The 72,089-nt window shown below is 37.1% G+C and overlaps 3 protein-coding genes across 5 annotated transcripts in view; 2 read left to right on the top strand and 1 right to left on the bottom strand.

The window, feature by feature from the left end:
* The window catches only part of Got2 (glutamate oxaloacetate transaminase 2), a 22,628-nt gene extending 11,228 nt beyond the window's left edge, over positions 1 to 11,400 (top strand). The window contains exons 5-9 of the mRNA XM_083139259.1: positions 4,248 to 4,404; positions 5,151 to 5,249; positions 6,566 to 6,731; positions 9,031 to 9,181; positions 10,653 to 11,400. Of these exons, the coding sequence (XP_082995385.1) occupies positions 4,248 to 4,404; positions 5,151 to 5,249; positions 6,566 to 6,731; positions 9,031 to 9,181; positions 10,653 to 10,775 (696 nt within the window). The 3' untranslated portion in view covers positions 10,776 to 11,400. The remainder of the gene's footprint in view (positions 1 to 4,247; positions 4,405 to 5,150; positions 5,250 to 6,565; positions 6,732 to 9,030; positions 9,182 to 10,652) is intronic.
* A 5,030-nt stretch (positions 11,401 to 16,430) lies between these two features.
* On the bottom strand, positions 16,431 to 25,909 carry LOC146001653 (small nuclear ribonucleoprotein-associated protein B-like). Of its 2 annotated transcripts, none has more exons than XM_083139257.1 (6): positions 25,766 to 25,909; positions 21,578 to 21,668; positions 20,314 to 20,586; positions 19,350 to 19,493; positions 17,586 to 17,648; positions 16,431 to 16,543 (listed from the first exon to the last, which is right to left on the bottom strand). In XM_083139257.1, exons 1-6 carry the CDS (start codon positions 25,766 to 25,768, stop codon positions 16,524 to 16,526), a joined length of 594 nt encoding a protein of 197 aa, XP_082995383.1. In that variant the 5' UTR covers positions 25,769 to 25,909; the 3' UTR covers positions 16,431 to 16,523. The 2 variants fall into 2 exon arrangements, with proteins under 2 accessions (XP_082995383.1, XP_082995384.1); XM_083139258.1 differs by lacking the exon at positions 25,766 to 25,909 and adding an exon at positions 21,877 to 21,994.
* Positions 25,910 to 25,978: 69 nt separating this feature from the next.
* On the top strand, positions 25,979 to 52,176 carry SmB (small ribonucleoprotein particle protein SmB). Of its 2 annotated transcripts, none has more exons than XM_083139254.1 (6): positions 25,979 to 26,094; positions 26,720 to 26,813; positions 39,368 to 39,640; positions 41,383 to 41,556; positions 45,619 to 45,708; positions 51,887 to 52,176. In XM_083139254.1, the coding sequence occupies exons 1-6, from the start codon at positions 26,092 to 26,094 to the stop codon at positions 51,904 to 51,906; spliced, it is 654 nt and encodes a 217-aa protein (XP_082995380.1). In that variant the 5' UTR covers positions 25,979 to 26,091; the 3' UTR covers positions 51,907 to 52,176. The 2 variants fall into 2 exon arrangements, with proteins under 2 accessions (XP_082995380.1, XP_082995382.1); XM_083139256.1 differs by lacking the exon at positions 25,979 to 26,094 and adding an exon at positions 26,177 to 26,250.
* Positions 52,177 to 72,089: the final 19,913 nt, after the last annotated feature.

Genomic DNA, 72,089 nt, shown 5'->3' with positions numbered 1-72,089 from the left:
CCAATTCACTCTATCAAAGGCTTTCTCCAGGTCTACAAATACTACAAACACCTCCTTTCCTTTCCCTAAATATCTTTCCCCAATGGTCCTCAGTAAACCAATTGCATCCCTTGTACCTCTTCCTTTCCTGAAACCAAACTGTTCTTCCTCTAACTCGCCACTGATCTTCGAGTATAGGCGTCTGTTCAGAATTCTTAGAAGAATTTTTGCCGAGTGAGATATCAAGCTGATTGTCCTGTACTCAGAACATTTTCTGGCATTGCTTTTCTTCTGCAGAGGAACCAAAACAGTCTCCGTGAAATCTTGTGGCCAATCCCCTTTCTCATAGATTTCATTGCATAAGTGCAGTATTTCTCTTTTTCCATCTCCCAGGCATTTGATAAGTTCAACAGGAATTTCATCAGTGCCCGTTGCTTTGCCATTCCTCATTTCTTTGAGTGCTTGCTCAAATTCTTCATTCAGGATATAGTATCCTTTCTCATCGTCAGGCACGTCGTCTTCATTTTCTACATTCAGACTGTCTGGGCGATTCTCTTTCTGGTAGAGCTCTTCAACGTACTTTCCCCACACATTCGATATTCCTTTTTTGTCTGTGATTTCACATCCTTCCTCGTCTTCTATCATCCACATTCTTTTCCATTTCTTCTTTTGGAAGCCCAAGCAGTTTACTTCACGATACATCAAGTCATACCTTCCTCTTTTTTCCAGTTCTTCAATTTCTTCACATTTTTGTTTCATCCATAGTTCAAATCCGGGAACTTTTCTAACGGTGGAAGCGGCCCCGGCGCCTACCCAGCGTCGAATAACATGGGTACCTGGGGGAAACCCTGGGGGGTAAAGGCAGTCAGGGGCGTGATGCTGATCACATCACCCCCACTCACGACCGGATCAAGAAAGTGTGGGGCGTTACCCCCACACCCCCTATACGCCTTCATGGCGTGGTGCTATGCACAGGGGAACACTTTACCTTTTTTTTTACCATAGTTCTTTTGCCCTGTCAGTTTCTCTTCTTAGCTGGTTATTCAGTATCTTGTAATTACGTCTTCCCTCTTCTGTATTTACATTCTTCCATTTTCTCCGTTCCTCCATTTTTTCCAGCATACTTTCAGTAATCCATGGTTTCTTTGCACTTTTCCTTTCCCTGTAGCCTATTGTTTCACCCACTGCCTTCTGTAAGCAGCTTTTTATTCCATCCCACATCTCATCCTTATTGTTACAACTAGCTTTAAACTTATTATAGTTTCCTTGGAAATGTTCTGCAAATTTTTGTCTTTCGTCTTCTTCCCTTAGCTTCTCTAAGTGGGGTTTCTTGCTCACCTGGTTTTGGGTTATCTTCTTCAATGTAAGATTGATTTCTCCTATCAGCAAGGTGTGGTCTGAATTAATGTCAGCTCCTGGCAATGTCTTTGCATTTTTCAAACAAATTCGAAATCTTTCTTGTACCAGTATGTAATCTATCTGGTATCTTTTACAATCTCTTGGACATATCCAGGTGTACCTCCTTCTCTTATGTTGCTGGAACAGTGTGTTTCCAACAATTAGGGAGTTTCTTTTACAGAAATTTACCAGGCTTTCCCCTCTCTCATTTCTCTCGCCTAATCCATATCTTCCTACTGTACTTCCATCCTGCCTTTCTCCTACTACAGCATTCCAATCACCCATTACGATAATGCACGAACCCTTTCTCTCTTTTTCCATCAATTCCTCTATCTTCTCATAGTTTTCCTCCACTACTTCTTCTGACAACCCACTATGTGGCATATACACTTGAATTAACACTAAGTCTTTCTTCTTTCCTTGAAGTTTCACCATTATAATCCTGTCATCCACATAACGCACTGCTATAACTTTATGTTTCACACGTGGTCCTAGCACTATTCCCACACCACGGTTTCCTTGTTGATCACCTCCAGAATAAAACATCTTGAACTCATCACTCACTATTTCACCATTTTGTTCCCACCTCACTTCTGATATTCCCATAACATCTACTTTGTTTCTTCTCATTTCTGCCTTTAAGTTTTCTAGCTTTCCCGACTGTAACAGGGTTCTGACATTCCACGTTCCAATCCTTAATCTTACCTTCTGTTTGCTTCTCTTTTCCCCATCAGTGTCCTTTGTCATAACGTGTCCTTCCCAGACATCCCCCTCCCGGACATCCGAATGGGGGGCTAGTTTACGTCCGGAATATTTTGCCTTGGAATGACTCATCATGATTGCAGTTTTTCTAGGGAAAAGATATATGCGGTAGCTTCCCGTTGCTTTCCGCACACCACTCTCTCTTTCGCATCTTGAAAGATCCCAGGGGGCCCCAACGAGGAGGTGAGGAGAGTGGATTTGACTAAATGAGCCCTCCGGACTTCACCGAAATTCACTGCACCAAACGTATGGTGTTTGGATATAGGTTGCATATCAGTTCCATCAGGGTTTTTGACTCAAGGTCGAGAAATCCCATTTAGCCTTTGCCCCCCCATAATGTTTTACGGATGTAATAATGTAGCATATACGTAGAAATATGCTGCCAGACATGCCATATTGTAACACTGAATGAAAATATTGGGGAGGACCCACTTACACTATCTTAAAAAGTAAGGTAAAGTTCCCTGTGTACATTACACAATGCCTTGAGGTCACATTTATGGGTGAGGAGGGTAGGGCCCCCCAGGTAAAGATGCTGGATGAACCCCAGAGCCACTTTATACAGGATTAAGAGCGGACAAGTTCCAACCTTAGACCACCTACCCCGGGAATGGAATCTGGATCTCCTGCATGGCAGTCAGGCACCCTATTGACTAGACCACTGTGGCTTCTTACCCTATCTTAACCCTACTAATACTTTTTGTTTGATAATGTAAAAAGCTGATAGGGAATTTGTTGTTTGTTCACATGAAAATGTAGGTTTTGATAAATTGATTTTTTTATGAATGCTTGTTACAATTTTTCCAACATCTTATTCTTCTATACATATATAAAAATGGATGTATGTGTGCATATATGTATGTTTGTTCCGGCATAACTCTCGAATGAGTGGAGCAATTTCAACCAAACTTTTTACACATATCACTTACAATGTGGAGAGAAATACTGTGGGGGTAAGACACCCCTGGCACCCCTAGGGGTGGGGATGGGAAGGGGTGACATGTAAAAATAATTTAAAATGACCGATATTAGTGTGGAATCCATAGCTTTCGGGGTCGCTAAAATGAATAGTGACACTTCCAATGCCATTCAATTTATTTATTCTTGCTCCTGGAGGTGAAATTAAAAATGTTCTTTATAATCAAGTTTTGAGTTAAATTAATACTACTGGGTGAGTCATAAGTCTCCATACAAATAGTGAAAATGGTGACTAATGTTTATTTTTCCTTTTCAGGCAGGTGAACCAATGAAAAAGTGATGCCACTAATGAAGGAAGAACGGATTGACATCATTCTGTTGGCTGGGAGTGGTACCACCCGTTATGTAGTACATACATTCAATGCAACCTACAGAATGCAGATAACCCATGACACCGTGGCTTAACTTATCAGAACTCTGCTCTACGGTCGGGATCGTCATCTGTAAGATGTTGCAAGAGCTTCAGCTTGTATGGGTGCCACTCGTTCACTTGCAAAATTCGCATGACACTGCTTTGGCTGATTCCAATTTCCGCAGAGAGGCGTTGGGTCCCCTTTGTCGGACTCCTGGTCATCGCTGTCAGCACCTGCGTTACCCTCCTTTCATCTGTTGCTGTCTTTGGTCTTCCAAGCCTGCTTTCGTCGGCGACGGAACCTGTCCTTCTGAATTTCTGATAAGTTTGGCCATGGTGTCATGGTTTTCTGCGTTCTGTGAGTTGCATTGAATGTACGTGCTACATGACGGGTGGTACCACTCCCAGCCAACAGAATGATGTCAATCCGTTCTTCCTTTGTTAGTGGCATTGGTGCACCTGCCTGAAAAGGAAAAATAAACATTACACACAGTTTTCACCATTTGTATGGAGACTCATGACTCACCCTGTATAGTGAATTTGTAAAAGATTTTACTTTATATGTAATTTGTATATTGTACTTATACTTTTAAATTAGTTACATTTTACACTATAGTTAGAATTCATTATTTTCCTGTCTAATAGAAGATTGGGATAAATAAATACCCGGGCAATGCCGGGTAATCAGCTAGTTTATAATAAATACTTAGTTTTTGCCATTATGTACATGTAGTTTGAAAAATGTGCACACTTCTAAATTGTAACATTCTCTTTACAGAAAATTCCTGAAAGGTCAATAATATTGTTGCATGCGTGTGCACACAATCCAACAGGTGTAGATCCAAAGCCAGAACAATGGGCAGAAATGTCCAAAGTGATAAAAGATAAGCAGCTCTTCCCTTACTTCGACATGGCATATCAGGGCTTTGCATCAGGTAAGTTCGTGGTGTTACTGCAGGGTTTCCGAAATGACGTTGAATGTATGTAACTTTTGTCTATAAAGCGATTAAGACATGAACCTTGCACTGGGTATTAACGTTGTCTATGTAGATATATTTTTTAACCATTTAGCAAGAAAATGATCCTTTACATGAACGTTCAATATGGGGTAAAAGTTACTAAGGTGTACAAAACTTTTTGCGTGAGGTAAAAATAATTCTAATAAAAGACAGCCATGGAGTAATGTAATATTTTTTGATGGTTGGTGTGGGTATTTATCAAAATGCAAAAAGAACGATAAATTTTCATGCATTTTAATGGATTCCCGACAATTTATGGGGTTAATTATGACATATTCACTAAAAAGTATATTTTTTGGTATTATGAGGTGTACTGACAACGTTGATCGTGTCATGGAGCAATATCAGGTGTACCTGACATCTGGCTATGGTATTCAGTCAATGCCAAGATGAAATAAAAGATTTGAAGTTTATTGTACAAAATCTAACTGTATTCTTGTACATTATCTATTATTCAGCAGTATTATGATGTTCAATGCCACATTTGTTAAATTTTAGTAAATACTCATTGTATTTTCTTACTTTGAACATGTAATTTTCATCCATTACCAAAATATAGCCATTCACTTAATTTTATTACATGCTCAAAGATCATGCAGTTGTGTTTAATATTATGTAATTCATTGTTTTAGAATATTTAATATTTTTTTCTGTATTAACAGGCGATGTAGACCGAGATGCAGCTGCTGTTAGACTTTTCCTAAAAGATGGCCACCAAATAGCCTTGGCCCAGTCTTTCGCAAAGAATATGGGATTATATGGTGAGTGTACATGTGATACATAACACAATGAAAACTTGTTTATTGAATAATCCTGTTTATCTTAAACTATTTTCAGTATTTTTTTTTAAATACACAAGAACATTTTTCCAGTCTCAACTAACTTACCGATCATAAAGTGAGCTTAATACAAATTAACTTTGACATGACATAACAATGTGCATTTAATGTATTATAGTTTATTGTTTGTTGTGATATTCACTATTTTTTTATGTACATGCGTTTAATGTAATACAGTCAACTCTCGATTCTACGACCCCGGATATAACGACCCTCTGAAAGTAAGGACCTTTTTCCCGAGAACTGTGAAAAATTTGGAAAAAAGTTGAAAAACTGAAGGAAATCGGCTGAAAAATATGTTTTTTGCACTAATTTTATTCGCACTCATTTCCTTCACAAGAGCTCTAACGCTCGCAAGTGGGTCTGATCTAAAAATAGACACCACCACACCAAGCTTGAGTGATATCCAATAGCACTTGACCTCAACCCTCCCCTCCCCCAAGCATGCCAATGTTACATTGCACCCAACAGCCACTACCCAACATGCTAGGCTTGTTTTGCCATTTTGAATTCGCTTGTTCTTGGATACGCGAGAAGAGAACATCGAATGTGCTTGGATGTTATTTTAAATCGACCTTGACTTATTTCCTTATCCTAAGAGCTGCTGACATCTGAATGGGGGAGGGGGAGCAGCCCAAAATGACTGTGCTGGACATGCAGTCTTTTATGTATATGGCAATTCAAGCTCTTTCATCGATAAATACATCACATTGAGAAATTAGATAAGATCGCAGGAATGTTCCAAAATACAGATCCGTGGTGCCTGGAAGTCTGGACCATCTGTTCAGTTCTGACCTAGATTTCAGCAGGTCCCCGTGAGTGAGCAACTCTTGACCTTGTAGCTGGCAACTTCCGGTAACCGCTTTAATTCAAAACGTGTTGTTTGTTCCCTGTAACACTTCATATAAAAACGAAACTGTTAGAGATAATCAAAGCCACATAGGCCAACTAAAGATCGTCAACCCGCTTAATGATTTGTCATCCAAGCGTCCGCAAAAGTTTACTTCGATCTTACGTGCATCATAACTTTAGTTTCCCACTTCATACGATCTTATCATAGCGCAATGTGCTAACCACTCCACCATGGGGGCTGGCAGCAACCAAGTGATAGACATTGACCAGTTCAGCTAATTACTAAACAAGTAAAATTATTGTACGTGGGATTTTATATTTCTCTTTGTATTGCAGCAAGTTTTAAATGGTTGCAATAAATGATGTGGATATTTATTTCTCTACAGGCGAGAGAGCAGGAGCATTTTCACTAATTACAAATGATAAGGATGAAGCTGCTAGAACCCTTTCTCAGTTGAAAATCCTCGTTCGACCAATGTATTCTAATCCTCCAATTCATGGAGCGCGCATTGTGTCAGAAATTTTGTCCGACAGCAGCCTAAGAAGTCAGTGGTAAGTGTTTACATTGTACTGAGTTTATAACATACATCACAGTGTATATTGTGGCATTCCGTCACACACAAAATGTAAGCTTCTAGAAATGCGATTGGATTAAAATATTCATATACAGTTGAACCTGAGTTATACGTATCTCAAGGTGAAGAGAAAATAATATGTATAACTGAGAATTACTTACAAATCAGATTTAGATACCATGTCATATCAGTATTGAAATACTGTACTTGTATTTTGAACAAGATATACGTAATACAGGTTATTTCTGTCATAAAGTGGCAAATTAACGAATCTAAAAGTTTGATTCTTAAATACATGACATTTACACTTTGATACTGAAATACTACAGTGGAAACTACAGTTTTATAGTTTTACCACCTAATTTTAAAACATCGTCTAAAATAGCATTTCTGTTGCTAATGACTGTGCAAAGGTATAAGAGATGCCTAAATTTGCAGCTATTTCAGTTTTAGTTTTATTATGTGGATTAGCTAGCGTCCACTTCCGGAAAAAATTTACTTTCTGATCAAGCGTGTAACTTTTCCTCTCTCTGTTCTCCATGTCCGGCCAGTAGAAACTCAAAACTATCACTTCTGTGACATTGTTGTAGCTTGGTTACGTACAAATCAACTGTATTTTATGAGAATAAGTACGTATAAAACGGACTTATGTATAAATGCATTACGTACAAATAGTTTTAATTAACACGTTTTTAAATTATATTTTGCCGGTACCTACAGTAAGTTACGTACAAAACAGAATTACGCAGAACTACGTTTAAAGCAGTCTCAACTGTATTTATGAAGTACTTTGTGTTGTTTGCAACTATTGAAAAAAAAAAGCTTGAGTATGGTGATATAGCATCAATACATAAAAACATTAATGAAAGTCTGTTACATGTTTGATGCTTTAAAGGTGTAGCAAAGTTTGACTTCATTAGTTTGGGTAGCTTATAGGATACACATGCTAATAATTGTATGCGTTCACAAACATTTAAACCTTAATGTAATTAAAAACACTAATAATTTCCAGATTGATTAATTTTATTTACATGGAGTAGTACCACTTTCTTGGAATGCCCCTATTGCAATTGTGGATAAGGACCACAGTGCTGTGTTTTAATACTTGTTCTAGTTTTTAAAGACAGAAGTAAAGTGGATTGATATTGTAAAATTTAATCTAAGCGTGCATTCAAAGTTTTAATACATTAAATGAGTTGGCTGTTCCTTAAATCCTCGCATGAAGATTGTGAAGTTTATTCCCTGAAAATAGTCTTGCTAATTGCAGACATTGCATGTGTATGATTGCTTACAACTGCATGAAGCAAGATGCACAATATCAGTGTGTCTGTAACCACCCACAATAGAAAAAGATGATGAGAATGTTTTCCACTGTGCAGACTCTCCATAAACAAAACACTGCAACTGACACTGTATGCCTTGTGCATTCCTAAAGTCATAAGATAATTGGTCTTATTTTTGTTAGAATTGAGTTTTCTTATGAATTACAAACACACGCTAAGTTCCACAGCTCATACTTAACTTGAAGTCTCGTAACACACTTCCACAATAATTCCAAATGGAGAAAATCTATTGAGCACGTTTGAGTAAAAGAATCAAAGAATTTTCCTTACTCTATTGTACATGAAGTTATAAAACAGCTCAAACATTTTTTAATTGTTGACACCCACATTACATGGATGAAGAATTTCATAGTCGCTGGATTGATTTTGGAGGACCAATTCCTTGTATGGGTTTATAAAACACCATTCTTATGCAACTAGAATGTGTGACATTGTTGAATTAACCCTTTCGAGGGGGATGACGAAATATTCGTCATGCATGGGAATTCCCCAAGGATGAGGCTCATTTTAAGCAAAATGTAACATGTTAGAAAATGTTTTTTTAAAAAAGTTTTTTCCTTAATTTGATGGTTTATGATCTTGTGAATTGTAATACCAAAAGCAATGTGTTAATATGTACAAATAAATTTGCAAAAATAAATAAATAAAAATGAAAAGTTGTGGTTAGGATGGAATTATATGTGGATTTGAATTACTTGAATTACCATCAGAGCCCACTAGCAAATAAATGTATATAATACACACAGTATGAAACGTAACACACCATATTTGTTCTTCCACTTGTTGCTTCCTTTGTCACATGTGGCACGTTTCGGTGGTTTTGAAATATTCATACACATAAATCTTTGGTTGCGTATAGCTCCTAGATTAAAGTGGAAATATGAGAAGAATATATGTACAGATGCTACATAATGTTTACCTTCTGTTGTTTAGGCTAAAGGATGTGAAAGGTATGGCAGATCGAATCATATCAATGCGAACCCAGCTCAGAGATAACCTGAAGAAAGAGGGCTCATCGAAAGACTGGTCTCACATCACTGATCAGATAGGAATGTTCTGCTTCACTGGAATGAATCCACAGCAGGTAAGCGCATGATAACAACTGTTTTTGAGTAAGTTGTGGTTGTTTCAAATTGATATAATTTCTTTGGCTTCAGCTCTCTGCAATGTCTGATACCGGTGGCATTAGAATCACTAAGTAATGTAATTATCCTGGAAGTTATGAAAAATTTGAAGTTTTGCACCAAGTCAGTGCGAAAAGCTGTATTTTGTGATAACACAAGTGTTTTAATATTCTGATGGAATCCTTTGAAGCAAAAATATGGTAAATTGATGCGTATGATTAAAGTGGACTAATCACCCACAACTTTTATTTGTTACAATTTTTCAAGCATCGGTATGTGTGGGAATCTGTACAAGTATCTATTCAAAGTGATATCGGCTCAACCCTAGGTATTACCGTGCAAAAATAGTGTAAAGTTGGAATTTGTGAAAATGTTACTTCAGACCTCCAGAACTAATATAATAAAATTCCCATTTCTGTGCCAACCTAAAATGGCAGATTCAAAATGACAGCTAGCAAACTGCATTATGTACACCTAGATACTTGGAACCAATGGCATTTTAAAGAGAAACCTTCATAGAATGTAACAATAATAAGGGAATTGATCTTTTCATTGCAATTTTTAATTATCTTTCATAGTATGGAGATAATGAAATAAAATATAAACACACAGTTCTGTTAATTGTACACCAGAATTATGATAATTGACTAAAGTGGTAGAGACAGTATGCGAGAAAATGCTCGAGATACTTTGTGAGCCTGCAGCTCAGTAAATTCAGTATGTCAATGTCAATCCTAACAATTGTACACTCATGTTTTCCACGAAGCTGTTTTACATTATTTTTTATTAAACTTTCTACGTTAATTAATATGTACCCTTGAAATTTAATATTAATAAATAAATTAGGGAATAATCATAAACTAGGCTTGTTGACAAATATAAAATTTGGTTAAAATTAGTTGACAGCAATTGCATCTAATGAAACCCAATTAATCAGAATATTTCCACTTCAATGTACGTATTTGTTGTATGTAAATTGCTGCATAAACTAAATTGACCGTGGTGCCCATCTGTCAACCTCCAAATTTGGAGTCAAGAAGCAGTGCACCCCCGATTAGATTGTTTGATCCATCACCACCACTGTCACGAAAACATTTCCCTGTTATCACAGTTGAACTTGAAACCTGAACGACAGACCATCTGTCCAGGTAGTTGCTACCTTGGGCTGCAATTCGCAAACTTCAGAACAACCTCTTCTGGCCCCACGGTTGAGAAACACTACTAGAGAGAACCAAGTGTGGACTGCACCCTGTCATCAAACCCTACAACCAAACAGATAAGAATAATCCATCCCTAATACACAATATGGATTTGAAAAATAATCTTCAATTATCGAACCAAGAGGATGGTGGCATTGGCCATCAATATTAATTAAAATCCAATTTTGTGGATAAGTGAATATTTCATTTCAGTATAATAATATCTTTTCAGGTTGAGAAGCTGACAAAAGAGTTCAGCATTTACCTAACAAAGGACGGAAGAATATCAGTTGCTGGGGTAACGTCTAAGAACGTGGAATACTTGGCCCATGCTATGCATCAGGTAACGAAGTAGGCTTTGCAAGGAGAACGAAAGAAATTTAATTATCCAAGTGATGTGAGGTGCTTTGAACAGTTAGATATTATGTTGTAGACAGGTGCTACAGATATTAATGTATTTTTGGATCAACATTGATGCAGCGATATTAGTGACGACGTAGCATGGAAGTAATGCCGAATAGTGGCAACTTTTGCCAGTTGAAGGAACCCAGTGTTATGTATTGATGCATTCAGGAAATGAAATTTGCTACTAATTTTTATGAGTGCCATATTGGCATGCAAGTTGTAAATTGAAGTGATCACTATTAAATAGTAGAACAAGTAGCTATGGAAAGTTACCGTCCACCTGCTTTAAATCCGTAAATATAAGGAAATATTATGTACTTCAAAAACTATTAGACCACAGAAAAGGATGAAAATTTTGTATAAAATGAAATTGGAATGTCCACTTAACATTCTAGTAAATGGGGAAAATGTCCAATTACTGTAATTTGATCTCTTCAATGTTATGGAATGATTATGAGGGCTTGATCTGGTTTCTTGCAAAAGCTTGTAATTGTTTAATTATTTGCTGATTACTTGATGTAAATAATATACCTCAAGAAGAGTGTTTTAGTAATTATACACTTTGAATTGTACAAGCACAATGTGTGTGTGTGTTATTTAATTATGAAATATCACCTTGACACCAGTGCAGTGTTTGTTAGCACATTTTCTGAAAGTTGTGTAAATAAAATTTATACCCAGAAGGGTCTCAGTGTGTGTGAGCTTTTGGAGTGCTTTGTGAAGGTCTTGTCTTTGCTAATTTAGAGTGAATAATTATGCATACCTGTTGCAGGGATACAGTATGCTACCTACAATAAATTATTGTGGTTTTACAGGATGTTATCGACACTGAAGACTATTCCCCCAAGATTTCCATGATCCTCAATTTTTTTCGAGAGTATCCAATAGACAACACATTACCATTTAAAATTTATTTTACAATGTCATACTGACATTTCTCTTCATAGCCATACAATCCTCACCTTCTTTATGAGTAATAGGGATGGGACAAATTTATTGGTACCGGCCAATATAGGCATATTAAGTGTATCGGTTTATTAGTAAAATTACCAGTAATTTTACTGATCAGATACATGTATAAATTTCGTGAAAATTCTTTATAAAAAGCTTGTAACTTATTGCAAAATTTTCACATCTTGTTAATTTTGAATATAAAGAATTCATGTGTCAGTACAGTACAGTAAATATCTAAACATGAATTTTCTTTTCAAAGGCAAAACCCATTGCCATCACTTAGTTGCATTCATTGAGAAGGTGAATTAGCCCATGTTTCATCAAGGAAGCAATGTTATATTAGGTCAGTAGCATATTGGTTACAGGTATCAGCGTATATATTAAACTAACTTTTGTAAAACAAATTTTTGCAGCTTATAATTATGAATACTTGTTGTAATTATTATTATAAGCTAGCAGGAGTATATATTAATATATATGTCTGATTAAAAATTATAGATACTAGAGTTTGGAATCCAATTAAAAATTAACCAGTAGACCTACAAAAATGAGTTACATCAAAATTTAGCGTATTCATTCTGCGTTAACCCTTTTGTGCCGGTAGATGAAATATTTGTCATGCACGGAAATACCCCATGGACAGGGCTCATTTGAAGCAAAATGTAACACGTTGGAAAATGTTTTGTTAAAAACGTTGTAATAGCACAAAACATGCAAATGACCTCATTTTATTCAGAATTTCCAAGCCTTTTGTTCTGTAAGGTAAACATGTCGATGTGTACTTATTTTCGGAAGCAACGTACAGAGGAATTTCCATTTTTTTAATTTTTTTTTCAAAATTTGGCTACCTCCCATCGATCTGGGCAAACCGCCACTAGTCACTGATTGCCCCAAGTTATATAAAAGTGAATACGTAGTATCAAAACGATAATACAAATAGTAATTTTTTGAAAAGAAAAAAACTGAAAATCAAGGAGAATTTTCATCACAACTGGCCGCAGACGTCATCAGAAATGTGCCCATCAATCAGGGCAAACCGGCACTAGTCGCAGATTGCCCCAAGTTATATAAAGGCACATACGATAGTACAAATAGTAAATTTTATAAAAAAAAGAAAAAAAAGATTAAAGAATTCAAAATCAAGCCATCCGCTAGCGCCCATCGATCTGGGCAAACTGGCACTAGTCGCGGATTGACCCAAGTTATATAAAGGTGAATAGGACAGCACAACAATTAGCCTGGTGACGCAAGAATGACGTCAGAGGATACTCTGCGATGACGGCAGATGTGAGGTGAAAGCTTGGGAGATTAAACCCAAAATGATTCCATGTGTTCCTTTAATTCTGTTTTATGTTTATTAAACTTTTATTACCAAAACATTTGACGAAATATTAGTCGTCTGACCTTGAGTTACTTCTTTCATCTATAGGCCCCGTCCCAAAAGGGTTAATCTATGCTAACCAATTTTTTTTTTCGAGTATGACTTCTTATTTTTTTTCGCTGCAATAATAAAAAAATGCTTTTTATAGTTTTGCAAACAATCACTCTTTGAAAGTTTAGAAATTAAAAATGGGTGGTCCAATTGTGATGAAATTGTAGTATGGTGTAGGTAGAAAGGTTTTAAACAATTGTTAATTTTCAGATTTTTTTAATTTGTCAATTTTGCTAAACAACTTTTTATTAGTACTGGGTAGTCCTACAAAGATGATATTGTTCTTGTTTTGAAGCTCTTTGCTTCATTTCCATTATCATTTTGTATTTAAAGAGATCTGTTTGGCAGTTACACGGGGATAGGTAATTCACTCTGATAAGCTTAGTTTATATTTTTCCACGCACATTTTCCTAGTGATTGATTTCACCACCCGTTTGGTGTCGTCAAGTGTGTACTGTCTTGGTTAATTTTTAATTGGAGTCCAAACTCAAGTATCTATAATTTTTAATCAGACAGTAGTCTCCGATGTGCTTCATTGGGATACATTGACGAATTAAGAGCTTTTTCCCCGAGATTTCCAGGTTCATGCCTCGATTAGGGTAACCAGATTACTATAAGGGAAAAGCTGTCCAAAAAATGTAGGATGCAAATCATTCACAGTAAATAATAATACACATTACTAGAACATGTTAGCAAATAATGTAAAATTAACACATTTTCAGTGTAAGAAATGTTTTAAAATACAGAATTCCCAAACTTGTAATCATTAGTTGTACTGCTCATGGCCGCATGCACCAACGCCAATTATTTCGAAGTTCAGATGAACGAGATCAATTTTAATCCACTCTAAATGAACTTTGTTTAAAGATTTTCATTGCACCAACGAAAAACTATGTTCATGAGATTCCGTTTAACTGATCCGAGATTAATTTGTAAGGCTATACCTGATTGGTTGGCTAACACAAATGACAATCAAGAACCCCACAGAGTAGTGTGATGTGTTAAAGTATCAACATGTAGGAGAAGAAAGTAATTCAGGCCTCAAACTTATCTGAATTTGAGAAATGTACTGATAAACCTTGTTGACGTAGTAGAGTGTAAATAAATAATAATATTAAAAAAGAACTGACGGCACAAGACAAAAGGATAAGAAAGCATGGAACCTCCTTCTACGGGACTTTAATGCCTTACGAAATGCATTCGATTTTGAGAGAACAGCGTACGCTGAACCTCGCCCGCTCAAATAGATATATTATTATTATTTCTATTATTACTGTACTGTGGTAAGTATTTGAATTTTTCATTTCTTAATTCTTATATATTTATATTATCGTGTCATGTAAATAGCCAGTAACATGTATTTTCGTAAATTTATACAATCATATTTCCATCACCATGTAGCAATACCGTAAACCTTGCACATAATATATGACATTTATATATGTTTTGTGTTCTGGGATAGAAAGTACACTATTTAGAAACATTACGACTTTGCACCACAGAACCACAAATTATTATTATTTTGGCAGTGTTTAGTTTACATAAGTAGTTCTCGAATTATCAGCATTGTACATCCAACATCTCTAGCGTTTGCATGCCCTCGCTCTTTTTATATTAAAAAACAACTGCCTGCAGTCGAAGTGTCAGTATCGTGAACCAGGATCAGACACCAAAATGGTCACGAATGGCCGATCAGAAGATAAACTTGTTTTGATGTTCCTAGATCGCGATCAAGTTTTGAACTCTTCGTGCAATGGAATTTTCCAGTGATCCTTTCCCAATCCGAGTTTAAAATTTGAGGATTTGTCAAAGTATGCTTATGAAACTTTGCACAAACTCTCTGAAATTATTACTCATGTGAAATTTTGAAATTGTACTGATGCAGTACCAAACCTTCTACAGACAGAAATTTCTCTCATCAGTCCATTTTGCAGACATTAATGAAAATACTCGCAACGTTTATAACCTGGAATGGTAAACAATTATTCTTAATTTGTGGTTGTTTTTAGTTAATTATATTCTGCTTTACAAACAAAATATTGAATAAGAATGGGAAAAACATACGATCTACCATCGGTATAAACCCCAAAGCAAGAAATTCCACTTGGGCATTGTACAGTGATGTCAACAGAATGTGATCCTAAAACTTTTGTTTATTAATAGCTTCAGTCTTTGTTCTAGCACAACACACTTCTTGAATCAAAATAAATTCCACTGTTGAATTTGGGAGTAGTCCATGGACTTGTAACTTGCATGATGTTTTCTTATGATTTCTTTTTGACTGAAACGTGTACAGTGGAACCCCGATTTTATGCTCCGGGATTTTACATTTTCAATTTTTTCATCTTGTTTCCAGATAGTCATGCTGGTTAAATTGCCAATAATATTTACTGATTTGATATTTCTATAAATAGCCTGTGATTCATTGAGGCCTAGGATATGCTTTTGTGTATATCTTAAGCTCAAAGTTTGATAACATCTATTGGGGGGTGGGGTGCATCTGGACAACAGTGCACCTAGTGACATGCTGAAGGAAAAAAAAAGCCAAAGATTGGAGTGTGATTGCACTCATGGCTGATATGCAGGCCCCCTCCCACCTTTTACACAGGAAGCAGCTATTGAAGGGGATCTTGTGGTGGTATCCATGGCAACAATTTTAATGTTTAATAACTACACTAAATTTCTAAGTATGAAGTGTACTTTCATGTCACAAAAACACTGAGAAGTATATAGATATGCAACTTTATTTCACAAGTTGATACATACACATATTTAAAACTGACTTGTGTAAAATACAAAATAAAATTTAATTTGTAGATAGGCATTTTCCTCCTTTACACGACTGTATTTGCCTTTATAAACATGCTTTTTCTGTTCTCTATGGATGCCAACATTAGACATTATCTTGCGATACTAAAGTAACAAAATTGTCCGTAAGCATAATTTATTTATGCTGAAGCAGAGACATCACTCGAGACCATACAATGAGGTGACAAGATAAAAGGACATCTTTGTTCAAGAATAATTATAATCATACATTTATACATCTGTAATATTTCAATCATATTTGCTGAAAAATTCAAACTATGGTATTTAAAGTAAAAAAAAAAAAAATAGCATATCTCTGTCTGATACATACAATTATAAGATATGATATAAAACAAAAAATAGGTACAAAAATGAAGGACTGTAAAATATAAAACCTGAATATGACGACTCTTCTATGTACATTTATCACATGTACATCAGTCTAACTTCTTGTTCAGCACAGGCACACTCACTTTTCACAACATAAATCAGTCCAGCACACTTTTAGTAAGGCCTTGGAGGTCCTGCAATGGAAAAAAAAAAAGTCTTACAAATTCAACTCAAAGACAGCTGAGTTGGTGTTTTAAGTCTATTTTATGCACAGTAAGGCTAATTAGGATTGGACCTACAGTTTGAAGTGGGATCCGAATTACTATGTGCCTCCACAGAGTATCGAACCCGGGACCTCTTGATTACAAGGCAATGACGCTACCACTGTGCCATCGGGGAGACTTCGTAAAGAGAATGGAGGGATAGGAAATTTAGGTATGAAGTGTACTACAAACATAAAAATAAGATATTTATGTATGCTTTTATAGCTGGGGGCTATGTTTACGGCATTGCAACGTTTTTGAGTTAGCAAATAATTAGTAATATCCAACTCCCCTGAGTTTTTTTGTTTACATAGCTGGAATTGGTGATTTTTTAAAAAAAATTGATTACAACATTACGACTTCCCAGCACAATTACTTTCTTTTTTCAGTTCAACTAAGATGAGACATATTTTTTCCTACCAGGGAGGAAAGAATTTCTTGAATATTGGCTATCAACAATTGATGAAAAGTTCTAATTTTACTGCCCAAGGAATTTCATTGGGAGTCAATGTGATTGTTACAACCCAGATGTGTCACTGTACATCAGTATTGGTTTGGACCCTTAATTTAGGCAGGTGACTAGGTTTGAATTCCAAGGTGGGTGATCCGATGGAATTTTTCCGGCCTTGTCCCCTCCATCAAGCAGCTTTTGTTCTCACCCAGCCTCAACCTTGGGGAAACACTAAAGTGGGGGAGCATGGTGCTGATCACATCACATTCCCCTTATATGCCTCCTGGCATGGGGAACTTTACCTTACCTTTATTTAGGCAAAGAACATACGCATGGAAATACACAATTCACAATTTGTACATAACAATGTCAAGCTGTAAGCCTAATTTTTTCTGAGTGCAAGATTGGAAAAACATTGTATTGTATGTTGGTTCATGCAATTGTGGGTTTTACAACATTTGCAAACACATCCTGGAATTATCCTATTAAATAAATAAACTAAGGGACATGGAGTAATCTTACCTCCCCTCATATACCCTGATGGTGGTGGGCCTCTCATGGCAGATTGTCCCATTGGAGGATAACCTGTTGGGATAGAGAAATAGAACAAATCAGGGATATTAAATTATGTGACAATCTTGGTCATTTTGCCACAACAAAAATGTATAACATCTGTTCAAAAGGTAACTGAACTTTTCAAAACTACTTTATTTACCTGTTATGCAGCTTAATCCGATATGTCGCTTTCAAAGTACAGTGGGATCCATGAGTATTACCTTGCAAATTGCCCATCACCATGTTCGTGCACTTCATTTGACCCAATAAGAGCTTCCAAGAATGTAAAGAAAACTCAAAACAAGCTGTTGACAAGTTCTGCACCAGGACACAAAAATCCATCGCTTAAAAACACACAGGATGCAAGTTAAAAAATTAATGAAATTGGTCATGGACAATTTGCATGGTAATACTCATGGATCCCATTGTACAAGTTCCCTCCTCTGTTAACCTTTAGCGAACAGAACCTCATGCGAGGGTATTTCTGTTGAAGTCAGCACCTTTTTAAGTGCATGTTTTTCAAACTTAACGCAACACAAAAATCGTAATTCAAGAACTGTCGTATAGAGATGAAATCTGTTTTCTTACCTCTCAGCGGAGGTAAATTTTATATATTTTGCCTCCCAATAATTAGTGTAAAATGAAGAAAATTGAATTTAAAAAAATACAGAATGCTCCTGTGCCCCCTAATACGCTGAAGTGAATGAAAAAATGTACTGTGCAGTGGTGATACATTCCTACAACCATGCAAAGTTTAATTGAAATCAGACAGATACTTCTTGGCAAAAAAACAAGAAAATTGTTCAAAGTCCCAAAAGCCGAGACAATCACGATGTATTAATTAGAAACCTGATGGCAAGTAGCAATGTTATAAAAACCAATTTTGCATGGAAGCAATCATGATGTACACATCATAACTTGTTGGTTATATGTAGGAAAAGTAGTGACAAAAACATTTTGCAGAAAAGGTTTTTTGGAGGCCAGTCGGGTAGGTGATAGTGTTTTGGTAAGTCGGTCGATGCATTTCATACACCTTTCCATTCATGAGGTATTTAAGACGTTTTCCATATTCTTCAACTAATAAAAGCTTGAACAATACTAACTGACTGTTTTTCAATGTTTTAGCGAAATTGCACAATGTACTAAAACATGGGAGACCCAGGTTCGATTCCAAAGATGGCGATCTAAGGTCGGAATTATTACAGCCTTGTCCCCACATAAAGTGGCTCTGGGGCTCACCCAGCCTCAAATCAATGGGTCCCTGGGGGGGTTTAAAGGCAGCCAAAGCATGGTGCTGATCACATCACCTCCAAAATTGCAGAGATCGAGAATGTGGGGGGTTCTACCTCCACACAATGTGCCTTCATGGCACGGGCCGTTACTAAAAGACTGAAATGTAAAAATCCATGTAAGGAAACCAACCTCCACCCTTCTTGATCTACAAATGGATTAACAAGAAAAGAAGGTGGTTGGTTCATTTGCAAAATTTATTTTCATAGAGGTACAATTGAACAGGTTCCTAAGACTATGATGTCAGTGACTACCGAAATTAATAGAATTAATAATAATTTTCACAGATAAAGTAAGTACTTGTTTTGAATATAATGGTCTCTTCTTTTGTTCTTGGAAAAGACCACAACACTGGGCTATTCAGACACCATACAAATAGGACTGGCAGTCATCATTTTCTCATTTTGGATCTACTCTAATGGTAATTAGCAGTTTACTTACCAATCATTCCCGGTGGAGGTCCCATCATGCCAGGTGGCGGGGCCCCTGCAGGTGGCATTCTTTGAGGAGGTGGAGCACTTCGACCGGCTGGGCTCATCATCTGCTGAGAAGGTCCACCAACACCCCGTGTTGGTCCTTGGAGTCCTGGAATTGGAATGAAAAACAAGCAATTAATCAATGTTTTTTTTTTCTTCTATAAATTGATCAATCTATATTCTTCAAATCAATAATTTTGAATTGTAAAGGTTGTTAGCTTCTAGTACGGTCTTCCACCTTTCCGACAGGGACAAAGTTTTTCTCTTCTTTTTTTCGTCAAACAACAGATTTTTATCACCAGCAGTCATTGGCAATACCATTAACACAGTAATAATTGGTCAACATGTAATACAAATATAATTGCATTACACTATTATCAATCCTATCTATATCAATGATATTTTTCAGTGCTCTATGAGGTAAGAAAACTGTTTAAAAGGTGTGCATGGACTAACAGAAACTGGAACTGGACCTAAAGTTTTAAATGGGTGCCCCTAGAAATCCTAAAGTGAGAGAATTAATGCAAAATTGGAACTCTATAAGGCTGTGTCGAAAGGTTCAAAAAGCAGGTTTGAAGTACAGTGCAAAGCCAGCCAACACTGTGATTTCTATGGTGAAAAACAAGTGTTTATAAGGTTGGGAAAACAATGTATTCGTCGTTTTATCTACTGATTGGATTAAGCACTGCAGTCAAAGTACAATATGAAAGATTTCACTTCTAGTCCAAGGTTTCGACTGAACTGTGAGACCATTCTTTAGTCTTGCACAGTTTGTAATGGTTGAAGTATAGCATTAAAAAAAATGTCATTAAATGTATTAATAAATCTCCAAAATATTGCTGAACAAAATTTGGCTATACTGACAATGCAAGAAACTATAAATCCTGGTACCTTACTTCCAACACATCTTTATTAAACTTAAGTAATACCTGGTGGTGGTGCAGATGAACTTGCTGGCACGCCTCGTCCGGCTGCACGCCCTGCACCTGGTCCAGGTGCAGCTCCGGGAATGGGAACGCGGGGAAGTCCTTCTTCTGGGGGAGGAGGTCCTTCAACCGTCAAGGACACAATGTTCTCACCTCGCAGGAGAACGAACCCCAAGGGTCTCTTTTCTTCTCCCTTGTCCCCCTCTTTCGATGTTTTCTTGGTCTTTCGGAACTCTTCGCAGTCGCCAAGGATCAGGTTCATGTGCTTATCAAATGCTGCAAAAGCAATTTACAGAATGTGGAATAACTAACTTTACACTGTGCATGCTTGTTTATTTTTGGCATTACTTTGGCCTCAGTGATTGAGTGTATTTCTTGAACAAGGAATGAGAATAATATCAGAAGAGATGCCCAGTGGACAATGAGTTACAAGTAAAATGAATATCTGATATAATATCCTTGTATCACATTTCATTCAGGTGGTTTTGATTGACTGATATTTATGCTATGAACATATCAGCACATATGCTATTTTTGCCTGTTGCACAATATGGGGATAAGCCCCTTAACTGAAACAAAATTGAGGACAGGCCCCTAACACGAAGGTAGAAGATGTACATTATAATTTGCTAACTCAATTTTCAAACCTCATTCATTCATTACTTAAGAAGAATTAAAACCAACTGTACAACGTGGAAATGTTAAACTTCACATAGGTAATACTTAAACTGCGTTTACCACATCCATCATGAATAAAACTATACTGTTTCCGAGGATAAAATGTCCTAACCTATTGAAAGCCGAGGGTGTGAAGGGACACTCATCACACACAGAACAAAAACAGGAGAAAGCAACTATGTAGAGGATTATCCTAGCCATGGATCCAGGTGCCAGACCATCGTTGGCCTTCTAGAAGCACATATCAGAAGTCACCCTTCACACTTCCATTCAGGTTTCTTATGCACAATCGGGATTGGATTACACTATTAACCACAATCTGTGAAGAATAAGTGCAACTGGAACATGTAAGCCATCCTGTATCTACATTAAAGAACTGAATGAACGAAGGATAAAACCAATGGAAAAGAATAAGCTTATGTAAATTTTACATAAAAATACTTCCATCATATTGCTAACAGTAGGTGAATTCAGTATGCTATTTTCAACAAAACAAGTTCAGTTGACACGCAATATCATCATTTACTTCACCTGAACAAAATAAGCAACTATATACAACAGCTACTTATTACAATATTTAAGAACTCACCCTTAAACGTTCCAACAAAGGTTCTAGAGTCCTGCAGAATGACACGGACTCTATAATTCACATGTTGCAGCATCTTATTGCTTTTCCCCAACTACAGATGGAAGAAAATAAAAGACAATTAACTATATATTTTATAATACACATTGATGTTAAATTTTTGTAGCAAAATAGTTCATGCCAACTTGAAATCACAATGGAAAGCACACATTTACAAGGAAACTGTATGAATTAGACCACAAACTTTATTTTTAACACACGCTTACATAAACTATAGCCACATATATCTAATTAAATATTACCTTCAGTTGTACGGTAGTTTTGTTAGATGGATCCCAAGTGGTAGCACTTATCTCCTAGTGTACCAGCCCCGGACATCTTTTAATATATGCTCCTTGCAGACTACAGATCTACGTCTCACGATCTATAGGGCGACAGGAGCAACAAACCTTAATCATAGCAGATAGGTATTACACTTTTAACAACACTTGTAAGAAACAACTTAAAAAAACAGAACTAGAACATGATGTTTTCTTTATATGGGCAGGACATGTAGTAATGGATTCTAAAGACTGGGACAGAGTGTAAAAAATCATAAGAGACGAACAACAATGAAATTATGTAATACACACATTTTGTCATCAAGTGTAATTTAATTCACAGTTGGTAATGGCAATGAGTTACTTCCTATTGGTAACGAATTTGCATGGTTTATGAAGATTGTGTTTCAAATGAACATCTTGTTACCTTCTGAAGTTTCACTTATCGTACAGGTGAAACTCGGAAGTCTGCTTTCAAAGCTGAAAGTGTAAGATTGTTCCACAATTATTCAAATCTATAAATTTAATTGTTATGTTTCATGCTCATAGTAATTTTTATGTTTTCTTCCTTCAATTTTTGTATGTGTCTTGTGCATTTTGTGCCCTGCGTTATGCTTTGGGCTCTGGCTACGCGATGCATGCAGGTTTGAGTCTTCTGGATGAAGCATAACTTTTCTCCTGATATTTTGGTCTGTCTATGAGACCACTGGCCATCCACCACCAAGAGGAAATTCGGGAGCTATGAATGAGTAGTGTAACCCTGTCATGGAAACCTACAACAACTGGGGGTTCATCATGCTGACCACATGTCAGCCCGCGACTTGTTGGACGATTGCCCACCTTGGTAGGTGGGAGTGAGGCTGGCAGTCAGTAGGTAGGCCCTGGCCCTCACAGGCTGTTGTTCCATGGGTTATTTGTGGTTTCTAATATCAAGGTATGTATGTAAATTCATGACAATGATTTTCTTGCATATGCAATTGATTTATTTGGGATGAAATATGATTTTAAGCAGTGGCAAAGCATGACATTTTTACGTAGTAATCCCAAGACTTGCCAAACGTCAGAGGGGGGGGGGGGGGCAATTACTACATTGATAATGATGATAACAGTGTTCGTACATGACATGTGAAGTAGAGATGGCTAAATCTATTTTTTTTTCTATGGAGTATATGATCGTAAAATAAGAAAGACAAAACTTTCTTAATAAATTCTACCCGAAAATTGGAAAAAGTGTTAAACCACTCTCCGAAATTCGGATTGACTCCAAAATTTGGGTAGTAAAATTTCCGAATCGAGATTTTAAATTTTCCGCAATCCTGATATTTTTGGCCATCCCTGGTGTGGAAGTAAGATATATGCTAGGAAAAAGGTTCTGTTTGAGTAAGTATGTCTGTCATCTCGAGAACAAAAATCTTGATCAGTCTTGTCATTTGTAAGCATAATAAACACAAAACAACAGGAAGTACTTTGTGTTTTGTAAAGCAAAACATTTATTTCCAAAATCGATATTTGAACCATAGGATCAAAATAAATAAATAAATAAATAAAAGGAGAAATACTATGAAGGAAATACAATGGAGCCAGAACTGCTCTTTCAATTTAAGTTCTTTCTAGCAGTAATCAAGCTTTTGCTTGCTTACATTTTTTTAAGCACCATTACTTTCATGTATTCTATGTAAGTTGTGTTGCGATGCCCTTTAGTATGTTTTTTTTTTTTAGCGTTACATGCTTTATAGTGCTGGGCTTTCCGAGAAGTTTAATCTTGATGACGTCACAGAAACCCTGCAGTGTTTGTAAAGAAGAGTGCTGAAAAAAAAGTCTCTATGGCCAGACCTTCAAGAGTGGGGGAAAAACAGTCGAAGGACCTTGGATTCGCAGACCTGCTGCGATGACTTGGCCCGCCTGACACAATTGCACTCAACAGGAAACGTAGCAGGCCAGTTGGGCACAGGGTGTAGAACTGGGCTCTCCTTTCGATGAGCTAAACTTAGTGAATCTCTGGGGTATTTCTAGCTGTTTCGTGATGTCGCTTTACCAATTTCGCTCAAATATGTGAATATTCTGACTTATTTTTTACTTCTTCTCTAAAATATTTAAAAAGCAATATTTTTATTATTTTGCTTTGTCATCGCTGCATCTCCCGATTACCGGATGCCTCGCCTCTGATTTTTAAGGTATTGGTAATTTTACATTGCTAGACTAGGAGTTGATGTTGACAATAATTCCTCAATATTCTTAGAATTTGCACATGTTTTTGTGCTGGTAGAAGAAAATCTGGTAACAGTTCGATATATCGGAGACACATTAAAATCGGATATTTTGTGTTTCCCATGGTTCGTACTTACGAATGTGTATTGGGGAACATAATTCAAGGTGCCATTATGCTTTTTACATGAAAACGAACACAATTTTTCACACATAGAGTAGTTTTTGTTATTCCTTTTTTCGCTTCCCCAACACACAATATGGCGGGCACACGTCGACTACAATTGTCAGTATGCAGTGTTTCCAAACTTATTCCCGAAAAATACCTACAATTGCGTTCGCCATGTATTCAAATTGCACATTATGCACGGGTAGCTGACGGATAGCCCCACGAACCATTTCTGATAAGGTTAGGTTAGGCAAGCATAGTTAAAAAAAAAATGGGTTGGAAACACTGACAGGGGGTTACTTCATCAAACGTATGGAGCATACGGTTCACGTAGAAAAGCAATGGCAATTGTGCGTAGGTGAGATATCTCTCTTGCAAAATACATTATTTCCGGTCAAACAGATACCACGATGAAAGAAAATACCTCGACGAACGTTAGAAACCTTAGAGAAACTCATTTCCGTAAGTAGTTTCTTGTGTAAAAATGAAATGTGTCTCCAATGTAACAAATTGTTACCGATTTTTTTTTTTAAAAAGTGGTGAAAGTGATTTTGGACATGAGGAATTGGAAATATGCTAATCACAATTTGAGGCTAAATAGCTCACTCATTTGTAGATTCCTCATCTTGAATTTCAGGCTTTCAGAACACCGAAATCTGTATAGGGTATTAATAGAAAAACGTCAAAATTTTGGAGGGTGTACTGTTTCTCAATGGTCCCGTTTGTGCATATTCAGAAATAAAACAGTTCGGAAAAACTAGGTATGAATTTGTATAACAAACAGTAGGGAGAGATTATTGATTGTTAGTTGTGAGTAGAATACTCCCATCATCATGGAGTAGAATACAGAGAAATGACTACATCATATCACTGCATAAAAAAAGTGGATGATGGGCCATTCATTTGCAGTGATACATAACAGTGCAAGGATCTTCCATCCATTTACAAAATCTTTTATCTTTTGTTCATATTATGGACTTTCGATACTGGTTGCCTTCGGACTATTTATAATCACTTCCTTGTAAAAAATGTTTCACCGTCAGACGAATTAATAGATTTTGTAACCAGATCACGTGATTCGTTATTGAAAATTCGCTTTTTGTTGCTTTACGGGTGAAATCACTCTTAGTTAATTTTCGAACCCAATCCCAGGTTATGCACTTAAGCCACGTGAAATTAGAGCAAAAGACCAAAGGGGACAAAACAATTTACCAGGGATTTCAATCATACCATGCACTCATAATAAAAAAAATACAAATGCTACAATCCTACACTCGTATCAATTATTCTCAATTTGACCCTTTCTTGTTCAAACGGATACTAATGCTTGTATAAAATTAGCACCTTCCCGCTTTAAACGACAAATACGAATTGTCCTTTCATCTGCATTTTTACTGATTAATGAACATATCATGTTTTTCCGTTCCTCCATTACTCCATTATCCAAGTATTTTTTTTTCAACGTGTTGGTACATTTTCGGGATGTTCATTACTTACCATTCTGATACTTCACTTTACAAACCACGAAAACGATTACGACTAAATTCTATAACTTTTTCACTAATATCTTCCGAGTAACATTTACAAACAACAACCACGCCGGTAACTTCACAGTTGCCAGGTTGCCAGTGCATAGATATCACTGTCATATTATATCAGTAAATGGTGATTTTTTGGTCTTAAAGGTTTGACTTGGTAACATTGGTCGTGTTTGTTTGGTTTCTAGATTTTACGTGAATCTTGTATCTGAAGAAGAAAATCAGCACAGAAAATCAGTATTCATCTGCATCGTGTCGTAAAAAGTTTACACAGAATTCTTCAAAATGGTACGTAAAATGTATTTGTTGTTATGCAATGACTGTTATCAGTTGTAATGTACAACACGATCATATTTTTTGTCCTTTTTTGGGTCTTGCATGACACTACCGGGTTAAGGGACCGGCATAATCTCTCTAATGTTGCTTTAGGAATATTTGTAAATGGTAATAATATGGGAAGAGAAACCAGCTCTTTTTAAATGCTTGACAATGTTCATATTTTCTCTTGTCAAAGGAATGAATTTCTAATGCAAACTGTCTATTTAATTTTAAACGTTGCATGTACGTCGAATGCTTTGGTAGTAGAAAGTGCAAGGGAAAGTACATTACATAGATAAGCTTCAATATTGAAGGCCAAAAGAAGGAACAGTGGAGTAGGGTAGCGATCATGTCACTGTTACTCATCTTGTATGATCGTGTTTATTCTAAACCACCTCAAGATTTATTGTTTTTTCGTGTATTTGTACACTGCAAAGTTACATCGTAAGTGTGTAGTTTCTAAGTACAGACAAACTATATTCTTTTAATGTCTTCGCTTTCCTGCATGTCTTGATCATGTGGTAGAGATAACTTTTTTTGTCCTCTTTAGAACTGTACACTTTTTTTCTTTTTAAAGCAATTTTATTTCTTACAGACCATAGGCAAGAATAATAAAATGCTACAGCATGTGAATTATCGTGTGCGTGTAGTCCTGCAGGATTCGAGAACATTCATCGGAACTTTCAAAGGTAAGTGGAAAGTTTCATATTATTAAATCTGAACTCCATTAGTCAAAATCTCCTTTAATTCAGTTGATGCAAGCAGGAGTTTCGGTACTAATCTGATAGTCCCCGGACAGATTTCTTAATTTTTACAGAAGAAACTACTTACAGTAATAAGTTCGTGTAGCATTGTCAGTAACATTATCGTATGAGGGAAACGGATTCCTTCAAATTTACAGGAGAAAGTACTTACGGAAATCATTTTCTTTAGCGTTTTGGAAGTTCCTGAATGTAGATTTGATCCATTTTAATGTGAATGCGTGTTGTTTTCTGCGAAAATCTCTGTCAGACATGCTGTTTCTGCTCCTGCCATTTGCTTTCTGCATGATGATGCAACCCCGTAGCCAGTGTTTCAGCCTCGCCTTGTTTTCACTATTCACTAGAACATGACGTGTCGAGTATTTTTAATTATTTTTTTTTAACTACTTGCTTAACCTAACCTAACCTTACGGAAAATGGTTTTTGGGACTAACATGAATGGTTATTGGGGCTAACGTCAATGGTTTTTGGGGCTAACGTCAATGGTTTGTGAGGCTAACGTCAATGGTTTGCGACGTATTAGCATAATTTCAAATCCGGGCACAAAAGTAGATATTTTCCGGTGAACGAGGTTGCAACACTGCATAAATCGACAAAACACTCTCAGAATGTATGTATTTTGTTAATAGAATCTAATAACATATACCTGCCGCAAAATTAGTTTGGTATTGAGAGCTGAAGGAACACGTGTCACGGTGTTGCCATATCATGCGGTACGGTACGCAGTGCTGCCTTCTGACGCTGTGTCGAGGAAAACGTGTTATGAAAAAGAACAACAATGATGAAATGTGTTATTGTTTTTCGAGGAAAACTGAATAACAATGATGACAACAATGATGAATGTGTTATTGTTTTCTCTTCATTTCCATCTCCCTTACAACATGAACGAATTAACGAAACGAGCGTTGTTTACAGGTTACCTTTTCAATCCATTCTGAAAATACTGAATATATACACTTGCAATAACCATTTCTTTCCGAAGTCACCGTTAAAGTCTGACTATCTTTCAATTATACCGCAACTGAATTACACAAAGTCCAGTTGGTGAGGCATCCGACTTTTACGCGGGAGACCCGTGGTGGTTTGGGGAACTCTTTCAAATATCCTTAGCAGGCCTCCCGAATGGGGTAGTGGTAACGTCGTCGCCTTGTAATCAAGGGGTTCGATACCCGGTGGAGGCACATGGCATAGTGGTTCGGATCCCACTTTAAACTGTTTTACCAGTCCCGATTAGCCTTCCCGTGCATAAAGTGGACTTAAAACAACAAATCAATCAATCAATCAAATATCCCTAGCGGCTCCGGAGTCGACTCAGCCCAAATGAGTACCTGGGGCAAACCTGGGGTAAAGGCGGTTGGTGAACCACATCACCGCATCACCTCCATAATATGGTCGAGGTCGAGAATGTGTGGAGCCCTACCTCCACATCCCCATATGCCTCCATACTTTACTTTATTTTGCGTCCATTATTTGTTTTTGTATGAGAATCCCAGAGATTTTATGATGTTTTCCCACCTTGAAAAAGTCCCGAATCTTTCAACGAAACGCGCAGTTTCCCAACAGTGGGATGAACTTTCCTCCTATAATAAGAGTAAATATGGCGACGAATAGTCTTTTGCTGAAAGGTATCTAAATTTGTTACGCGTTTACTGATATTCCTCTACTTTCCTGGGGTTTCCAGTTTTGAAGCCTCGCATTGATTTATTTCTACCATATTATATTTTTCTTTCCCTATGGTTGTTGTTAGACATGCCGACAGCAGCAGCAGTCCAGAACTTTATTTACAGAAATGACTGAACCCCCATTGTTTCTCTCTTGCTCAAAATATTTGTGCACAGAACAAACGTTTTCCCGCGTTTGGCCTTTGAGAGGAATTCCTCGAGTATTGTCTCCTGTGCTTGACATTCTTCACACAAGCACAAGACACATTCAAGCAGAACTCAGAAAATTATGTACAAGAAAGTAACACACTAAAACAACACGCTATATACAACAAAGAATACTCTAAATTCAGTAAACACTAAACAAACGGACCGGTTAAAATATCACAGCAACGCAACGCAACAAAGAAACAACATGTCCTCTCCCAACAACATGAAAACTGATCGCAAGAACAATCGCCCGATAAGTGGCAACACCGTAATAAACGTTTCTGTTGCTAGGTAACCAGAGCTTGGGTGAAGCACTGGGACGATTTTGATTGGCTCGCATGCCAGCAACCCACCCTGCGCAGTAAAGTAGACCCGCTTTCTCCACGTGCTTCTCAAGCGTCAATACCAAACTAATTTTGCAGCAGGTATAATTTTAATTTTCAACGTTTGAATTTGGCATAGGAACGTGCATATAAAGTAAAAAGAAAGGAAGAAAATATTGCTACATCTTTTCACACACTTATCAAATGTACCCTCAGTGATAAAGTCTTTTCTTGAACTTTATATAAAATCAAAATTCTAGTATCTAGCATTAAATATTTATATTCTCTCAAGTGTATTATATATTGATGCAATAGTTGCTAAACCTGCCAACAGAGCAAGCCTTGTGTAGTGGTTATCAACTGTTGTAAGACCAAAGCATGGTAAATTCATTTTTTAAATTGATGCCATGCTAAAAAAATTTACCCCTTTCTGATTTTTTTTAACTTTATACATTAATATGCACACTTGAAATTAAATGTTAATAAATAAATTATGCCATATGTTATACGTCTAGGCATGTTGACAAATATAAAGGGTCGGGTACCCTATTCTACACCCTCGAATTTTGAATTTTTTTTATTTTCATTATGAACATTATTTGATCCTATTTGTGAATAAAAAAAAATTGGAGCGTGGAAAGAAGTATTTACGACTGTACAGCCGTTTAAAGTTGAAATTTTGTCGTTTGAAATGGTTCGCAATTATTTCCAATTTCTAGATCGTGATACTAACACGACACCAAATTTTAACTATCGATCTCAACCTAACTGAACTAACCTATCCACGTGCCAATGGTTCGTGGGGCTAGCGTCAATGGTTCGTGGGGCTAGCGTCAATGGTTCATGGGGCTAGCGTCAATGGTTCGTGGGGCTAGCGCCAATGGTTCGTGGGGCTAGCGCCAATGGTTGGTGGGGCTAGCGCCAATGGTTCGTGGGGCTAGCGCCAATGGTTTGTGGGGCTAGCGCCAATGGTTTGTGGGGCTAGCGTCAATGGTTCGTGGGGCTAGCGCCAATGGTTCGTGGGGCTAGCGCCAATGGTTCGTGGGGCTAGCGCCAATGGTTCGTGGGGCTAGCCCCAATGGTTCGTGGGGCTAGCGCCAATGGTTCGTGGGGCTAGCGCCAATGGTTCGTGGGGCTAGCGCCAATGGTTCGTGGGGCTAGCGCCAATGGTTCGTGGGGCTAGCGTCAATGGTTCGTGGGGCTAGCGTCAATGGTTCGTGGGGCTAGCGTCAATGGTTCGTGGGGCTAGCGCCAATGGTTCGTGGGGCTAGCGTCAATGGTTCGTGGGGCTAGCGTCAATGGTTCGTGGGGTTAGCGCCAATGGTTCGTGGGGTTAGCGCCAATGGTTCGTGGGGCTAGCGCCAATGGTTCGTGGGGCTAGCGCCAATGGTTCGTGGGGCAGCAGACCATCTCCCTGTAATGAAGGCTAAAATTAAACCAAAGAAGGTAACTTACCTCTTTTTACCAAGGCCAGGTATTGAATTGTGGGTCGAATTTCAATTTGTAAGTCCAAAAATGAAGTAACACCTACGTTGAAAGTCCTTGTTGCCCTTTTTCACAGAATACCAACCTCCACTCCCTGCCCATCATAAAAACTAGAAGTCGCAAATTATCCCATCCCACAAGTCATTTAGAAAAAACAACCCTCCCCTTTACGGCATGCAGTTGAGAAAAAAATATTATTTCCAATTTCTGAAGTCGCATAAATGAAATCGAATGTCTGAAATGTCCAATCTACCAATATATCGCACAGAGAACATATCGCAATCGCAAATGTTCCTATTGCACAAGTCAATCACAAGAAGAAAAAGAAAAAAATCAGACGTGCGCCTGTGACATAAATCGATCATCCGAAATCTTCAGACTTGCGCCTGTGACATGAATGCATCATTCGCCATCATAAAGTTGTGAAAAACCTTTTTGACGTTACGCAAGGAATTTTAATTTCATAAAAAACGTAAGTTTCGTAGCACGTAGATCAAAAAAATTACTTTCCGCGCTATTTAGAAACATAGTTTATTATGAAGAACTAATTTTTGTAACGAGAATATTTGAAATGTGCGAAAAATTGAGGGTGTAGAAAAGGGTACCCGAGCCAATATAAAATTGAGTTTCAAATACTTGGCAATCACTGGATCTAATAAAGTCTTGCAGCCAGCCCAAAGTCCACTTTATGCTCATTGTGAATTGAACCTGGAACCCCTTGATTACAGAGAGAAACATTACTTTATGCCATCAAGGACGTAATTCATTTTGTACATGGCCTGTAACATTCAATCAAAAATCCTGCCATTTTCAAACAGTATTTGCAATATTAAGTAACCATTGACTCTAATCTCCCTTGTTGTAGCATACTGATCTTAATTATTTAATGGAATACAGTCCGGCCAGGGAAGCTGGGAAGGTCTATTACAAATGTGAGGCGGGCAGCAGGTACAAGCGCCAGCCAAATTACACTGTGATATTTCGTTCATATAGATTTACTTGCTTTAATTTTCATTTCGAACCCTTCCATAATTTGAAACATCTCTACTTACTTCATCGATGTTGCCACAGCAAACTATTTTCACGGTACCCTTACCTTCCCAAATTGTTATTGCTGCCACAGACCTCCAGGTACGTTCAACTTTAAGCCAAAAATTTTGTACAGAGGGAGATACTGTCATGGTGGCGATCATACTTTTGTAGTTCTACTTGTAACAACTATTTTGAAGATTGTGAGTCATTGCACCGCACAAGATTGTAATTTTGAAGTTTACTAAGAAGTATATAACTCTACATATTAGACTTTACAAGTGAGTAAAAATAATTTCTTCGCAAAAATTAAAACTTAACAAGCTCTTATGTGCATCTCCGCCATTTGTCTAGCCCCAGGACTATCTTTATCTTTATTGTGTCTTGTTTATCATGGCGAAGTTAAGGCTTTGTAGCCTTTTCTACCACTTAACCATGTTTACAACAACATTTAAACCATTACATAGAAAGGTAAATTTTAAAATATAAAAAGAGAAATATAAAATTACAAAGAAAAAATTACAGAAAAAAATGATAAGAAAAAAAATACATACGGGAATAAAATCCTAACCTATACACACTAACATACAACAAAACACACACATACACACCACACACAATCAGATATTCATGACAGTAGTCAGGGATTTGAAATATTAAGGTGAATAAGGATTTTCAGTGTTGTTCAACGCTTAACTGTATGCAATTTATCACTAAATTATAATGTGCTAACTATTTGTGCCCAATAAAAAATGTTTTAATTGCGTCTTAAAGACATATACTGAAGATGAGTTTCGGATTTCGAGGGGCAGTGAGTTCCAAAGACGAGAAGTAGAAACGGTGAAAGATTTTGAATAAAAATTTGAGTTCTCCCTCGCGATCTGGTGTCAAGGCTGTGTGATTCGGAAAGCATTGAGAATCTCCTCGAGAGATAAGCCGGTTCCTTTGAACTGATTGCCCTATAGAGAAGGGTGAGATTGTGTACCTTTCGCCGATCAATTAATTTGAGCCAATTTAGCTTTGTAAAGAAAACGGATAAATGGTCCCTATATTTCAGATTGAAAATAAAGCGGACGCAGGTGTTTTGTACTCGTTGAAGACGTTGAGCGAGATCATCTGGTAATTCGGAATAGACAGAATCGCAGTAATCGAAGTGTGGAAAAACAAGTGCTTGCACCAGTTTGATTTTAATGCTAACGGGTAGAAAATGTTTAAGCCGAACAAGAGCGTGTAATGCAGCGAAGGCTCTTTTACTAGTTAAATTTACGTGATCTCACCATGAGAGATGCTGATTAACTCTTTGCGGCGCAGTGGTTACCAATGGTAACCACCTCAAGATTGTCCTTTTCGGCTCGGTGGTTAGTGTCACTGACCACCACTTGAAATGCAAATTTTCGTTTTGTGTGGTATTTTAACTCGAATGTTTCGCTTTGAGGTGTATCGCCTTTTGTCTGAAATGAGATTTTGGGGATTGTTTTTTCTTATGTTTACTCCAGTCTCCTTTATGGTGCCGCTTTTGTTGAATGTTGTTGTAAACAGTGATTGTTAATGACTAATTGTTGTAATGGTAGTTCTTTTTCGTTTTCTGCCGAATCCACTGTGCTTTTATTTTTCCCCATTACCGTGGCTACGTCTGTGCCAAGAAGTGGAGGTGTTTGTGCGGTCGTTCACAAAGGAACTCTTCATATGTAGGTGGTTAGTGTTGCTGACCACCGCGCAAATTTGGTTGCTTTCGGAACTCTGTGTAAAGTTTACATATTTCCTAGAATCATGGAGAGGCTGACTGATCAGGATATTCGAGACTTTTTTAATGCTGAGGACATACCCTCAGGCTCCGATTTGGACTTCAGTAGTGATGATTCAGATGCAGATCCCACTTTTCACCCAGAAATAAGTGCAGAAGGAATGTGCATTGCAGAAACGTCCTCTGAAGATGAATTTCTTGGGTGCAATATTCCTACTAACGAAGGACCTTCGACATCAACACAAAGTGCCACAGGTTGTGTTAGTGCATCAATGAGCGTCAGACAACAGGATGGTTCCAATGAGGTCACAGTGAGTACTCCAATTGTGCCATTGGTTCATGTAACAAGGTCACCAATCTGGGATCAGACATCTCATCAAACAACTCCAGTGCCACATTTCTCAAGTAGGGTGGGACCGACTGATGCTGTGAAGGAACTGCAAGATAAGAGCCCTCTTGCAATTTTTTCACTCTTTTTCAATGATGAGCTGCTCAATCATATTGTGTTTCACACGAACTTATATGCTACACAACAAGGTAAGCCCTTCCAACCGACAGACATGGATGAAATTCGAGTATTTATAGGAATGAACATTTTTATGGGTCTCAAACGAATGTCAAGTTACAGAGATTATTGGTCATCAAAACCAGACTGGCATGACTATTATATTTCAAAACTAATGAGTGTAAAAAGGTTTGGTTGGCTGTTGGGTCACATACATTTCAACAACAATGCTGTTCAACCAGAGCGTCGTGATCCACAATTTGATAGATTATATAAACTCCGACCATTTCTGAACAATCTGGCACACTCTTTCGCGCAAAACTACAAAGCTTATCAGAAACTTGTCGTCGATGAATCGATGGTAAAATTCAAAGGAAGATCTAGTATGAAACAATTCATGAGGGATAAGCCAATCAAAAGAGGTTTCAAGATATGGATGCTCTGTGACTCGTCTGGATATAACCACAGGTTCGAAATGTATACTGGGAAAACAAGCGATCAAGGTGAGAAAGGGTTGGCTTCCCGAGTTGTTCTCAGTCTCTGTCATGATTTTATTGATAAAAACCATGTTCTATTTGTAGACAACTACTTCAATAGCTATGAGCTGCTGCTAACTCTAAAAGCCAAAATTATTTTTGCATGTGGGACAGTGAATCCTGCACGGAAGTTCCTACCTAGTCTCAAAGCGGAGAAGGAACTAAAGAGAGGAGAATATGATTGGCAACAGTCCGATGATGACATAACAATGATAAGATGGAAGGATAAACGAGCAGTGAACTTTTTGTCTAATTTCCACAATCCCAATGATACAATAACCATCAGTAGGAAGGCAAAAGATGGTACTATTTCAGATGTGCCCTGCCCAAAGATTGTGAAGGAGTACAATGAAAATATGAATTTTGTCGATAATTTTGATCGACTGAAGAATGATTACCAGATTGACCGCAAAAGTAAGAAATGGTACTTGAGATTATTTTTCACTTTCTTGATGCAGCTCTAACAAATGCTTTTATTATTCACAATCAAATTGAAGGTGAGAAGTTCACTAACAAGGAATTTAGGAGGGATGTATATATAGGTTTGCTCTCCAAAAGAATAACAACTCCACACACTCCCCCAAACAGAAGTGTAGAAATAAAGCGCCACAAACCTAGTGTCATGCCGAGTATTAGGAACCAGAGTGCAAGCCATCAACCTAAGAGGTCCACATCAAGAAGATGTGCTAAGTGTAGCACGAAGAGCAATCCAGTCCGCACAATATGGATGTGCAGTGTTTGTAATGTGCCCCTTTGTTTGCGGAAGGATAAAGACTGTTTCCAAACCTTTCATCGAAATTGAAGTTGAATTTAGGTAAAGAAAACCTTTGTATTTCACAATTTTCATTCACATATGTTGCATAAAAAAACATGTTACATTTGCGTGGTGGTTAGTGCTGATAACCACCAGTTTTTTTCAAATTAAAATTACAATTACAATAGAATTTAAGAAATATTATGAAAATATGTATTCTTATGTCAAAATAAAAGATATTAAAAGTGTTAATGTAAAAAAAAAAAATTCGAACCTTCTCCGCGCCGGAAGGGTCGGGAAATTTATCCAACTCCTGAGCCGCAAAGAGTTAAACATTACGCCCAGATTTTTGGCTGTTTTACTTAATTTAATAGCTTTCCCTAAGACCATTATGGGCAGGAGGGAAGAAATTTCAAATGCTGAAAGCATTTTTTGTGAACCTATAATAATAGTTTGGGTTTTCGAAGGATTAATTAGTAGCCCATGATTAGCTGACCAAGTACTGATACTGATTTTGTTCAGATCATAATTTATATCGCGAATTGAATTTTCAATATTCTTTGGAGGAAATGACAAATACAGCTGAACATCATCTGCATAGATGTGATATTTACAGTGTTCGAGTGCGTCAGGAATATGGTTAATGTACAGAGAGAAGAGGAGTGGACCAAGGACGGTTCCCTGGGGGACACCGGCGCTGATTGATCGCCACAACGATTTCTCACCAGAGTTGAAGACACATTGTTGGCGTTCATTAATATACGAACGGAACCAAGCTACGGTTGGGTCAGAGAAGTTGTACAGGAAGGATAGCTTGGATAGCAGGATGTCGTGGTCAATAGTCTGAAAAGCTTTACTAAAGTCCAGAAGTACAAGAATAGTTACTTCTTTAATGTCCATGGCGTGTATTATGTCGTCCGTCACGTTGATGAGCGCTGTGCAGGTGCTATGGTTGCACCGGAATCCCGATTGGAGGGGATTCATTAGATTGTTTCGTGATAAGAAATTACGCGTTTGGTTACTGACAACGTGTTCCCGAAAGCTTTGGACAGAGCCGGAAGAATACTTATCGGCCGGTGGTCGCCGAGGCTGAGAACTTTGTTTGTTTTCGGCAGAGGGCGAACCTTAGCCAGTTTCCAAATCGACGGGCACGGCTTCAAACAAAAGCTCATCGTTTTCAATCTGTAATTTCTGCAGTCACCCCCTATTTTGACACTGAACAAGTCTAATTGGCATGCACAGTTCTGTCCATGGTTTTGGCTAAGGCAGCCGGACTGTATATGCACATTTAGTTTTGCATACATATTATGAATAGTAAAGTTTTTAATCGTCCTGAAACATCTAATAGTTTAATATTAATGTTTGCCTAATTTTTATGACATCAGCTCACAAACATGTGAAAGTTTGTTTTAAGCTCATTTTATAATAGGATGGGTTAATCAGGACTGGTCCTACAGTTTTAAAATGGAATCCAAATATTTACGCCACATTTCTCCACTGAGGATCAAACTTGTTACTGTTTGATTACAAGTCTTACCACTATGCCACTGTACGTACACAAACTCACGCAACCGAGACATTGACTGAACATAACGTTTGTACAAAAAGCGACGATAGACATGAACCTTGCATTGAGTGTTGACTTTGTCAGTATGGATATTTTTAAAACATCAAAGAAGAAAATGATTCTCTGCAAGAACATTCAGTATGGAGAAAAAGTTTCTAAGGTTTAAAAAAGTTTTGTACAAAGTAAGAAAAAATGAGACAGGGAGTTGCTTGCAAAAATTTTTGACGTTTGTCGATGTTCTCTGTGGGTATTTATGGAATTGGCAAAAGAACGATAAATTTTTATCCATTCTATGCATTACAGACGATTTATGCAGTTAATTATGACATATTCATAAAAGGTATTTTTTTTCAAAATTATGAAGTGTACTGGCAACATTGGTCGTGTCAGAGTGCAGTTCCAGTTGTGCCAGACATCTGGCTTTGTTATGCAATGTCCAGATGAAAGAAAAGATTTGAAATTTATCATACAAAAAAATAACCTGCCTACAAACTGACATGACCAATGTTGCCAGTACACTTCATAATTTTGAAAAAAAAACAAACTTTATGAATATGCCATAAATTGCCTGTAATGCATAGAATGCACAAAAATTGATCCGTCTTTTGCCAATTCCATAAATACCTACAGAGAACAGACAAAAATAAAAAAATTGCAAGCAATTGCATATCTGTTTTTCAACTTAACAGCTTTACAAATGAAGAACTGTCAGAAGTACTGAATCAATAATATCTGATAATTTATCATAATAATAATTTTTGCCATAGTAGTACTTGCTATAAATCAACAGACATCTGTTTTACATTTTTCGTAATCTCATTTAGAGGAGTTAATCAATGATAAAAAAAAATGTCACACATGTAACAATTACAGTATGTGTTTGTAAATGTTTGTGTTTTCTCTAAAATGTATTCATTAAAACAAAATAATAAACATGCTTTATAAAATTTTTCACTGTTGCTAGCTGAATTTTAAAATCTCCGATATAGCATAGTTATTCATGCTGTTAATGGTAAAGCTGCCTTTGGGAAGGCCAATATGGCACAATTTTATATTAATGAATTAAATGTTTGAAGGTCACTTTACAAAATATATAGCTTTATTTATAAAAAAATGCCTGCAGGGTGTCTACCAAAATAACAAATCCAACATTCTTGACCTTTTTCTTCGCCTCCCCCCTTTTACCATCGTTTATTTAAGTGCCCCCTACTTAGGTAATTGGAAATTAAGATAACAGATATTTTTATTCAATGAAAAATCTATACCACAAGGCAGGTTAAGATAAATCTGAACCTGCACAAGATTTGGACGTGCTTTCGTTATTGATGCATAGAAAAATTAATGCTTCAGACTCCATCCTGGATGTGGAATGGTCACATTATTTAATATTTTTACAAAACTTCATGCACACAAGAATGTATTTCTTAAGAAACAAAATGAACAAATCGTAACCACAACTCAGTACAGTTTTAGATTTCCAAATATTCAATTTTATTAAATCTCAGTACAGGTATACAGGGTCTCTACTAAATGTCTGTTTTTAAATTCCAGGTTTTTTTCAGTTTTGTCCGGGTCTATTTATATTATTTTCCAGGTCTATATTTTTTAAACAAAGAAAAGTTGTTTTTGTTAATTACCCCTACCAGAAGCCCAGTTGAGAAAATTTGCAGTAACTAAAAAGCAAGCTGAGTTCTCACCTTTAACTGCCCTGTAATTCATATCCCATGTTACTGCATATTCTTCTTGGATGGGGCATGGCCAGTCACTTTATTTTTACAAAATTTACTCATACTCATACAAATTTATTCATAAAATATACTCATAGAAAATGTACTTGCGCTTGTACAATAATTCTGTAAGTAACAAAAACAATGTGTTCAGATTGGAGTTCTTTGAGTACAACATTTTTTAGTATAACTTTCTTCCTTTTCTTGACATTTAAAAATATTACCAGCAGCTATAAATGAAAACATATGTTCTCATACATGTTCACACATTGTGTAAGGCAAATAACAAATTGCAGAACAAAACCTAATTCTTTGAGATGAAAACAAGAGAGAGAAAAGAGAAGTCAGTATGTGAAAATTAAATAATATGGATTTCAGAGAAAAGACACTACAGCAAGAAAGAGGCGAAGGGCCAGGACCAAGCTTTCACTGACTTTCTCAAAATTAACGAAGAAATCCCTTGAATCGCATCATTCCCCCCAAAATTCAAGTGGAGGCAGTGACAGACTTTTCTCAGGTATCCCGGTGGTCACCATCCATGTACTCACAAAACATAAGCCTCTAAGTGAAATGGACATATGTAGTGAAACTGGTAACTTTGAGGAAAATCCAGGTTTCTGGTTAAATTCTAGGCTTTTTCCAGGTTATCGAGGTACAAAAGTAGATTCCAGACTAATTCCAGGTTTTCTAGGTCAGTAGACATCCTGGTATACAACAATGTAAATTCACCATACTGTAAAAAATATCAAAATTCTTGAGCACAAGCATAATTTCTTGACTTTTCTTGACCTACCTGTTGATTTCTTGATTGGTAGACACCCTGAGAAAAAATGAATGGTGCCAGATTATTTCTAGTTACGTATGTCTACCCCTGCTGCAATAGATTCTGCCGCCTTTTTTCTACAATATTTGTCCCAACTGTAAATATCTTGTTATTGCAGCATTCGACAAGCACATGAATTTAATCCTGGGTGATTGTGAAGAGTTCCGGAAAATAAAACCAAAAAATACAAAGCAACCTGAGAGGGAAGAGAAGAGAGTGCTAGGGTTCGTTCTCCTGCGAGGTGAGAACATAGTGTCACTGACAGTTGAAGGACCTCCACCCCCAGAAGAAGGTCTTCCACGCGTTCCCATTCCTGGAGCCGCACCTGGGCCTGGCGTGGGTCGTGCAGCTGGACGAGGGGTCCCTGCAGGTTCTACAGGAGCTCCTGCAGGTAATGTTCTTTTTTTCATTATGTGGTAAATATAGAATTATTAGTTTGCATGTTAGTACCAGAGTAAATATTAATTTGTAGAATGTAACGGTATTTAATATTTTTGCATTTGTGATTGGCCACCTATGGTTCAATTTTTGCTAATGTTAGTGGGTTTTTCCCAGGTATTGATTGTTTTATGGTTAGTCTTCATTATGTATTGTTGCAGTAATGTTAAAATTTATAAAAATTAGGAATGAAGAGAACCTGCCATATTTGAACAATTGGTTAATACAAACTCCTTTCTTTTTCTTTTTTTAAATTAATTTTTGACAATGTGTGAATCTTAACTGAATAGGGATGTTTCATAACCTGGTACTCTATTGGCATCCATCATTGTAGGCATAATTTTACCTATTAAATGTTCTTGTTGCAAATTTTTGCCATTTAATAATTATTTTTATGAATTTGTTATTTTAAAAATGTAAAGTTGACAAGATAAAACTAACACTAACACTAAAACTATGTTTAGCATGACATTCGTGTGTCATCAATAGGATGCAGATTTATAGGCACTTAAGAATGCACCCTGAAATAAAATACACAAATTAATATTTCTTTACCACGTGGGAAATATATGTACATATAGTTTTATATAAGGCCTTGTTTAAAACTATCAACTGCTTAGTTATTTCTGGTTACTCTGAAAAACAGTGTTCAAAGTGAGGGAGAAGATATCCCCCAAACTGTCTCATTGTCTTCCAACCACCACCCCCACCCCCTTTTACCTTCAATGAACTTAAAAGATCAGATCTGGGAAGAGGTGGCTTATATTCCTGTTGCCTTAGTGTGCAATGTGATATGTAACCTACTCAAAAGACAGTGTGTGGAACAAAATGGAGGTCATCATAGTAATGTTATTTTCAAATAAATCAAAATGTAAGGATTGTATTTCCTTTTGGTACTTCTTCAATGAAAATATATATTTAATTTTGTCTTAATTATGTAGGTGTTCCCATGTATTATGTATTATTTTGTCTTAAGTGGGGAGTATTTAAAATCTCTCAAATCATTGCCACACCCTATATATTTTTAATGTTAAACAGGTTTACTATAAAAGAAATATACACTTTCATGCTCTTTTAGTGTGTCATTAAGTTTGTATGATGAGCCCTTTGTCACACTGTAGATATCGATGTGATAACCCCATTCATTTGAAACAAACTGGAGCATATCCATATCAAAACTCGCAACAGCTGTTGTGAGGCATTGTCGAGGAACAAAAACTGTTGAATGTAACCCCACAAGAAGCAAGAGCTTGTTTTCACTAATTCCAGCATGCAAAAAGTCTTCTCTTGGAGACCAGCAGCCATAAGCTTAGCTGTCACAACGCTCACTCACATGATGTCACGAACAACTGCATTCGTAACAGGCATCCCACTTCTCTATTGCTAGGTATAATTCCATGTGTATTTTTTAGGTTCTAAATAATGTTGAAAGTGTATTTCTTTATGCTGACCGTATTTGATTACTGCAGCGGACTTTTTTTTAAAAAAATCAAATTCCATGTGACATGAAAAAGTTTGAATTAGCAAAAGTATCATCACATCGTTATAGAGATTTAAAGGGAATGAACTTCTGTTTGAATTACAGAATTATCCAAATTCGAACTAGAGTCAGTCCACTGTATTAATTTTCTAGTTTTTGCATCTGTTCAGCATTTTTTCAGATGTTAACTAAAGATTTATTGAATTTGATTTCAGGTCTCCAGGGCCCTGTACGAGGAGTGGGAGGTCCTTCTCAACAAGTGATGACACCAGCTGGAAGAGCGGGATCAGTTTCTGCCCCTCCACAGATGAGGCCGCAGCAGCCACAGAGGATGCCACCAGTAGGGGGTCCTCCTCCAGGCATGATGGGTCCACCACCGGGAATGATGGGTAGGTCTAATTGCTAACATCTAACTTTATTACAGTTTTGCAGCCCACACCAGTTACTACTAATTACTATATCCTGCTCTTTTAAAGATGAGGAGAGTGTAACAGAACTAATCTCCACCGAAAGTACTTATTTTTTGTGTTTAATCAAGACCAAGCCTTTGATGGCAGCATGTTTCAGCATCTTTGATGCCCTGCCTTTTATCTAAGGCTGAGCCGATGCAGATACCGTGGCATTGGTGGGTATCGGTTTATTTTCTTTTATCAATACAAAGATTTTTAGAGGCTAGAAAAGCAGGCAAAGGCCCAAAGATTTTCTTAGAAAAACTGGATATAAACCCCCACCCTCCTGGGAAGCAGATGGCAAGATCAAAGGCATAGGTAAGTGAAAGTTGAACCCAAACGTGACCATGAATTAATGGCTGTATCTACTCGGCACAACAGTTCCGCAACTGTTGGGACTCTACAACAGTGGATGCACTTGCAGCTCAACTTTTGCCTTTCCCTACGCTACTTTTCTTCAACTCTGTTCTTTCAAAATGGCAGGGTGGAGCAGTGAATGAGAACAGCTGTATACTTTACTTGCCATTCATAAAACTCCCCGAAAAATCTGACACAAAACAAGATATGTCTGGAGTTTGTTTCAAGATGCATTAATTTACATTATTGTTGCAAATTCATATTGAAACTGCATGTTCGTTTCTTGGCCATGCTTATGCACTGCTCTACGAATAATGGAACATCCACACGAAATGTAACAGTACAGGAAATGTTTCAAATTTATACTTGGTTTTCAAGCTAACTCCTAGACTTTTAAAAAATGGGACAAATAGTGCTTTTAAATAATATTGAAGGGACGACTGGGACACGACTCTAAAACTAGGACTGTCCCGGTCAAAACGTTAACGTATGGTAACCTTAACTCTTGTCAGGAAAGAGCCTCTCCGATGGCGCAGTGGTATCGTCGCCTTCTAATCAAGGGGTCCCGGGTTTGATACCCACTTTAAACTGTAGGTCCAGTCCCTATTAGCCTATCTGTGCATAAAGTGGACTTACAACAGCATTTTAATTTCAATAATAATCAATCTTGTCAAGAACGAGGCATTGCCTGGACTTCCAAAACATTCAAAGGCCTTGCAGCACAGAGTGTAAACATGAACGTCAAGAATCCAATCAACATAGAACAAAGGACTTCCCCCTTCTCTCCCCAAAGAAACTTTTTTTTTCCGCTCAACTGTACGAGCCGAAAAGATTGTGTTTCGGGCATTCTGTAACATTTGTTCCTCATAAAGAGAAGACTGTTATTGTGTCCTGTCCTGAGAATCTTGCTTTCTCGTGTGTATTTTGTGCTATTACAAATGGGTTCAGATTCAGAAGACAGTGATTCTCGCCCATCATCTTCCAGAAAGGTAAGAACAAATAATGCAGGGACGCAGCAGAAATATGGGAAATCCTGGGAAGATATTCCAGAATTGTTGTGTTCAGATGCTAGCAATTTGGCAAGCGTAAAATGTAGAATTTGTAAAGTGACATTTGTTTTGGAGCTTCTTACTTCGATATTTAAAAAAAACAAAAACAATAAAAGCAACCATCGTGGCAAAAATATGAAACTGTAAGTTGTAGATGCAGTTTGTAAACTTTTTTGACTATATGACATGTTTCATTCGCGATTAAGCCATTAATTTAATGCTATTTATCATGTACAACAAACCTCGAAAACGGATCCGTGCGTGCATATGTGTAATGTGTATGTAAGGGGGGGGGGGGAGATATTTTCCTAAGAAATTCCTAAACTTAGCGTACGAACCTGGAGACAATAATATGCCATGTAATGTACGAACGGTCTTATCGTGTACAAAGGTTGGCAATGCTGGGAAGTTACTTGTTTGAGCCCAGTGCAGCAAACAAATATGCTACTTCTCAACTCATCATCCACCGCGACTCTTGTGAAGTTACGCTACGTAGCACTCAACTCAGTTGGGAGAGTTGAGTCGGAGTAGATACGGCCAATGTAACTACTTAGTTAACGTTGTGGGAAATGTCATTCATTGCCAATTCTTGCTTGAAGCTAGTGGTGGTAAGATAGGTGGATGTTTTTCAACCACCGCCATGCTAATGCCGGGTCAGGCAGTTGCGGAGTTCTTGGAAAAGAGGGATGAAGTTCACTGTGAAATTATCTTTGTTTTATCTATGTTCAAGTGAGAAGTGGATTCAGTAATTTCTTCTTGTCCTCTTCCCTTCTGTGTCAGTCTTTTGTGTGACTGCCGGTATCGGCCAATGAGAGATATTTATTTCCATCTAGATTAGATTGGGAACATACGGTTTTGAATGACAGTACTAAGGAAGATTGAGTTTTTGTTTCAAGTCCACTTTATGCACAGATAGGCTAATCGGGACTGGGCTTACATTTTAAAGTGGGACCCGAACCACCATGTGCTGTCCTTGAGTATTGAACCTGGGATCTATTGATTACAAGGTGACGGCATTACCACTACACCATTGGGGAATCCCCTCTAAAGATTTATATACACCACTACTTACAATATCATATTTGCTGTTTTATCTCTGATTTTATAGCATATTTTTACAATTTTTGTAATAACAATATATTTTAGTCAAGAAACAGAACAAAATAGGTATTAACGTTGTCTTTCCTCAGTTTCTTAGTCTGTGGTTACATACAAGAATACTCCATATGCATCGGAGAACTTAAGTACTAATTAATTATTTTACGTATCATTATGAATAGACCTATAATTATATTAACATATTAAATAGAAACACTTTTATTAAATTTCTGAGGCACTTGACTGACTGGCTCCTCAAATTATATTTCTAGATACATACTTAGTGATGTGACGAGTTAGTATGACTCGTAAACCAGCCTTTGTTATTTTATACTGGAATTATACAAGTATCGGTATCTATAGGAATCGGTCATGGTATCGGTATCAGCAAATGGTGATATCAGCCCAGCTCTACTTTTATCTTTATGCTTTCTCTAGAAATTCTTGGGTCCTTCCTTTCACAAAACTAGGAAATTTTACCCTATGATACATGACCAGGTTATTAAGCAACACATACGTATATGAGGATATCTCTAATATATGCATTGCATGACAGTCAGATATCCACAGGTCTACTTATGTTACATTTAGATGGAGATAATTAATGAATAGTATATATAGGGTGATCCAAAATTCCTGTAACAGTCCCTAAAAAAATGTAAGGGAGTTAGGCTGGGTTATGTCTTCAAAGTCATTCTATTCTTGAACTTTGTTTTGATAGTTTTTTTGTTTTTTTTAAAGTTAGAGAATGATTAAATGTTTGTGGAAAAAATGAACAATATACGTATAAGATTAAATTTCTGATTGTATTTCCCATATTTTGGAACAGTTTCCACTTCCTTCTTGAAGGATGGCCTAGAATTAAAAAAGAAATTACGAGAGATAAACAAGGGTGTGCCTGATTATTATTATTTATTTATTATCTTAATAGGGTTACAATTAAGCCATACAATATTTCATTTAATTCATTATTAATACAAGTATTGGCTAGATGCCATGATGCTTAGAACTGGCAGAGTGATCCAGCTTTCTCTTTTTTAAGTGTTTAAACTTTTGCAATGTTTGAGGTCCTTGTCATCCCTGAAAAAGTGGTGACAACTCCTGAAAAAATGGTGGCAGGTGGTTCTGAAATTGAAAGTAGATCTGAAATGTATTCAAATATGCTTTAGCATTTCTGTATGTTTTTATTTTTCTTTCTTCGTGTAGAACTTAGTTTTTGTGGGGAAACCTGTTAACTCAGGTTAAATTGAATATCAATCTATCAAAGGTTGTAGTGATATATGGCACAAATTTTATCTTTATAATTTGTAATAGCACTCTGAAAATAACGGTTAAATTTGACTTGAATTCTGGGAAATTGATCCTTCAATACAATAGTTACTGTAATCTTCAGTTTTTGAATGTTGTTATAAAAGCCTCCATGCTTACATATTATGAAAATATTTATTCCTTGCAATAATTTGCCACTTATACATTTCTCATTTCCATTTTCACCCAGGTATGCCAGGAATGGGAATGGGTCGAGCAGCACCTATGGCACCTCCTGCAGGTATGAGAGGCCCCCCGCCACCAGGAATGATGAGAGGAGGTAAGCTTTGGGTGTGACTTTAATGCAATTGAAAAGAGGAAACCGATCTGGAAACAGAGACAAAATTTGTAACAAGCAGTCCTGGGTTCTATCCCCAGTGGATACCCCAAAATTTCAGACCAAACATCGTGGGAACTGCTTGCAAGTAATAGTAGTGGACTCTAGTCTGTATGAATTTATACAGGCATGGATATTTTGTTTTTGATGGAAACACAAAATTTGATATAGCATGCTGTAATGTTTATTTTTCATGTTTCTAAAATGTGAGAAGTGCATTTGCTGCCATTTTGTCACTACAGGATGTGAGATGAACTGCAAAATGCAATGTAAACTTTTAAACACTAAAGTTAGATTATTTACCGACAAGACACTTTCTAAAGTCAGAATTATTGTAAGAGTTATGCAAATTATAGAAAATTGATTAATTCTGCTGTAGATATTTGGAAAGCAAATACACAGGAATAAACTTAATACACTGATAACTACATAAATGTTCTATTAGAAGGGAAGTATTTTATTTTGTGTAATAAGTGTAGTTTTTAAATCAAATTTAGTGTTACATTTACCATATACCATTTTCAATCCCAAAATTTGCCCAGTTCTATACATTATATTTAACAAATAGTGTAGATGATATCTGAATTTACCTTCAAATCAGTGGCTGAGTTGTACGCTTCCCCAAATGTTATCTGACCACCCTGAAATTTTTCCAAGTCCAGAAATCTTAAATTTGGCAACATAGCTCTTGAGCACCAGCAGAGAGTAGCCAACTGTACTACAGGCCCCTTTACTATGCGACAAACGCTGTGGTGAAAGATTTACATTCTTGTTAATAACATGGTCAGAAACTATATTCACCTTAAGTGTGCCGAAAAATTTTCAGAGAATACTTTAGATTCGGCATGTTAAAATTGGAATCAGAGAAACTGTTGTGAGGTTGGAAACACTGCACTCGCTAGTTGTTCACCTGGAGGAAATCACTGTCACGTTTGAACACAAAGGGACTAAACATAACAACAACAAATTTGCAAAGTACTCTGCAATGAGCTAAAATTAAAAATTCTCACAATATGCAGGGAAATTGTGTTTTGTCGCATAGAAAAGTGGTTGCTTGCACACTCACCAATGAGTTTAAAGAAGTTTGCTTCAAGTAATATTGTAGAGCATTTGGTAAAGTGTTGGTGTCAGAGCTCTCTTGTTTCCTAGGAATGAAGGGTCGCAGGTTGGTCTGAAGATCTACAATCTTTTTCAGTTTATTTTTTTTTTTTTTTGTTAGTATTCCATTGAGATACATTGAGTATGGAGTTTAGGAATTAGTTTGAATAATTTTGTTTCAGAATGTTTACAATAATTAATGCAGCATAGAATTCCAGGAATGTTTCCACGTGCTCATTGTATTTGTGTTTTACACTTATTTTTTACATTAAGGCAATTTAAGGCATTTTTCGCAATTCAGAGATGAGATTTATTTGAAAGCACTAACTTTCCACTATATTGGCATGCTAGATGTGAAAATTCTGCAATTATTTTGAAATTAATTTGCGTAACATATTTTTCATTATTATCAGCATTCACTTTAAGCAATTCTTTTTATTATTTTCTTTAGAAAATTAATTGGAACTTTCATCAAGTTTAATTGAAAAATACCCAAATTGTTGTGTTGTCGTAATCCAACAAAAGGTATTTGATCAAACGAGGAATCTGATGACTAGGGCTTGGAAGTTGATGAGAAATCATCTTTTCTGAGCCTACAAAACAATGCTAAACCTGATATCAGCAGTCTGTGATGCCTAAACTCGTATGTTTCTTCGTGTCTGGTTTCTGCACCTGTCGTGTGGTATCTGGTTGTCTGCTGCAAACAAGATAGCTGTCTGGAATTTAAGGTTTTCACAACTTTGGGAAGGAATCAACGTTGTTCTTCCAATGAATCTGAACAAATATTTTATCAAACACCTTTTGCCTTCTGAAAAAAAAAGTTTCTGCTGTTGTTTGGAATCGATCTTATGACCCCTGTGGCACAAGTCTTTAACAATATCTCGTATCTGAATTTCTAAAATGGCGCAAAATACAATTGTAAATACCCAGTTGGGATATTAAGGTGTCTTTCTCCTCCCACTCAATTAAAATATGTATAATTTCACTTTTCCCACTTATGCGATTGGTAGCGCTAGTGATTGACCTTTTTCTTTCTCCAACATTTCTCGGTACTTCAAACTTCTGAATCAATGAAAGCACTACTTGCACATACATGAGTAATTCCCCCTCACGTTTCGCATAACAGTGAATACAAATATGAAATTTTGTTAATACTAGAAGACCTAAGCAGTGACTGTAATTCTTCAAACTGTATGTTGAGTTACAGTGGCATCTGTGGTGTAGTGATAATGTGTTGGACCTGTATTACTGTAAAAGGGCCGTAAGATCGATTCTTTGAAACTTTTTACAGAAGGCTAAAGGCATTGGATGAAATATTTTCACTCATAGAAAGAACGTTGATTTCTTCCCAGAGTTGAAAACCTTAAATCTCAACCAGCTATCTAAATTGCAGCAGACAATCGGGTACCACGTGACAGGTGCAGAGACCAGATAGAAAGCATAGCTCGCCAGCATCTAAAAATACAGCTGTGCTTCTCGTACATAAGATTGTATGTTTTTATATTGTTACTAATTTTACTTTAAAATCAGGATAATGGATGCCATCAAGGGAACCTCATGAAAGTAGACTTCACACAAAGTATTTTAAGTTTGCTCTAGGAAAAATAAATTCACCACAATTAATTATGTAATACATTGTCAAACATTTCACTTAAGAATAATACATGTGCTTTTCCATTGAACTTGCTAAAAAGACCACGTCAGGAAATTTAGATAGGTAAGTTGTGCTAGCAAATGCATTTAAAATTCATGAAACAAAAAGGGAGGAGGAAAAATAAGCCTCAGCAATTAAAAGAATGGATAAAAATGTTAAGAAATACTGATAATTAGGGACATGCATATTTCGTTTTTGATGAAAAAACTAAATTTGAAAAAACACATTGTAGTGTTAATTTTTCATGTTTTTGAAAGGTGTGTGGTGCATTTTGTGACCATATTTTGTCGCGAAATAATGCGAAACGAACTGCAAAAAGCGAAATTAACTCTTAAACACGAAATTCAGGGTTTATTCACCGACGCGACACCTTCCGAGGTCTGAATTATCCTGAGAGTTATGCAATTCCCGGAAAATTGATTAATTCTGCTGTTAACTTAGGAGAAGCAAAACTGGACTCCTTTACACAGAAATAAACTTAATACTCAGGTAACTACATAAATGTGCTATTAGAAGTGAAATGTTAATTCTGTGGAATAAGTGTAGTAAATCAAATTTAGGATTATTTTCACAATTTTAAAACGAATATGTCTTTTTATATACCACTTTTCATCCATTTTTTCACCGCTATAACACCGATATTTTATTTTATTTTCCGCTTTTGAACCCGAAATTGACCCAGTTTTTGTACCGAAATTTTGCCTTTTTATTTGCCAAAAATATGTGCCTCTATTGATAATTGACCTCAAAGCCAAAAGAGACTGAAAAATATAAAGTAAAAGTAATGTTTTCTGGTTCTAGCTGAAGGGAAACTGACTGATATCAGGTTTAGCATTGTTTTGAAGGCTCAGAAGATGTGATGATTTTTCATTAACTTCCGACCCCTAGTCATCACATTCCTTGCTTGAACAAATACTTTGTTGAATTATGACAACACAACAATTTAGGTATTTTTCGATCCAAATTGATGAAAGTTCCTATTGCTTTATGAAGAACACAATAAATAGAATTGCTTTGGTGGCTCAGTCGGTAACGCGTCTGACTACTATGCTAAAGGTCCCGGGTTCAATCCCTGGCAGGTTCAAATCCGGGAACTTTTCTAATGTTGGAAGTGGCCCCGGCACCCATCCAGCGTCAAATAACATGGGTACCGGGGGGGAAACCATGGGGGGTTAAAGGCGGTCAGGGGCGTGATGCTGATCACATCACCCCCACTCACGACCGGATCAAGAAAGTATGGGGCGTTACCCCCACACCCCCTATATGCCTTCATGGCATGGTGCAAGCACAGGGGAGCACTTTACCTTTTACATTTTGCTTAGAGTGAATGCTAATAATAATGAAGATACGCTATGCAAATTAGTTTCAAAATAATTGCAGAATTTTCACATGTAGCATGATTAAATTGAGTGAAAAGTTAGTTGTTTGAAATAAATATACTCTCTGAATTGCATGCCTTAATGCCAGAAAAAAAGCAAATACGTTGAGCAAATGGAAACATTCTTGGAATTTAATTCTAAACCGAATTAATTATTGTGAACATTCTAAAACAAAACTATTCAACTTAATTCCTAAACTTCGTACTCAATGTATCTCAATGCCATACTTACGAAAAGAAAAGATTGGTGAGCATTGGATTTGAACCAGTGACCCTTCATTCCATGTACCATGCAAGAGACCTGGGTTCAACCCCCGGTGGGGGAGAACCGGAACTTTTTCAACCTGTTGAAGAGGCTCCAGCGCCCATTCAGCATCGTATAAATTGGGTACCTGGAGGAAACTCTGGGGGTAAAGGCAGCCAGGAGCCACATCATCCCCAGCTCGGCCGAGATGAAGGAAGTGTGGGGCCCTAACCCCACACCCCATATACGCCTTCATGGTCTGGTGCAAAGCACAAGGGAGCACTTTACTTTTTACTTCACTCCTCGGAAAAATGATAGCTCCGACGCAAATACTTTACCAAATGCTCTACAATATTACTTGAAGCAAACATCTTGAAACGCATTGATGAGTGTGCAAGCAACCACTTTCTTATGTGACAAACACATTTTCATTGGATATTGTGAGAATTTTTACTTTTCGCTCATTGCAGAGTACTTTGCAAGGTGGTGTTATATTTATTTTGCATAAACTATTTGTAATTATGTTCCTTGTGTTGAAATGCGACAGCGATTTCCTCCAGGTGAACAACTAGCGAGTGCAGTGTTTCCAACCTCACAACAGTTTCTCGGATTCCAATTTTAACATGCCGAATCTCAAGTATTCTCTGAACTTGTTCGTCACTCTTACGTTTTCAGTTTTGTTCTTTATTGATATGTTAGTGAATATAGTTTCTGACCATGTTATAAACAAGAATATAAATCATTCACCACAGTGTTTGTCGCTTAGTAGAGGGGCCTGTAGTACAGTTGGCTACTCTCTGCTGGTGCTCAAGAGCTATGTTGCCAAATTAGAAATGTTTCAGGGCGGTCAGATAACTTTTAGAGAAGTGTACATTGGTTATGAGATCATCAAAAACTAACTACGCTGGTGTTTCATAATAAAATTTCACTGGAAATATTGGAACCCTGTGAATAATGGGTATAAGCTCTGTAGGCTTGTGGGAAATAATATGTTTGACTAAAATAATGTTGAGATTGGGACAGTAGAAGGGAACTTGATAATTATTCTGGATTTGTTGAGAAAGACCAGACATCTTCTGCCAGAAAATAGTGGTGATGGGACTCAATGTGCTGACCATGTGTCATACCTATTTGAGAACCATTTGGCAGACCATGCCCCCTCAAAGGGTTGTTGCATCATGAAATTTAGTTTAAATGTATTTTTCTAATTCAAAATTCATTAATCATACATATAGTGGGTAGGGCATCTGACTGCCATACAGTAGACCCGGTTCGATTCCTGGGGTGGGTGATCTAAGTTCGGAATTTTTCCAGCCTTGCCCCACCTAAAGTGGCTCTGGGGCTCACCAAGCCTCAAATCAATGGGTACCTGGGGGCAATCCTGGGGAGTAAATGTGGCTGGAGCATGGTGCTGATCACATCTCAAAAATGGTAGAGATCGAGAATGTAGGAGGCCCTAACTTTACATGCCCTAAATGTGCCTTCATGGCACGGTGCTATATGCATGTGGAATTTTACCTTACCTATTACTCATGCATATATTAATGACATAAGACATAAGTAAAAAATTATTTATATATGTATAGAGAAACTAGGACTGTTCGTTCAATGAAAAGAGAGATTTGGTTACACTATGTGTCCTTACTGCAAATCTAACCATGGTAATAATTGTTTTTCAATTTATACCCTGTGCAATGTACTATGAAACTTGCTTTTAAACTATCTAATAAAATTTCCTTTTTTTCAGGTCCACCACGACCATACTAATTAATGCGAGTGTGAATATACATGTGAGTGTGTGAATAAACACTTGAAATGCAAGGTATGAGAACATTTCAGAAGAATCATGTTGTCATATGATATTACCACAGTGAAAGTGATTTCGTGATAATGCATTTTGTATTCCCTGTGACAAAACCTATTATTGAGGTTGGACATTTGTGTTGAAATCATTACAATCATGTCATGCACATATTTTTTTTAAAGGTGAATGTGCAAGTGTTGTCACTCTTTTGTAATAAAACTGTTTAGTATAATATAATATTTTTTTCTGTGTTGTCATTTAAGTAGTATAGTTCTACATATTCTTAAGTGTCACATTGTAGTATATTAAAACCAAGATAATTTTGAAGAATAGTAGAAGGTGATAAACAGATGCAGTTGGAATGTGCTTTTAGAGTGAAGGTCAACTAGAAGAACAGCGGCAAACGATAGAACTAAAGTGGATAGTCATTTTTTTCTCCTGTCGCTTCTCCATCACTTGTGCCAGAGTGCCCTTATGTTATATGTGTGTAGCTTCCCTTTCTTGCTTTGTTAAAAACTTCAGCAGTGAAAATTTTACACCAAATTTTGCTGTATTTTTTTTTTCTTCGTGATTACACAAATGCTTGTCCCTGAATAAAAGTGGTGTGTTGAACATCATATTTGTATTTTGGCAATGCAAAGGTAGGATTACATGGTAGACACGGTTGAAAATTTGACAGCTGTAAAGTTATTTTGGCAGAACGGGAGATGTTGCATCTGAATATTAAAAATATCTTGTACTTAAGTGACAAAACCATTTAATTTTTACGTATAATGCTGGTGCAGTTGAAAATGTGAGTGTAGCATAATTTCCAGGATAATTAGATTCCGCAATGGTAACACAACAGCATTTTTTCAGCACCTGCTATGTACACCCAGACTCAGGAAAGTATCAACTGGTACTGACGATTAACCTTTTGGATCCCAAGTGTCTCGAACGAGATACCTAAAAGTAACCCTCATGGTCCCAAGCATCTCGATCGAGATGCCGTGTCAAGGTCGTAGTTTTTATGTTATAACTTTTCTATTTTTGGCTAGAATTTAGTTTTTTTTTTTTTTTAATATTCTTCCTAACACATGTATTGAACAGAAATGTTTCTTGCACCTTTTTTTTTTCTTCATGAAAATGGAGGTGAAAAGGTGGGAAAAGGGACTTCTCTTTTGCGTCTCTTTTCAAGGGAAAATATAAGTTCCAAACATTTCAACAATTTTTTAAAATAATTTTTGGGGGGTTTTCTCCCTTCCCCCTCCATATATATGCCAAATTTGCATAAATTTTGCATTTTGTGCATTGACATTTTTTCGGGGGGGGGGGGGGGTGAGGGGGAAACGCCATTTTTTTTAAAGAAAAGTATTTTTGAGGGATTTCCCCCCTTTCCCCCTCCATATGTACGCCGAATGTGCATAAATTATATATCGTCTGAATCTGTGATTCATTCTGCGTAGAACGGTATATCTTTCATATCTCTAGGGCATTTAGTTTCTGAGCTATAGTCATTTCAAGGTACCACTGCATTTTGAAGCTTGAATCAGTGGCATGCCCACCATTCCTTTTGGGGGTACAACTCAAGTTACATTGGTCATATGATAATAATGGAAATATTTTTGTGTTCCTTACATGTCAGGGATCATTTCCATGTGCATGTCGACACTGTCATGTACTTTTTTCAAGGGGGCGGGAGGGGGGTGAAACCATTTTTTTAAAAAAAAGTATTTTTAGGGATTTCCCCCCCTTTCCCCCTCCATATATACGCCGAATTTGCATAAATTTCATATAGTCTGAATCTCTGGTTCATTCCGCGTACAACGGTATATCACTCATCTCTCTAGGGCAATTAGTCTCCGATCTACACTCATTTAATTGAAACTCTGCATTTTGCTCAAAATCGGCTCGGGACCATGAGTACAGCGCCTAGAATAACGTAGTGTGGAAAACTGCATGGTTCTGCCCTCTCTCGCTGGTTCCACTCGAAAATGATCCGCTAGAGGTGCTGGTGTTGACCCCGGTGCTTGGTGTTAGACTGCTTATAATGGAAGTAAATGGGGTTTTTCCTGCAACGTCTGATTCTTTTCCTTGTAACATTTCTTTGTATCAGAAAATTGTTATGATATTTGGTACAGCAGTCGCGAAAATATTAAAGAATATTATGAACAGTCGATCATGACCTGTCCTTGAGTTTTTTATTAACAATACGGAAGAAAACGTAGGTATGGATTGTAACACGTAACATGACAATTGCTGCGAGAATTAATATTGTGTATGCATTATCCTGAAAGGTTCATTAATATTGTCATTGTCACAAATATTATTTTTATGGAAATTCACACAGACAATACTCGTTTATTTTTTAAAGATTGTTTTACATCCACTCGCATGTTGTCCAACTTACCACCCAAAAACTCGCAAGCGTGAAATATGACACTTTTCGTTTCCCGCTTACTGGAAAAATGTAAACAACGCGTTGGTTGAGTTATATTTTCACCATGTTTGGAAACTGTCGCCACTGTTTTGTGCCTGGTTGTTCTAGTGGATATCGTTCAAGTAAAGAAAAGGGTTTTTGTATATTTAGTGTTCCCAAACAAAAAGATAAATTAGCAGAGTGGAATCGTGCAATTCCCAGAGCTGACAAGGAACTATATGACTCAGCTGTGTTTGTGAATTGCATTTCGATGAACAATACATTATCAGAGATTATGTTCACGTAATAAATGGTAAGGTTGCCAAGGAGGAGGATATTATTAACAGAGGATGCAGTGCCTACGAAGTTTCCAAATCTGCCAAATTATTTCACAAAAACTGTTCCTGGAAAGAGAAAATGCAGAGAAATGTGTGGATCAAGTGCAAAAAAGCCAAAGAACAGTTTGACATTTAATGAAAGTTTGTCCATTCCCTCGCTTAAAGAAAACCTCACGGTACCCACAGAATTTTGGGGAAGGCATGTAATCGGCTATTTGAACTCCATGGAATATGAAATTAAATTCTTTCGAATATCTGCATTTCGGGAAAATGACTTCATAATATGTACGCCACGAAAAAATTTTTCTCCTTCATGACACTATTTCAATTTTATTAGTATACAAAAATAAACTTGTGTACACAATCCAACGTTTGACGTCCAGCCTCTCATGCGATATGTTGATGCTAGTGTTAAGTTGCACATAAAACGTATTTGTTACTTTTCTGTGTAAATATTAAGTGCCATTTCGTGACTGCAAATCACTCCACAAATATAACTGTTTCCATCAATTCACTTACCGCCTTTCCAGAGAAACAAATCTACACAATATATTCCAAAAACTAAGCCGCATTACTTTCGTAACAAAATTCTCGGGGAACCAGTTTCTTGGGTTGTTTTCCACACTACGTTATTCAAGGTGCTGTACCGTGAGGCTTACTTGTGAAAATGGCCTTGGGACTCAAAAGGTTAAATTCCGATGGATACTTTGTCTCAATATGTAGCAAATAAGAAGCAGACAGTGGAAAAATATAAATGTTCAGTCTCAAGCCACATCTTCAGTCTGAAAAAAGAGCGGAAACTGAAGGGAGCGTTTGACATGCAAAGTGGTCAGGTCTCTGAAGGCTATTGCAAGAACACAATTATGCATGATGAATATGTATCTAAACTGGATTTTATTGAAGCGGACAGGTAAGAAACTTGGCCTAGATTAGATCCAGTAGCTAGAAATTACCTCCAAGCAGGTAATGGTTTTTTTTTCATGTAAAAAGTTGAGTAAGTTAAATGCCTCTGTGATTAAACAAAGTGGAATATGAATCCTAGATATTGAAGAAAAAACGTAGTGGTAACATCGTTGCCTTGTAATCGAGGGATCCCAGGTTCAATACCTGGTGGAGGCACGTTCGGTTCCCACTTTCAACTGTAGGTCCAGTCCTGATTAGCCTGTCTGTTCATAAAGTCGACTTAAATCAACATTCAAATGAACATATTCAAGAAAAAATAATAGTGTGGGAGGTAAAAGAAAATGCTGTGAAAAGTAGATGCAGTGTTTTTTTGTTCAGCACTTCATGAAAAAGATAAACATGACTGTCATTTAAGTTGTTTGCCTTGGCAGAGTTTCTAATTGTTGTTATTATTTAGTAGTTCAGTACAGGATACATGTGCACGATTCAAAATGTAGTTGACAAACGGAAGGAACAGACATGGATCCTTGGGGTATGCCAGATGATCCTCTCTTGGCAAACCTGTTTATTTCAACTATTTGGGTGTGATTTGTAAGATAGCTAGTTAGTAATTTGTGCAAATGAAGTGAAATTCCAACATTAAGTTGTTTCTGGAGAAGAATGGGGTGATCTATTCTGTCGAATGCTTTGGTTAGGTTGTGTAGATTAGCTCTACCTGTGTTTTGTTATTTATACCAGTGTTCTGCAACCGGTGTGCCGCGGCACACTAGTTTGCGGTCGCAAGGTGAAAGGTTTGACGTGAACTTTTACCTACTATTGTAAGAAATTAATTGTCGCTTTTAAGTAAGAAGGTGCTTTTTTAATCTTGCTGATAACTGTTATATTTTCATAGAAATTAAATGTAATTTATTTACTCAATATTGTTATAGTTTGCTCATCTTATATGTATTCTCGCCTGTAATATTGGCCCGGTTTGATGGGTTACAGGCGGCAAGCTTTGTGTTCACCGCAAAGAAAGCCGCGTAAGACTTTTAGCAAGCCTTTTAGCGACCCTCACCAATCATACAATAGAGCTATTCAAGCAAGTTCTTTGTTTGTAACACTGCATCTTTTGTGTACAGCTGGCTGTTTTGTGCCTGTTTGTCGGCGCTTCTTAAACTTTATTGCTCTTTTCCTTCGCTGAAGGACCCACACATTGTCAGACAACAATTACAGTATTTCAGTTCGTTCTATCACAGCTGTGCTCTGCAGTAGTATGAATATTGGATTGCTACATCAGTCTTACTATTTTCTTTTTTCGTTATGGATAAGTTCCTTGTACGGAGTGGTTCGTCCTAGAGTGCAAGTAGTGAAACCATCGAGCCCGAAAAAAAGAAACCGAAAGTAGTTCACCGGCAATATAGTGATAACTATTTATCTTACGGTTTTTTTTTGTGTGGTGACAAAACATGCCCAATCCCTGAGTGTGTTGTGTGTGGTGAAAAACTCAGTAATGCTGCTATGGTTCCCAGTAAATTTAAACGACATTTGTGAACAAAACATTCCTCTCTGTTAAGTAACGATGTGAATTATTTTCGTCGGTTGTTGGAACAAAATAAAAAACAAGTGACACTCATGACTACGTCAGTACGTGTTTCGCAAAAAGTACAGGAAGCTAGCTATAAGGTAGCCGAACTTATCGTAAAGGCCAAAAAAACACACACAATAGCAGAAACGTTGTTAATGCCCGCGTGTAAAGAAATGGTAAAAATAGTGCTTGGTTCAGAAGCAGCTACTGAAATTTAAAAAATTCCTCTCTCTGCTGACACAATCAGCCGCCGAGTTAGTGACATGTTCAGTGACATCGAAGACATTATGAAGAAGAAAATAAAGAGCAGTAGAAAGTTCTCACTTCAGATCGACGAGTCCACCGATATTGGCAGTCACGCACAACTTCTTTCCTACATAAGGTATGTTGATGGGGATGTAATTGCAAGTAATTTCTTTTTTTTACAAATAACTACCCGAGCGAGCAACCGGTGAAGAAATATTTTGTACGACTAATGAATATGTGGTCCGAAATGAATTAACATGGGAGACTGCGTTAGTGTCTCAGCCAGAGCCGCTTCTATGACAGGCCGAGTGAAAGGATTCGTGGGTAAAGTACGCGAAGTAAATCCTAACTTACTAACCGACCATTGTCTCGTTCACCGCGAAGCCATTGTTACTAAGTCTTTGCCATCTCCTCTGAAAATTGTGATGGACGAAGTAGTAAAAGTCGTGAACTTCATCAAATCGCGGCCCCTAAATATGCGGCTTTTTAACGTTTTGTGTCAAGAAATGGGATCAGAGCACACTACACTTCTGCTACATACAGAAGTACGATGGTTATCTCGAGGTAAAGTGTTAACGCGAATGTTTGAACTTAAAGAGGAGGTACTTTCATTTTTTACTATTGAGGGACATGAGTATGCGGATTTCTTTGCAGATGATGAATGGGTATCTAAGTTGGCATATCTTTCCGATATTTTTGTACACTTGAATGAACTATACAGAAAAATGCAAGGTAGAAACGAAAATATTCAGACTAGTATGGAATCAGCCGTCAGTGTGCAGCTAAGCAGGCTCAAGTATCACATTGAAGGTATGAATAGAGTTATTTACTTTAAAATTCGTATTAGAAATGTGTATTTTCTACAGTGAATTGAAGTTAATAAATTTTTAATAAATGCATAAGTCTATTCATGTATTATAATAATAATAATAATAATAACAACAACAATGATAATAATAATAATTGATTACATAACGATGTAATATTTCGTAATTATATTAAAATTCATATGATTTTGAGGGGACAGACATTTTGGTGTGCCGTGTTGAGTCTAGGCCCATCTGGGTGTGCCGTGAGTAAAAAAAAGGTTGCGGAACACTGATTTATACAGTCTGCAATGTTTTGTCTTATCCATGGGCATCCGGAAGGGGGGGCCGTGGCCCACCCCTGGTAAATGAAAGACAACCAAAAATTACATATTTCACACATATAATTTAATTTCAGCCACAATAATGTGGGTTAATTATTGCATGAACATGATAAATTCAAATTTAAGCAATGTTTTTTGAGGGAAGAGCACTATTATTGTGGAAAATATGCCATGTTGGCCCCCCCCCCCCTGGAAAAAAATCCTGCGGACGTCCATGGTCTTATCACTGCTAAGTTGGTAGTTGTGGATCTGCCCTACACAAAACCATGCTGCTGAGGGGCAATCAGAGTTCTTATATTCCATCTGAGATGATAGAAAAATCATAGATTTGAATATTTTGAAAAAAATTGACAACGGAGATTGGGCAGTAGTTGCAAATGTTATGTTTGTATCCTGATTTGAAAACTGGTGTCACGAGCATCTTTCTCAATCAGTGGGGGAAGTAACCTGTTTCCAGGATTTTACTGTAGATAATTAATAGTGAAGGAGCGAGCTCATTTGCACAAGCAGAGATGAAGTGTGAAGGAAGAAGATCTGAACCTGTGGATTTGCCTTTTCGTACGCCCTTAAGCTTTGACGTAATCTTTCCGCTTGTCAGTGTGAGTTGTGGTATTGCAAGCAGGTTCTTAGTTTCGAGTGTGTTATCTGGTAGCCGGTGTTGCTCGGGAGAATACAAGCTAGAAAAATATTCAGAAAAAAGTTCACGATTCTGGATGTTGTTTCTTTATAATAAAGATGGGATAGTATTCTACTCTTGCGGGATTTGCTTTTAAGAAAGTTCCGAACCATTTTCAAATTGCTATCAATTTGTTCATCCATTCTGCTTAGATACGAGGGTCACTATTTATATTTTGAGCCTTGGCAACACTGATTGAAGTTAGGCACGATTTGACATTTGCACGGAATCATGTGGCATTATTGACCGTAACGTACTTCAAATGTTTTGTCAATAGCTTCATTTGTGTTGTTTATGTTGCCTTGGAGATTGCGCGACAACAATAAAATGGAATTAACTCGTGAACTTTTTTGGTCCGATGAGTTTTTACGATTTTCGACGTGGATTATCAAGACAAGAGTGCTTCGATCAACTTACTTCCACATTTGGCGATGGAGCCCCATCCTTTGCCACTGTGAAACGCTGGTATAACGAATTTAATCGTGGCCGCCATTCGCTCACCGAGATTCTCGAAGGTCGTCCAAAATCAGTTGTTGTTGAAGAAAACATTGATTCTGTGCAAAACCTAATACTGCAAGATCGGCATGTGATATACTGTGAGATTGAGGCAAACATAGGCATTAGTTCCACCAGCATATATAAAATATTACATGATCATTTAGCTGTGAGAAAGGTATGTTCTCGTTGGATCCCACACAATTTGACAAAAACTCAAAAAGACGCTCGCGTCAATTGGTGCAAACAAATGCTCCATAAATACAATCATGGTGCTTCAAAAGACGTATATAAGATTGTAACAGGTGACGAATCATGGATAGGCTATATGCATATGAACCGGAACGTAAACAGCAGTCGACTGTATGGGTGTTTCAAGATGAACCCAATCCAACAAAAGTTGTTCGCGCTCGAAGCACATCGAAACAAATGGTCGCCTGTTTTTTCAGGAAAACTGGTCATGTGGCAACTGTGCCTTTAGAGGAACGTAGAACGGTCAACTCGGAATGGTACACAACAATTTGTTTGCCAGAGGTCTTCGGTCAAATACGGAAAACAAACAAACGCCGTCGGATCATTCTTCATCAAGACAATGCCAGCTGTCACACATCTCGTCTAACAACCGACTTTATGAACAGTCAAAAAATCGAATTGATGGGTCATCCGCCGTACAGTCCTGATTTGGCACTCAATGACTTCTTCTTGTTCCCGAATGTCAAGAATAAATTGCGTGGACAACGATTTTCGTCGGCGGAAGACGCCGTTGATGCGTTCAAAAACCATATTATGGAGGTGTCTCAAGAAGATTGGAAAACTGCTTTTACAAATGGTTCGAACGAATGCAAAAGAGTATTGACCATAAAGGAGAATACTCCAAAAAACAATAAAGCAGTTTTCAATGCCAAATTCCTGTTTTTTCATTGTTAGGCTCAAAATATAAATAGTGACCCTCGTATTCCATGTATTTCAATTTTTGCATCTTTTCAAAGCTACATCTGTGTCGGGGAAAATAACAGTTCATTAAAAGTTTCACACATCCACAGGATACATTCAAGTAGGCTTTTAATTTTAGAATGTGAATTTCTACTTTTTAAACTTAGCAGCCTTGGAGATACGCGATATGACAATGATATGGTTGGAGAGGACTGCAGATTCCTCCAGCGACACGCTTGGGTAGGTTTCCACTGAATTCACAAAAATAACTGGTCTTTGCGTGTGGGGAAGGGATCAATTTAGTTAGGCCTGCTTCAGATACCAGATTTAAAAAGCCCTGATTTATAACCTGAATCTTTAGTGTACATGCTGAAGTAACTTGTTGTCATTGTTACTTCTTTGCCACGTTATTTATGCTTGTAAAGTTGAAATCACTGACCAACAATAATAAGTCATTTTCGTTCATCTGTGATCAGGTAAAGACTAAATATTCCATTATCACACATCACTTTGCCCCTGCACAAGAATAACAAATGTTGTAATGTATGCTGGGACTTAACCTTGCATTCTTCATAGAGAAGCACTCCAAATATGTTAAATTAGTGACAGGGGAATAAAGAATCACACAAGTGACATTGGAAGCAAGTCATGTTGTATTGTACCAAATAGGTGAACTAGATAGACCAATAGGAAAACATCATCTGCATGCTCTACTTCTCAAAGTTGAGAGTAGCAGCTTTCAAAACAAAGTTGGAATAGAATTTTTTTAGTTTTCTTCGAACCAAAATTTAGCCTACACGTTATTGTAAACTTGATTTCCTGTACTAAACATTTTCAACAAGGTGAAAGATAGTTAATATTGTCTGTTTAATGGGACAGTCCAAACTGACAAACTTTTTTACTTTTTCTTTTTTACACGTTCCTCACGCTGTGTAATTATCATCTCATTTACATAGGTAAAGGAAGGAAGGGGGGGGGGGGTTGGATGGTTACACCCTTAATGTTCAAGACTGACAATTCATTAATATTGAATTAAAGTAGAGTTAGTGTTAGTATTTTATGAAAGTTACATTCAATATGCAAGACTCAAACTATTTTAAAAATGAGTAATATATAATAATTAATTATAAAAAAAAATATCCTTCCCACAAAAAGTCATTATTAGCCATTGGATTTACAAAAGGGAGAAGACATGTGTTCTTTAACAGAAATATAAATAGTCATGCCCACCAGATTGAGGCACCTGCTCAAATCAAGTTGATTGACTATGCTATGATTCTAATGCTTAGAGAACAGATTTTTAAGTGCTAAAAAAGAGGGATTTAGGACTAAACTATATTTTAGGAATTTTAGATGCTTATAATAATAGGTATAACTATTAATTAATAACTTTTGCAGTTTTCTTTAGAAAAAATAGATGCAATCTGCATACAAAAGGACACACCACATATTTCTATTTTTTGATTATAAAAACAAAAAAACTTGCATTTTGAAACTCTGCACGACCATATGCTTGTAAATGTTCTCCTTGGTGAATTTCTTCTGGTCACCTGTGAGTAAGTACTAGTACATGAATAAACTTCTCTCCAAGATGCAGGAAGTTATTGGTGCAAATTTCATAAATGCAGCTCTTCCCGATTCCCAAGTCAGTTTCGGGCCTCCCTGATGGCATAGTGGTAATGAATGCAGTCACCTTGTAATCAAGAGGTCCTCGGTTCAATACCTGTTGGAGATATGCAAAGGTTTGGATCCCACTTTAAACTGTAGGCCGAATTCCAATTAGCCTATCTATGCCTCAAACCAGGTTCGCAGCCACTATACTAAGGCAAATGTAGTTTCAGATGCAAACCCTCCCCCTTTTACCTAGACTGTTGTGTCAGTAGGGGAAATAGGCAATGTGATTGGTTACTTGCAGGGTAGCATTTTCTACTTCTTATGAAAGGGGGCTCGAAACAGACAAGTGTATTCTTGGAATCTTCCTGCACTCTTACCCTGTTGGAGGCCGGGAATAACACTGGCCATTCTTTAACAACTGAATGGTTTGAGCTAGGATTCTATCCCAAAAGACCGTGTCTCTTTGGCATGCTACATCTATGGTCCCTTTAATCACCTGGGAAGTACAGCATTCAATAATGGAGAAAGTCTTATCAACTCCAATTTTGTGATGCAGGTTGCAAAACGGTGGAAGAAAAGATGTTTTTTTTTTTTTGCTGCTAGGACTCCTTCAGGGTCTCAAGGTTCCAAGAGCTTAAACCTTTTTGGTGGAAATTAAGGGTCATTCTTGGTTCTTAAATTTACACGAAGGTGTTAAAACTCATTTTTCAGGTACAAACGGGGCTTTTTGTCATTTTCAGGAATTCATCATTCATTTAGGTGCTGTAGAATTTAAGTAGAGGGGTGTTGTGTACATCAAATGATCATGAAGATCTCTAAATAGCATAAGTCTAGGACATAGCAGTAGTGATGTTATAAATAATGAAGAAAGCTTTTCAGAGGTTTTTGATCATCCTTGTTGCTGTTATGATATTTTATCATCTAACTCAATTTCAGGGCGAGGCACAAGTTTTAGTTTTTAGGCACCAATAGTACCAAAAAAGAGTTGGACAAGAGTAAATATCACCATATCCTTTGCAAGTTTTGATGACCTATTTAATTAATATTCTGGCTAGTTTGGAAAGAAATGGATCTAAAAATTTTCTTGCTTAGCTTGCAGTAGTGCGTTAAATACATGTTTGACATTTTGATGAGGTGATGGGCTACATTACTAGTAGTGTTGGTATACTAATTACTTTAAAGCAAGTCCATTATTTTAATTGTGATGTTCTATTAGAAATACTATTGTACTATCGAATCCATGTATGCTGTAATAACTGTACTATGTGTAGTGCATACATCCTGTGCATTACCTGCTAAAACAGAAAAAAATATTTAATGCCAAACTCGCATTTCTAACTTCTTGCCACAGGACAAGTTTACTTTAGCAAGTGAAATTTACACTACAGATAAATGTCATCTAATTATTGCTATGGATTACTAAAATAATAATACCGTATTTATGTGTGTATAATGCACACCCTGGTTTTCGGTGGGAAAAAGTGACGAACAATTATATCTCGTATATAATGCACAGTACAATGAAGTTCAAGAAATGACTTTCTTAGTTATAGGTTGTAAAACTGTTGCTATGCTGATCAAGAGTGAATGACATCATACCTATTCAATTATTGGACCACGAGGAGAATATCCTCTTGTGTAAACAATAAGTCGCAAACCCACACCACCTCCCCCACCACTGTGTTTAGCATCCCAAAGCTTTCACTCTTAAATCACCTTATTTATTCTGTAATAGTAGAAAGCAAGATCAAAATTACATTATGGATTTGCAGTGCTCACAAACTTATTTCCCAACAAATACATCCCATGTGACGGGAGGTTCATGCTTGAATTCCACCAGAATGACACTGCTTTTGTTGGTGTTGTAGAACATTACAGTACAAAGTGAAGAATCGTGGGAAATAGCCTTCGAACTTTTATACGTGGTTTTTGCTCATTCCTTCTTTACTTTTCTAAAAAATACTTCAAAATATATTTTTTTTATGTGACTAATGTAATAATTATGAGGCATATTCAGGACCCTCAAAATAGCAGTTAGCAGCACAAGATTTCTTCATATACATAATATTATTTGACCAGTAATACATTTTAACAATTTTTTTTATTTTTCCTTATTTTTCATCCAAAGTACCATAAACATCAGAACGTTCCTTCATTTTGTGACGACTTTATTTCAACCGCATTTTAAGTAAGTGTCGCTAACTTGAATGGAATACTGTTGCCATATTCAGAAACTGCAGGATTTAAGCTTTACAACGATATATAACATGATAGGGTTCCGTAAACATGAAAAATCAATGCAAGTGTCACAAAATAGTGGAATGACCCTGTATGGTTTCATGTTGGCTGTCCAAATTATTCCATGCATAATATGCACCACTGTTTTTGGTGACAAAAATTTTGGAAAAAAGTGTGCATTATACATGAGTAAATATGGTATTTTACTACAAGTAGAAGGGACGAGTCCCAGCGGTAGGAGCTCAGATGAGTTCTTTTCCGAGGCGAGCCTCAGCAACTGGGCAGGTCGCAGGTGGCGGATAGCGAACGGCCATCAGATATGATGGTTAGCTGCGAATAAGGCAGTGCCGAATAAGCAGTCCCGGACCGAGGCGGCAGTGCTATCAGGGTCTGGGAGAGGTTGGTTTTTGGCAGGATCATCCTCAATAAAAACCCAGAAAAGCCCCTTTGATAGCACTGTGTCATGGCGAGAAAGTGCCGCCATTAAATAAGCACTGCCCCTGCTGCCTTGCAGGGAGGGGAGGGATCCCCAAAGGCTAAGGGAAGGAAACCCTAACAGAAAACCAAGGGTAGGGAGGACTCTTTAGGCATGGTGAAGCCAGCCTCCCTAGGGGAGTAAACCCCAAATAAAAATCCTGGTCCCCCAAGCTTGGGGGTTTGGCGTGGGACTGACCATTCTACCCAGTAAAAGCACCTATTGTTGAGAAGCCTTCAAATCAGAGAGCCGGACTGGAATATGTAAGACGAACTGGCAAGAATAAGGATATGAGAGTAGGAACATGGAACGTATTATCTCTATACAGAACTGGAGCCCTAAGAAACCTTATCGAAGAGTTTAATAAATACAAGCTTGATATTCTTGCATTACAGGAAATTAGGTGGACTGGGAAGGATGTGTTGGAGCAGAAAGACACAGTAATATATTATAGCTGTGGAGAAAAACATGAGTTTGGAACAGGTTTTTTAATAAAGAAGAAGATGAAAAATCTTGTAATGGATTTTAAGGCAATAGATGATAGAACTTGCATTTTAAGAGTTAGGGGAAAGTTCCATAACTACAGCTTGATAACAACCCACGCACCAACAGAGGATAAATCTGAGGAAGAAAAGGATGCTTTCTATGATAAATTGGAGAGGGCTTACGATTCATGCCCCCAATATGATATCAAAATAATTTTTGGAGATTTTAATGCAAAGGTAGGCAGGGAAATCTGGGCTAAACCTGTGATAGGATCTCATAGCCTGCACCATGAGAGTAACAATAATGGAATAAAACTGATTGATTTTGCAAATAGGCATCAAATGATCATAGCAGGCACCTTTTATCCTCACAAAGATATACATAAAGCAACATGGAGAACTCCAGATGGGAGATCAAGTAACCAGATAGACCATGTAATTTTAGATAGTAAACATAAATCAAGCATTTTAGATGTACGTAGTTTTAGGGGAGCAAATGTGGACACAGATCACTACCTGGTGATTGCTAAGATCAAGAACAGAATATCATGCATACACAAAAGGCAAGAAAGTAAAATCATAAAATATGATATATATAAATTGAAGGAAAGAGACAGAAAGAAAACATATCAGCAAAAGATTACTGACAGACTGAAAAACCTGGAAGATGGCGTGAACAACACCAATCCCAATGAAGAGTGGTGTAAAATACGAGATGTAATAATAAAAGTAGCAGATGAGGAAATAGGGGAAATGAAGAAACAAAACCGTAATGAATGGTTTGACGAGGAGTGCAAGGAGATAACCAAGCAGAAAAATGAAGCATACAGAAATATGATACAAAGTTATTTTACAAGAGCAAAGCTAGAAGTATATAGAGAACTGAGAAGGAAGGAAAAGAAAATACATAAGAGAAAGAAAAAAGAGAGTGTGGAAAGTAAAATGAGACAAGTGGAATCATTTAATGGAAAACGAGAGAGTAGAAGATTCTATAGAACTGTCAATGAAATGCGAGGATTCCAAACTGGAGCATATATATGTAAGGATAAAGACGGACGACTGTTAAGTAATGACCAGGATATTTTAATTAGATGGCAGGAACATTTTAATGAACTTTTGAATGAACAAAACCAGAATGGAAGTGGAATGGAGCAAGAACAGAATCAGCATACGGAAGAAGATCAGAATGTAACAAATCCCCAGCTTAATGAACAGGAAAAGCAGGGACCTAGCCTTGAAGAAGTTAAGAGTGCCATTGAGAAGCTGAAAAACAATAGAGTGCCAGGATCTGACAAAATAACAGCAGAGATGATGAAACTTCACGGAAGGGATTTCTTGAGAAGCATTCAAAATCTACTAGATAAAATATGGAAGGATGAAGAAATCCCATCACAATGGGAAGAAGGTATAATATACCCCATATATAAGAAGGGGGATCGCCTACAAACAGAAAACTATAGAGGCATCAGCAAACTTAACACCGGATACAAAATTCTCTCCAATATACTTTTCCGAAGGCTCTCCCCGTATGTAAACAAAATAATAGGTGACTACCAATGTGGCTTTAGAGAGGGAAAATCGACCTCAGACCACATACATACAATTAGACAGATATGCGCAAAGACAAAAGAATTTGGAATAAATACATATCACCTCTATATAGATTTTAAATCTGCATATGATACCATACGAAGGAACGAGCTGATTGAAGCCATGAGGGAATTCAACATCCCACAGAAATTAGTAAATCTAGTAGAAGAGACTCTAAAAAAAGTGCGATGTAGAGTACAAATAAGAAATCAGCTATCTCAAGAATTCGAAACAAAACAAGGATTGCGTCAAGGAGATGCCCTGTCATGTATGCTATTCAATATTGCACTAGAAAAGGCTGTCAGAGAATCAGGCATAGACATTAGAGGAACTATAATAAACAAGTCAGTGCAAATGATGGCATATGCAGATGATGTGGTTATAATAGCTAGAACAACAAGAGCATTGCGTGAAGCTGTAGCTAATCTCCTTACAGCAGCACAAAAAATGGGGCTTGCAGTAAATACTGCTAAAACAAAATATATGGAAATAACCAAGGTGCATACTAGTACCACACATTTTGAAGTTAACGGGCTCTCCTTTGAGAGAGTACAGGAATTTAAATATCTTGGTGTGTATATAACAGAAAAAGGAGATTCTCTGACAGAGATTCAACACAGAATAAGTATGGCAAATAGAAGTTACTTTGGACTTGGAAAACATATGAAGTCCCGGTATATCAGAAGGAAAACAAAAGTTAAGCTATACAAAATGTTAATAAGACCTATTTTAATGTATGGATGTGAATCATGGATTATAACTAAGAATGCTGAGACAATGATCGGAAGTTTTGAAAGGAAGATCCTGCGCAGGATCTATGGTCCTATATGTGAAAACGGATTTTGGAGAAGAAGATACAATAATGAATTATATCAACTCTACCAAGATATAGATATTGTGAAGGAAATTAAACTAATAAGGTTAAGGTGGCTAGGACATATATACCGAATGCCAGATAACTCGATGTGCAAAAAGATAACGTTTATGCATATGGAGGGCAGGAGAAAAGTAGGAAGACCACCTTTAAGGTGGGTTGATTCGGTAGAAGAGGACCTAAGAATGCTGGGAGTTAGGAGTTGGAGAAGGAAGGCGCTGGATAGAGATGGATGGCGGAAGATTTTGAAGGAGGCCAAGGCCTGTGATGGGCTGTAGTGCCAGAAAAGAAGAAGAAGAGAAGAAGGGACGAGTTCTGTGATGGAGGCACCACATTGTATTCTTGCCCCAACCTTAGAAATTTCTGGCTATGAAACAACACAGTCAATCGGTCACATACACAAGCTAGGTTTGGTTAACATGAAAAATTGCTGCACAAATATTTGGTGCATCAGTTTGAATTTTCTATCTTCACTTAAAAACAATTTGTGTTAAACAGTCAAATTGTATTTTTTAGTCTTATTCTCCACCAGTGAATACTGTTTAAAAGTTCATATGTAATTTACTTCATGACAAGTCAGGTTAACTTAGGGAATACTAGTTTCCTGTTTTCAAAAATTTGATTTTTTAATTTTTTTTTTTAAAAATTAGTTAAACAGGCTATTGAATTCATAAAAATCAATTACTGCCTATTTATTCAAACTATTTTTCTGCAGGTGGGGAGGGGTTGATGAACAACTTTGAGCTGGAAAAATGGAGTGGGTTGGTTTTGTCCAATGATGAGTCACCAACCAGTTTGCTTACCCTGATTAAGTGACAAATTTGGAATTTCTAAAGATGTGGCATTCCTTGCGACTCTCAAATCTGGCGAATACCAGATTTCAGTTAGTTCAACATAAACAAAGGCTTACATTCCTCAATGTAGAGAAAGCCAAAAGACCCGTTAAAGAAGCCGAAGTAAGGAAAAATTGCAGGATAGGCATTTTAGGAATGATTAAGCAATATAGGTGCTAACCTTCAAAATAGACATTTATAGGCACTATAACAGTTGGGCTGAAAAGTTTGTAGGCTAACATAGTAAAAAATGTTTTTTTGACAAAATTCGATTTTATTATTCAATATAGTTGCCTTCGAGGGCGATACAACGATTATAGCGGTCATACAATTTTTCGATGCCATTTTTATAGTACGATTTCTCTTTAGCCTCAAAATAGGCCTCAGTTTCGGCGATTACCCCTTCATCAGTGCTAAATTTCTTTCCAGCGAGCATTCTTTTAAGGTCTGCAAACAGGAAAAAGTCACTGGGGGCCAGATCTGGAGAATATGGTGGATGGGGAAGCAATTCGTAGTCTAATTCATATAATTTTGCCATCGTTTTCATTGATTTGTGACACGGTGCATTGTCGATTGTGAGCACGCGCGGCACCCATTTTGCACACAGCTTTCGCATGTTCAAATATTCATGCAAAATATGTCCAACACGTTCCTTTGATATTTTTAAAGTCTCAGCTATCTCGATCAACTTCACTTTACGATCATTTAAAATTATTTTGTGGACTTTTTTGATGTTTTCGTCGGTAACAGCCTCTTTGGGGCGTCCACTGCGTGCATCGTCTTCGATGCTCATTTCGCCTCGTTTAAATTTAGCAAACCACTTCTCAACGGTTGATTTTGCTGGTGCAGAGTCCGAATAATGTTTATCAAGCCAAGCCTTGGCTTCAACAGTATTTTTTTTCACCAAAAAGCAATGCTTTATTAACACACGAAATTATTTTTTATCCATTTTTTCACAATAACAAAAGCTGCTTCACTCACAATGCTATATCTCACGAACTAATTATCCGGCAGCTGTGAAATTTATATACGTATCTTTTGAAGTTTAGTACTAAGTAAAAATCACATGGATTTAATTCTAGTAATGCCATCTATGAGTCAGCCTACGAACTTTTCAGCCCAACTGTTATAAATGCATGTTCAGACTAGAAACACCATGAAACATACTTAAAACATTAAAGCCCATGTTTTACTACAAAGGAATAAAAATAGGCAAATTGGCAAAAATCTGCACTCTAGTCATTTTGTTGCACTATTATTACACGCTGGTATTGTTTTAGATATACAGTGTGTGTCATAAGTAATGGTGCAAATTGACACAGTTGAAAGTACACGATAATAGAAGCAAAAAAGTGTCAGTAAACATGGGTCTGCCAATGAGCAGTTTGACATAATTGCAAATGTGTGGTTACAAGCCACCACTGACTTCATTTTTAGTAAACGTCGTCCTAGTTGGTAAAATGCTAATAATGTGTGAATGTGTGGTTAGAAGCCATCACGGATTGCAATTTGTAAACGGTGTGCTTTACTCCTTGCGTGTTCTGAGGTTTGCTCTTTGTTTACAAAACTGAACATTTCTGAGAGGTGGCGTTGTAATCAAACAGGGTGGATACAATCAGTACACAGTCTAATCGTACTGTGGGAGTCACGTCAGTTGTGCTGTACTGCATAGAGAAAATGCAACCTTACAGCAACGAAGAGTACATTTTACCAACTAGGACGACATTTACAAAAAATGGAGTCAGTGGTGGCTTGTAACCACACATTCGCAATTATCTTGAAAACTGCTCATTTGCAGACCCATGTTACACTTTTTGGTGGCCGCGGTGGCTCAGTCGGTAACGCGTCTGACTACCATGCTCAAGGTCCCGGGTTCGATCCCTGACCGGTTCAAATCCGGGAACTTTTCTAACGTTGGAAGCGGCCCCGGTGCCCACCCAGCGTCAAATGACATGGGTACCTGGGGGGGGGGGTAAAGGTGGTCAGGGGCGTGATGCTGATCACATCACTCCCACTCATGACCGGATCAAGAAAGTGTGGGGTGTTACCCCCACACCCCCTATACACCTTCATGGCATGGTGCTAAGCACAGGGGAGCTTACCTTTTTTTCTTAATGTTTACACTTTTTTCTTTCCTTCTATTATCTTGTACTTTCAACTGTTAGTTTGCGCTATTATGGGACACCCTCTATGCATGCAACACAGGGCTTCCTGATGAATCTGACACATTGGCACTAACTAACTAACTAACTCCCTAGCCTTCTTAAACCCGAAGGTTCATGGCTGCAGCAACACAGGCCTTCCATCTTTCCCTATCTTGAGCAAGTTCTATATACTCTTTTTCATCCCTACCGATTTCCCTTAGGTCCATCTCAACGTTGTCCCTCCATCTTTGTCGTGGCCTTCCTACAGGTCTCTTACCATCAGGTTTCCCAACAAGAATCCTGTAAACTCCTCTTTCCTCTCCCATTCGTGCCACATGGCCTGCCCACCTAAGTTTTCTTGATTTAATTATTCTAATAATATCTGGACATGAATACAAATGATGTAGTTCTAAATTATGTAACCTTCTCCACTCACCTGTCTCCTCATCCCTTTTAGGTCCAAAGATTTTCCTAAGGATCTTATTTTCAAATACTCTCAATTTATGTTCCTCTTTCAATGTAAGGGACCAAGTTTCACATCCATATAATACTACAGGCAAAATTACTGTTTTGTATATTTTAACTTTTAGTTTCTTAGATATTAAATGAGAAGACAAAAGTTTATGAAGAGAGAAGTAACATGCATTTCCTGAATTAAGCCTACTTTTTATTTCCTCTTTAATATAATTTTCATTTGTTAATATCACTCCTAAGTATTTGAATTTGGAAACTGGTTCAAACGAGTTGTTATCAATAATTAGATTTTGATTATTACCTAACACTTGGTTTCGGCCTGGAAGCATATATTTAGTTTTCTCTTTGTTAACTTCCAAACCTATCTCTTTAGCAGTTTTGAAAAATATTTTAGCATTATTCTTTATTGCATTCACATCATCCCCCAGTAAGTCTACATCATCTGCATATGCTAACAACTGAGTCACACCATTTAATTTTAGTCCTTCGTTAGTTTCTTTTATCTTCCTAACAGCATATTCTAAGGCAAAATTAAAGAGCAATGGAGATAATGCATCTCCTTGTTTTAACCCATCATGAATTGTAAATTTGTCAGACATATTAATACCCACACGAATTTTACTTTCTGTTTCACTGGTGCATATTTTTATCATACTAACAAGCTTCTTAGGTATTCCAAACTCTACTAATATATTATATAATTTATCTCTTTT

The sequence above is a fragment of the Lepisma saccharinum genome, chromosome 17 (assembly GCF_977018435.1).
Source record: "Lepisma saccharinum chromosome 17, izLepSacc3.1, whole genome shotgun sequence".
In the NCBI taxonomy this organism is placed as follows: domain Eukaryota; kingdom Metazoa; phylum Arthropoda; class Insecta; order Zygentoma; family Lepismatidae; genus Lepisma; species Lepisma saccharinum.
Note: the sequence above shows the minus strand (reverse complement) of the source record. Positions and strands in the feature narration are given on the sequence as shown.

What these genes read in the sequence shown, in the direction of transcription:
- SmB (XM_083139254.1), top strand. An exon ending in ATTCATCGGAACTTTCAAAG is followed by an intron (nt 26,814 to 39,367) that starts GTAAGTGGAAAG and finishes TTGTTATTGCAG; the next exon opens with CATTCGACAAGCACATGAAT. An exon ending in TCCACCACCGGGAATGATGG is followed by an intron (nt 41,557 to 45,618) that starts GTAGGTCTAATT and finishes ATTTTCACCCAG; the next exon opens with GTATGCCAGGAATGGGAATG.
- LOC146001653 (XM_083139257.1), bottom strand. An exon ending in CTTTGTTGGAACGTTTAAGG is followed by an intron (nt 20,587 to 21,577) that starts GTGAGTTCTTAA and finishes TTGCTTTTGCAG; the next exon opens with CATTTGATAAGCACATGAAC. An exon ending in ACCTCCACCGGGAATGATTG is followed by an intron (nt 17,649 to 19,349) that starts GTAAGTAAACTG and finishes CTATCCCAACAG; the next exon opens with GTTATCCTCCAATGGGACAA.